Below are 62,971 nucleotides of genomic sequence, written 5' to 3'. Positions count from 1 at the left end.
AGCAGGCCCTTGAGAGTCTCTATACCTGACGAGTCACTCAAAGTTACCATCTAGCGGACATAGAAATATAACTCCCCACCCGGTGTTGGCTGCGGGTCTCGTCCCCCTCACCGGAGTGCGTGCGCGACACTCAGAGCGTTTATTTCTATTAACAACTTTCAGCTCTGACTGGAACGCTGGAATCAAGGATCAAATATGTTGCATCTATTTACAGACTTCAGAGCTCGACAAAACAGTTGTGTCGAATAACAGTCCTACATACTGTATGGTGAGGTTACGCTTCTTAGTTACCATGTCCCGACATTTTATCGACATTAGTGTCGCGTAACACTCTTTAGCAGCCTCGCTCTGCATAACATTGCCAGCAACAATTACGCTGCATCACACCGACCAGATCACACTCCTCTCAATGAAGGAGTATCAAGTCAGTTAAAGTTGCATAAGCAATGTTTGGCTCATCGCACAACCCCACGACTCCCGTGGCGCGAGGTTTAGTCATTCTTTTTATTCTTTGATGCATTGGTGCTTTGTCTAGTCTGATCCGATTGTCAGCAGTTCAATCACATCGGACTAGGGGACTTGACGACGAACAATTTATTTGACTAAGTCCAGTCTAATGTCATTGGTCGCGTACCAATCACATCGGACTGAGGGGACTTGATGATATTGTTGGATTAGGTGTCTAAGCCCATAACTATAATTGGTATGTACTTGAATTGATAGCAGCACAGTCCTTTTGGGTTGCCCTCAACCTAGCAACTGGACAAGGAAATTATGAAAGGAGAGATATTAATTTATAAGATTAATAAATTAATATAAATGATTTATTAATATGTTAATGGATTAATATATTAATTAGAAATCATTATGTTTAATTAATTGTTAGCCAGAAATTAATCGGAATTAATTTTGGGGTTAAAAGAATTAATTATAAAGTGTAGGGACTAGTTTGCAATTAACTAATAGTTGAGTGGAAGGTTCCAGAACCCCCTTGGAAGGGGGTGGACGAAAACCCTAGGGGAAACCCTAGAGAATTCGTCCAAGGGCTCCAAGATAAGGCCTTGGGTCTTGCTTATGCCCTAAGCAAAGGATAACTAGGGTTTTCCCTAAACCCTAGTTCCCTCAACTATTTAAGGAGCCTCCTGGCTCACATTTTGGGTACTGATTCTTTGGAAGAATACCTTGGCCGAAATTGTATACTCCCTCTCCTCTCTCTCTTCTACTTTCCTTCTTGCTAGTTTGGGTGTGACTCCATTAGAGGCATTACACTTGTGGTGCTAAAGCTTCCAAGAAGATCAAGATCAAGATCAAGGGAATATCAATTGTTTGCTATAACAATTGAAAGGTATGTAAACCCTAAACCCTAGTTTGTTAATTTCGAAATTAGCCTCTCTCCTCTAGGGTTCTTGTTTTGCAATTCAAAGTTGTATGTTCAATAGTTAAAACATAGATCCAAAGTAGGTTGCATGTGAACTTAGGAATTGTTTTTCTAGTTTATTTGTTTTACCTAAAACCCATCAGTGGTATCAGAGCCATTGTTGTTTTAAATTGAATTGCTACAATTGTTGAATTGCAAATTAGGGTTTATAGCTATTAAACCCTAAAGGCCAAATCTTTGATTTCTAGGGTTTTGGATCAAAGGGTTTTTTCGAAAACCCTAGCCTCCAAAGAACCCTAATCGAAATTAGGGTTAGGGTTTTGAAAACCCTAGCCTCCTCCCTTATGAATTTCGAAATATGCTAAGAGGATAACTAGGGTTTCTTGTTTTGGATAATTGTTACTTAATTAGATTAATTGGATAATTATCCTTACCCTATTTTTCGAAATTAGAGGGATAAGGATTAGGATTAAATTAATTGATTAATTTAATTAAATAATCCTTACAAGATTTAATAATTTGATTGATAGTTAATTAATAGATAAATATTAAATCTAGTTAATTGGTTTATTTAAATTTGAAATTAATAGCTTAAATTTCGAAATTTATATAAACCCTTGAAGTTTTAAAAGGTTTTAAAACACACCTTATATATATTATAATTAAAGGTTTAATATTATATGTATAAGAATATGGTCAGTCAAATCGCTAGTATGCCTCATTCACGAAGCTAGTCTATAAGGGGGGTATAAGGAAACTGCCTATAAAATGGTAGTTGAATGGGTGTCCACTCTCACCCACCGCTTCCTTGATTAGTGGAGGGTCGTTAGCAGAACGGATTTGATAGGACAACTACTTCTCATTAAAAGTATAATGATATTAAAGAAAGTACTAGAACATTATTTTCAAAATCCCAACTCTAGTTACTTTAGGAAAAATGTGAAAAGTATGCTAATCCATGAAATTGCACATTATGCTTTATTGGTCGTTAGTGGAGCGTGTGTGGTTAACCAGCACACTAAAAGGCACTAATAAAGAGTAGTAATGGGTATCTCATAATTGTCATTTTGATGGAGCGTGTGTGGTTTACCAGCACATCAATAGTTAATGATAAAGACAATGAGGTTACCAAGCACATTTGCATGGTTATTCACATCTTGTTTGTGATCCTCGGCATCCCAGTCACAAATAGAAGAGCATAATCTGAGATTAAAACATGCCATTGAATAGTTTCAATGTATCTCAAAAGAATTAGGAATTTCACTTCGTTTGTTTCGTCTAATGGTGGAATTGGTGAATCGTCATTCACCTACCTTTATGAAATTTGCACTTGGATCTCGGCATCCCATTTCTAAGTTGTGAATCTTCATAGTTGGATCCTAACCTTGATATTATATCTTTGGGTTATTCTATTAAGGTATCTTGAAATCTAACTAAAACTTTCTTTCTTTTCAGATGTCTACTCCTGGAAACACTTCTGCTTCATCCTCCTCCAACCAGAACTTCTCTTTGCTCAATATCTGCTCCAAAGTCGTTATGGATGGCTCAAACTATAACGATTGGATGCGCAACATCAAGATGGCTCTTCGTTTCGAGAACAAAGAATATGTTCTTGAAAAGGAGCTCAAAGAGCTTGATGAGAATGAAGCTACTCCTGAAGATCTTGCTGCCTACAAGAAACATTACGATGATGCTACCAAAGTGGCATGCATCATGGTGGCAACTATGTCCCCAGAACTGCAGAGGTACTATGAGGACTACTGGCCTTTCGAGATGAACAAGGACCTTATGGAAAAGTACCATAAGCGAGCTCGTCAAGAAAAGTTCGAAGTAGTCAAGTCACTCATGGCTTGCAAGATGAAAGATGGGGAGTCGGTTGTGTCACATGTGCAAAGAATGCAACGCTACATAAAGCGTTTGGTCAAGCTCAATATTCACTTTGATGAGGAATTGGCCATTGACATGGTCTTGAACTCACTTCCTGAATGTTATGGTCAGTTTATTCTAACTTACCATTTGAACAATACTGAGCAGACCTTGGCCCAATTGCACAACTTGTTGCAGACAGCTGAGGCAGGGATGAAGGGTAAAAGTATACCCTCCACACCTGCTAGTGCCCCTGTTTTGGCTATTGGACAGGGAAAGGGGAAAAAGAGGAAAGGTCCTCCCAAGCAAAACTGGAAGAGCAAGGCTCAAGCTGGGTCATCTAGTAATGGCCCAAAGGCTAAGCCCAATGGTTCCACTCCCCATGTTTCTGATCCAAAAGAGGCAGTTTGCTTTTACTGCAACCAAAAGGGGCATTGGAAGAGATCTTGCCCACAATATCTGCAAGATATCAAGGATGGCAAAGTGAAGCCATCTTCGGCAGATATTTACACTATTTCTGCTAATAACTCATTATCTTCTCGTTCATGGGTCCTTGACACAGGATGTGGTTTTCATATCTGTTCTGATTTACAGGGCCTAAAGGAAAGTGAGGAGATAGAGCGAGGAAGGATAAACCTGATCATGGGAAACAGAAAGTCTTCACCAGTAACCAAGATCGGAGTTTATCAGCTTCTGCTTAGTAATGATGTTAGATTAGATTTAATAAATTGTTGCTATTCGTCTGAGATGACGAGAAACATTATTTCATTTCATGCATTGTTCAGACAAGGTTTTACATATTCTTTTAATGATTTGAATGGTTCAATTTCTGTTTATAAGAATGGTGTTTTTATGTTTGAAGCTTTACCTTGTAATGGTGTGTATGAAACAGTGACTTGTGTTGATAGCCTAGGAAATAGTGTACTTAATATTGACTTGTCTAATAGTGTAGACAAGGCATGCTTGTGGCATTGTCGTCTTGGACACATCAACAAGAAACGCATAGCCCAACTCCAAAAGGATGGAGTGTTGGAATCATTTGACCTAAAGTCAGATGATATGTGTGAATCTTGTCTTTTGGGAAAGATGACAAAATCACCATTCACAGGGTCTTGTGAAAGAGGTGAAGGTCTGTTGGATCTCATACACACGGATGTGTGTGGACCCTTCAGATCAACTACAAGAGATGCTAATCGATTCTATGTGACTTTCACTGACGATTATAGCAGATATGGATATATCTACTTGATCAAGCATAAGTCATAAACTTTTGAAAAGTTCAAAGAGTTTAAGCATGAAGTCGAAAATCAATTGGGCAGAAAGATAAAGATACTTAGATCCGATAGAGGCAGGGAGTATCTTAGTATCGAGTTTAACGACTATCTGAAAGAATGTGGGATAGTCTCACAATTGACTCCTCCTAGGACACCACAGTTAAATGGTGTAGCTGAGAGGCGTAATCGAACCTTGTTAGACATGGTTCGTTCTATGATGAGTCGGGCTTCGCTTCCTATTCACTTCTGGGGGTATGCCTTAGAGACAGCCGCCCACATCCTCAATCTTGTCCCTACAAAGAAGGTTGCCAAAACACCTCACGAAATGTGGACAGGGAAAGTTCCCTCGTTAGCACATATTAAAGTCTGGGGTTGTGAAGCTTTCGTGAGACGAGAGACTCACGACAAGCTAGCAGCTAGAAGTGAGAAATGTGTTTTCATTGGTTACCCAAAGCAGTCTTTTGGATATTTGTTCTACAGGCCTAGTGAGAACGTGGTCTTTGTAGCACGAAGAGGAGTCTTTCTTGAAAGAGAGCTCATATTCAAAGAGGACAGTGGGAGCACTATTGACCTTGAAGAAATTCAAGAGTCAGCCAATGAAGGAACCTTAGATGACACTAGCACTCAACCAGAGGAAACAGTTCCTGTTGAACCAATCGATAACTCATTACCTCTTAGAAGATCCACTAGGGTGAGTGTGCCACCTGAGTTGTATGGTTTTCATATTACTTCAGATGGTGACACATTCATAAGTGACAGAACACTGGTAAACTTAGATGAACCAATCACTTATAAGGAAGCAATGGCAGGCCCAGAGGCTTCCAAGTGGAAAGAGGCAATGGACAGCGAGATTAAGTCCATGTATGACAACCAAGTTTGGAATTTGGTTGATAGTGCACCAGGTCGTAAGACAGTTGGGTGCAAATGGATCTTCAAGAAGAAGACAGACATGGATGGAAATGTACACACATTCAAGGCTCGACTGGTTGCAAAAGGTTTCACTCAAACCCCAGGGGTTGACTATGATGAAACCTTCTCGCCAGTGGCTAAGATTAAATCTATTAGGATATTGCTCGCCATAGCTGCCTTTCATGATTATGAAATCTGGCAGATGGATGTCAAAACTGCTTTCCTTAATGGGAAGTTGGCTGAAGATGTTTATATGAGTCAGCCAGAGGGTTTTGTTGATGCAAAGTTCCCTAATAGAGTGTGCAAGCTTGAGAAATCCATTTATGGATTGAAACAAGCATCTCGCAGTTGGAATCTTTGCTTCCATGAGAAAGTCAAAGAATTTGGTTTCTCTAGAAGTGAAGATGAGTTCTGTGTGTATATCAAAGCTAGTGGGAGTATAGTAACTTTTCTGGTGTTGTATGTCGATGACATATTACTCATTGGTAACGACGTTCCAACCTTGAAAGAAGTTAAGTCTTGGCTTGGAAAGTGTTTTGCCATGAAAGACCTTGGAGAAGCTGCCTATATTCTTGGGATTAGAATATTGAGAGATAGAAAGAAGAGACTAATTGGACTTAGTCAGAGCACATACTTGGATAAGGTACTAAAGAGGTTTAGTATGGAAAATTCCAAGAAGGGAGAGCTACCTATCCAGAGCAATACCAAATTGAGTAAGACTCAATGCCCGAGTACAGATGTTGAAATAGATGACATGAGTCGTGTACCTTATGCTTCCGCTGTCGGATCGATCATGTACGCTATGACATGTACTCGCCCTAATGTGGCATTTGCTTTGAGCATGGTCAGTCGCTATCAGGGAAACCCAGGTAGAGCTCATTGGATAGCAGTTAAGAATATACTCAAGTATTTGCGAAGGACAAAGGACTGGGTCCTTGTGCTTGGTGGCAGTGATACTTTGAGAGTAGATGGTTACAGTGATGCCAGCTTTCAGACGGATAGAGATAACTTCCGTTCTCAGTCAGGCTGGGTGTTTTTACTAAATGGAGGAGCAGTTACTTGGAAGAGTTCCAAGCAAAATACGGTGGCTGATTCTACTTGTGAATCAGAGTACATAGCAGCAAGTGAAGCGTCGAAAGAAGCAGCTTGGTTGAGGAACTTCATCGGGGATCTCGGAGTTGTTCCAACCATCCAGGAGCCTATGGAACTGTTCTGCGATAATGAAGGAGCGGTTGCCTTGACAAAGGAACCAAGAGATCATGGTAAGACCAGACATATCGACAGAAAGTACCATTTCATCAGACATAGAGTAGAAGAAGGCCATCTTATAGTAAAGAGGGTGTCATCTGAAGATAACCCAGCAGATCCCCTCACAAAGGGTCTGAGTAGGGCTAAGCATATTCAGCATGCTCGGAGCATAGGACTGAAAGATGATATTAGTTTTAGTAGTTAGATTAGTTTTTGAAACTTGTAACAAAGTAAATGTAATTGACTTTTGGTGATTAAATAATAAAGTATTATTTATAAGTTTGGCTACTACCTTTTGTTGATTGTTTATTATTGTGTTTCATTTTTGCATGTTTTACTTCCTGAATAATGAGATTATTCAAACTCCACAGTCGCTCGTACTCTTGGAAGTAAGTAGTGAATTAAGACTGTCATGAATTGGATTGCAGATTGTCTAAGGATAGACATGGCAATAGAATTGCTGCAATGTTCATGAGTACTCAGAAATTGAGATTTGAGTATTGGATAAACCCACGCTCAGAGTATTACTTCATGGAATTCATCACGAGTAATACTGAGACGATAATATCTTATAATCTTGAAACGAAGATATATGAGTTGTGATTTACAAGTCGGTTGTGCATTGGTGATACGAAAACGCATCAGTAACTTGGTGTTATAAAACGTATTGTCATGCATAATTTGATGAGTAAAAGATACAAGCATATGAGTCAACGTTTATTCGTTCCTTTTGCCCTAACAGGAAAAGCGATATATGTGGGCCCCTCGATGATTTGGTGTTGACTTATGTGCTGGGCCCAGCCAGGACTAAATTGATGTGTTCGATTAGAAGTCCTACATCATCACAAATCAGGAATCGGGAAACATAGATTCTGGACAAACAGATTGATTACATTCCATGTCTTTTGTCTGGGGATATCAAGCAGAACGAAGGGTTATATGATCACTTATCTTAGGACACGTAACTGACTGGGTCAGAGTTCGGCAGCAGCTTTTTGGAAGCTACAATTTGCTGGTCAAATTTAGAAGGCATACTAGCAATTATAGTTACAGACTTATCCAAGTGGGAGACTGTTGGATTAGGTGTCTAAGCCCATAACTATAATTGGTATGTACTTGAATTGATAGCAGCACAGTCCTTTTGGGTTGCCCTCAACCTAGCAACTGGACAAGGAAATTATGAAAGGAGAGATATTAATTTATAAGATTAATAAATTAATATAAATGATTTATTAATATGTTAATGGATTAATATATTAATTAGAAATCATTATGTTTAATTAATTGTTAGCCAGAAATTAATCGGAATTAATTTTGGGGTTAAAAGAATTAATTATAAAGTGTAGGGACTAGTTTGCAATTAACTAATAGTTGAGTGGAAGGTTCCAGAACCCCCTTGGAAGGGGGTGGACGAAAACCCTAGGGGAAACCCTAGAGAATTCGTCCAAGGGCTCCAAGATAAGGCCTTGGGTCTTGCTTAGGCCCTAAGCAAAGGATAACTAGGGTTTTCCCTAAACCCTAGTTCCCTCAACTATTTAAGGAGCCTCCTGGCTCACATTTTGGGTACTGATTCTTTGGAAGAATACCTTGGCCGAAATTGCATACTCCCTCTCCTCTCTCTCTTCTACTTTCCTTCTTGCTAGTTTGGGTGTGACTCCATTAGAGGCATTACACTTGTGGTGCTAAAGCTTCCAAGAAGATCAAGATCAAGATCAAGGGAATATCAATTGTTTGCTATAACAATTGAAAGGTATGTAAACCCTAAACCCTAGTTTGTTAATTTCGAAATTAGCCTCTCTCCTCTAGGGTTCTTGTTTTGCAATTCAAAGTTGTATGTTCAATAGTTAAAACATAGATCCAAAGTAGGTTGCATGTGAACTTAGGAATTGTTTTTCTAGTTTATTTGTTTTACCTAAAACCCATCAGATATATGGTCCATTAGCACGGCCTAGACTGCTCTAGCGTGCCGGCCTGGCCTGGCGCGTTCCTGTCAGCCTTGCGTGACGCTCTCCTGCCAGCCCGACCTAGCTCTCCATTGCCAGGGACTCCCCTGCCGGTCCGGCCTGGCGCTCCCTTACAAACCTTTCCTGGTGCGCGCCCGCCAGCTCCTTGCTAGTTGGGCCTGAATTGGGTTGGCCCAAGGCCTGACCGAATTCCCCTTAACCTAATTGTCCCCTATAAATATAATAGTTCCTCCTCCATGGAGAGGGACTTTTCCCTTTGGCTCAGCCGCCACCCGTCGTCGTCAGCCACCATACACCAGCACCAACACCAAGATGGTTCTCTCCAGCTAAGGAGAACCATCTCAGATCTACCTGTTGATCTAACTTAATTGTCGGAGCCTGCTCTCGGGGCACAGTCCCTGGGGCGGTTCTAACGCATCTCTCTGATTGTGACTAACAGATCTCTTCGCCATAGCTGCCACCAAGAGAAGAGAAGACCATAAGATGCGTCGGAGTTCTAGGTCGCATCATAATCCAATGCCACATTTCACCCATTTTAAGTTTCAACTTCCAAAATATCGATAAAAAATTTAACAGGTAACATACAAAGTAAATCATTACTATGAAGATCATAGAAATCGTATGAGCTCAACTGCAAACTTTCCTTTCTTGGTTTTGTTCACTTCTCCTATCTGTGCAAATGCAAAACACCAAGGTGTTATTTGACAAAACCAAAAAAATGTGTGTTGTTTCTTTTTTATTTAATAAACATATGCATGTGTTTCTTTTTTTGACCTAAAAAAAAGGACTTAACAGAGAAAGTTTGGAAAATGATGTGCAATCCTGCACTTGATATGACATCAATCCTCATAGAAGCCTCTACTGTTTTGAACGTTTTAGTCCTACAAAAAAAGAGCGAGTTTTATGTAGGACAGGGTGCTGCTAATAAGACACCCCATAGACACCCTTTCATCATTTTTATAAAAAGTCAACCTATAATCAACTTCTTGTAATCAACTTTTTTCGGAAAACAATGCAATTTCAACCAATTAAAATATTTCAAAAATTAATTAGGGTTGTCTAAATGGTAAAATGGGGTGTCTTTTTAGCCAACCCCTTCTTTAAAACCTGCGAAAGAAACAAATCAAATAAGGAATTTTATATCAGATATATTTAAATCAAAATAAGCAGAAGACAATGCATTAAAAGGGGAGAGTTAGCGGTCAACCAATTCACTAACGATAATTGTGAAACCTACAAACAATGGTGCTGAGAGTGAGGTAACTGTAAATGATGGTGATCGAGGCTTCAATGAGCATGATATAATCCAATCGTTCGTCTCTGTCCCTTTCCCAGTTTACCACTTTCCCATTGCCCTAAAATCGCATATCACAAAACAAACGCACACCACTGAATGTCCTCTCGATTGAACGCTCGACGCCGACTCTCCACCACTCCGCCTTCGCCTATAACTTCTAGCAATTTTGCCTTATCCTCCGTCTGTGTTCGGTTGTTGATCGAAGGTCATAAGGTTACAAAGCTTTTTCCTTTTCCCTACCCTTCTTCCTTTTCCCTTTTGTCAATAAATCACTGAAAAAAAATGTATTAAAATATGTGAGCTTGTATTCAAAGAAACAATATCATAATAAATAGTTGTAGAATTACATAAAATAGCCTCCTATTCTAAGTATCTAATTCCACGAGTAAAATCCCATCTCTTTAAAGTCAATCTATCCTATAACTTGAACAATGAGCCATTTCAAATGATCTACTTGGGTAAGGAGGTCTTTTGGTACCTAAGACTCCTAATGTTGATGGAATCCCATTAGGAGTTACACATCCTTGACTTTTTAAAAAGTTAAAAAAGTCCAAAAGTTGTTTGGTAAGTGGAAAAGTACTTTTAAAACCAACTTTTACCAAAATACAAAAACTAGCATTTGCAAAAGTTACACATCCTTGACTTTTTGTGTCTTTTTGAATTTTTGAGGCTGAAAAAGCAAAAAAAAAATTCAAACACTTTTTAATCAACATTTTTTGGAAAAAGTTCTTTTACAAAAAAGTCATGAAAAGGACTTTTTGGAATCCCAAACACCCCCTCAGTAGCGTTTGATTGTATGAGTGACGGTGAATAGAAATCGGAGAAAACATTGTTTTTTCTCTCTCTGAATTGATTTCTGAATACCACAACCAAAGACCGACCAGAGAAACGAAAGGGTTTTTTTTGGACTTAGGTTTCCAGAGAACATCGCCATAACGTATCCTGTTGTTCGCCTCGTAATTGATATGTAGCCATTTATAGATTGATAGAGGGAACACAGGTGAGGATTGAAGGTGAATGATCTGGGCAACTCCAATTTAGCGATTTTGGTGTCTCTGTCGACGTTCTTGTGAAGAAGGTGAGCAGTGGGGAAGGAAAGAAGTAGAGATAAACCCTTGCAATCAACAAACATTTATCAATTTAGAACCATTGGGGAAGAAATTATACGACTTGTTGATTTCGGGCTCTTGGAAGTCGATGGAGAACGGGAGTCGGTGGGTTTTTGGGAAAGTAGGAATCGGTGGATGATAGAATGAAAAGCGGAAGAATGGTGGGAGCAGCTAATGTAATTAACACACATAGACGATTAGTGGTGGATCGGTGGAGTTAATACAGAGGAATAGATTATTAAAAAAAATTATAAAAGTGGTCCAATATGAACAGAGTACTGTTCCTAAAATGCTTCTCTTTTAATCTATTATATAATATAATAAGGATATGTGTAGTTGGTTGACTGCTACCTAATTTATTAAGTTTAAGTTATAAGATATAAGTTATTAAAGTGGGTTTTAATAAAAACTAATATATATTAAAACTATATACAATTACATATAAAAAATTAATTTATATAGATTTATAAGGTTTGAAAATGTTGAAACCACAAACCAAACCGTTCATTGGGGTTTCAAAAATTTGAAACCGTAAGTCAAACCATAAAGAAAAATACAAACCATGAAATGAAACAAATGTCTGATTAATCTCATCACCCTATGTGTTTGTTTTAGACCACACTATGAAGGTTTCATTACGCGTAGGTATCCTATGTTGATCCTATGTGGAATGGATTTTCACTAGTGAACACCACCCTAAAGCATAATGGGTGTGTTGTGGAGTGGTGGCTACCATAAAAGATCACCAAAGCCTTTGTGTCTATCTCTCTTTTCCTTTTTTCTCCTTCTCTCTCTTCTTCATTGGTTCTTCACTAGTTGTTCACTAGTTCTTCACATTGTCGATATATATTATATGTAGTTATCCAATGTCGGACATTAAAAACATGTTATAATCTCTTTAGTTGGGGGTACAATAACATGAAACATGTTTACAAATAATATTTTTTTATATATAAAACACTTTTTTTGGGGATACTACAGTACCCCCAACGCCCCATATAGCTCCGCAATTGGATTATATGAAATTGTTTTCACTTGTATATGTGTTGTAAGGATATCGGATAGTAGGGGTGTTCACGGGGCGGGTACCTCACATGCACTAACCGAACCTGAACCGAATTGCTTATAAACCCAAACCGAACCGAACCGTATAAACACGGGTAACCACGATTTGGTTCACGGATAACCGCTAAATGTAAGCATTTAGTAAAACTATAAACTTAAATATAAACCAATTATATATTTAAAAATAATTGTTCGTCTAGCGACCAAGGTAATTGCGACTTGCGAGCGATCTGCCAATCTTGAATTTTGCTAAGGATCAATTTGAAACGATCATGAGGTCTCTGTTTTCATATATATATATATATATATATATATATATATATATATATATATATATATATATATATATATATATATACTAGTTTATAACCCGTGAGAACCACGGTTATAAAATTAAAAGTTTAATATTGAAAATCAAATATATATATATATATATATATATATATATATATATACTAGTTTATAACCCGTGAGAACCACGGTTATAAAATTAAAAGTTTAATATTGAAAATCAAATATATATATATATATATATATATATATATATATATATATATATATATATATACTAGTTTATAACCCGTGAGAACCACGGTTATAAAATTAAAAGTTTAATATTGAAAATCAAATTTATTAATCAATTATTTTAAATAAATTATTACTTAAGAGATTTTTTTTAGTTATAGAAATTCTAATCGTTGATTCAAATAAATACATGAAGTTATATCATTTTATAATATATATTTATTTTATTTTATTTTTTAGTCTAATGATATTAATTTAATATAATTAAAGTGAAAAAATTTAAAATTTAAAATTTAAAATGGAGAATCAATTATTAATTTAATGTAATTAGAATAAAAAATTTAAAATTTGAAATTTGAAATTGATAATTAATAAGTTGACAATTGACATGATATTTGACACAATATTAATAAGGAGTTGTAATATTATGACACTTTTAAATAGAAGAATAAACCTATATATATATATATATATATATATATATATATATATATATATATATATATATATATATATATATATATATATATATATATATATATATATAGGGTGAGGTTCAATAGAGAACCATAATTAAAGTAAGGAACCAAGGAACCAATCTTTTTTTCAACTTTTAGAACTTATTTTTTATCAAAAAAAAACTAAAAATACAGAAATTCATAACTTTTTATCATTTTTCCAATGGTATCAAATTTGATTTTTTTTTACGTCAAATTCGCAATGTGAATCTTTGAAAATTCACAATGTGAATCCGGATTCACACGATGAATCCGAAAAACATTTTTCACATTCACAATGTTAATATATGAATTTAGATATTTTTAGATTTTTTTTTTCGATAAAGAATAAACTCTAGAAATTGAAAAAAAGATTTGCTTCCTTGAAAAACCAATAATTATGGTTCACTATTGAACTTTTCCTATTATATATATATATATATATATATATATATATATATATATATATATATATATATATATGACGGTTCAGTTTGGATATCCGCGGATATCTAAATATCCAAACCGAAACCGACCTGTAGATACCCGGTTTTTTCGGTTTCGGTTTTTTTCTGTTTCAGTTTATTTCGGTTTCGGTTTTTCCGGTTTCGGATTGGGCGGATCGGTTCGATTTTTCGGTTTTGCGGTTTTTTTGCACACCCTACCGAATCTCCATACTTAATAAAATCCTCTCCTAAATGCCACGTGGCACCTTCTTAGACCTTTTTCATTCCACATGGCACCTTCCTAGACCACCTTTTCTTCATTTTCCCGCCCAAGAAAATTTACAAGATATATTTGGCAACTAATTATTATTGATATTGATATTGATATTGATTGATTGATAACATATTATTGACTAAAATTCAAAATTTTCTGATAATTTGAATAAATTTAAAAAGTTACCTTAATGATCCCTTTTAATCGGGCGCTATTTGACTTCATCAGTTATCCCCAATCACAAACCAATACCCTATCTATCCCCGCTTTGGCATAATTTTTTCCTTATTCGGTTTCCTTTTATCACACAAAGATTTTCAAATCAGTCTTCATCATAATCTCATAAAATCAAGAACAAATCTTATGTAATTTTGAATCTTATCGACTTCATATATTCTTTGATTTTTTTTACGGCTTACATGTTTACAGTTTCACAACTGAAATCGATTTTCTTCACTTCCTTCTACAGAAACCGAATTCATCTTTTCGTGGGACAATTTTTTCATCCGAATTTTCAATTAAAAGGTAACATGTTCTTTACTCCTATCATCGCTTAGGGTTTCATTTTCAAAAATCATCAATTGAGCAACGACTAATACCACCGATGTTCCCATTTCTCTCATTCATCTTTGTTCTCCATCTTAGATCAATGCACACACCATTGAGTTCTTGGGTTTTTTTTTATTTGACGAATAGTTGGTTTGGAATAGTGAAGTGATTCGTCTGATTCTAAAACTTTTATGTATACGTATTGTCTTGCATTAATGTTATCTTTATTCATCTTGAAAAATGCAGTCAACATTGATCTCTTATCTCTCTCCCTCTCAACAACTGATATCATTGCATCATCATCAGTGAACCTAACCAACTGTTGGTTCGGTAGATGCAATTGCAAAGTGATCACATTAGGGTGGATTTGATTAAGAGAAAAGCTAAAAATTCGCCATACTGCTTCCGGAGCGGAGACGTATCGTGCATCCTGAAAACGTTTTATCTCATTGATAACAACAGGTTGTGGCTGCTCGATGGTTGTGAATGTTGTCCTGTCTTCCATGGATGTTGGTGACGACATTGTAGGAGTGGCGACAGTGTAACGTTGATGGTGGTCACGGAGGAGTAGGGTAGTGTGTGGTGATGAACGACGACATCAAGGATGGTTCTATTGAAGGAAGTTGAATCGAACAATAACTGTTGTTGGAGGTAATGGCGATGACATCGAAAAAAGATGCAGACCTAAAAGGTGGACACTACCGCGTTTTTTGGTTCTAGGGTTTCAAGAGAGAAAGCACGGTTGTGTAGAGCTTCAAATGAGGCAAAACTGATAATTTTAGGCTTTTGTATCTAGGGTTAGAAGAAAAACATGGAATTCATTTATGCTATCCAACTTGTACCTCTTAATCTTAAGAAGACGAAGGTCGGGGGAGGCGGCATCAATTATGCTGAAGATTTCCATTAAGGTTTGTTTGTTGGTGGAAGAAAGAGAAACGGTGGTGGTGTGCACGACGTAACTGAAAGATCCGGTGGTCATGAGTAGTGAGTGGTCTTAAGGTTTTTTAGGAGAAGAAGAACGGATATAGGGGAAGGGGGCACGAACTGAAAAGATTTTTTCCGGGATCTTAGCTTTTTCACAACTCATCGTTTGGACTAAGGAATTGGGTCAAACCTGATGCATTGGTTAATTGTACTTTGTTTTTCATGTTTTGTACTACTTAAAAAATATTATTATTTTATTGATGGCTACTTGTACCAATAGCTTAATGATTCGAACATCTTAAAAAAATATTATTATTTTGTTCAATCTATTTATAGAAATAGTTAGATTTCTTTTATAAGGTAGTATATATATATATATATATATATATATATATATATATATATATATATATATATGAATGTACTTTATTTTTTATTTTAAATATAAACGATAAATTGACCATTTCAAGTATGTTTTTCCAGGCCCATCCCAAAGCAAGTGTAGCCCATGCGACCGTACGGGGCCACAACAACTGATGTCATTTGACAACCCATAACCTTAATGTAATTTACATGACCAATTATGTTGGCAATCGTGATTAAATCGTAATATGATCTAGGTACAAGTCCCTAGAAATAATAGCTTAAAGTTTTAGCTGTTAATAAGAGGTATACGAGTCATTTTAGTATTGTGTACGAATAAAACATCAACTATATGTAGTATCGTATACAAGTTATAAATATTATGAATTTATGAGGGACAATGCGATGAACCAAGCCATTCGATCACTAAAATTTCTTACTTCAAATCTTGAATACAAGTTAAATTTTATTAATGCATCATCCAAGTGTCACTTAATTATACCGTCGTGACATAATGTAAGAGTTGGACGTGATCAAACCTGATGTGTCTTTCGTATATTTCAATTCTCAAACTTATAAAATCAAATAATCATTGCATTTTCTAGATCAACGTTAATGCTGTTTACAACATTTTACTTTTTTTTTTTTTTTTTTTTTTACAATTATAACCTACAATTTTCATGTTAATATTGATATAGCCTTTGTATGTCAATTATAAGATGTTTTTATTTTAATATGAATTATAGTGTTTTACTTTCATGTTAATGTGATTCATAACATTCAACTTTTCATTTTAATGTCGATTATAATGTTTTATTACTATTTCATTTTCAATTATATCATTCTACTTTCATGTTAATGTCATTTATAGCATTCTACTTTCATAAAATGTTCTTTTTTAGTATTTCTCGTAAATACACGAAATACCATCTACTTTCACAGTTTATAATTTATGGAATCCTTCATAATAACATTCTATTTTGTAAATGAATTTTTCTCAATTTCAAACATAGATCAGAAAATAAAAATAAATAAATAAATAAATTTTTTCTTCTAACGTATTCTACTTTTTTGAAACTATCGTTTATAGCATTCTACTTTGTAAAATAGTGTTTACGACATGGAATGGAAAATTTAAAAACATCTTATTTTATAGCATTCTACTTTCTAGAAACTGTCATTTATACCATCCTACTTGATAAAATATTTTTTTTAAATATTTTGAACAGGGAAGGAGTATTTAGTTGAAAAATAGTTAGTAAAAAGAATATTTTATATTTGAGAATCTTAGAACAATGAAATGTTTTAATGGAATATTGTATACAAAAAATGTTTGCAAATTTATGCTTAATACCTATATTTTTGTTATCTATATTATTTTAATTTGTCAACCGTGTTGACCACGAGTTATACCTAGTAGCCTTATATATACTTCTTTTGCAAAGAAACAATAACCAATGGAGGAAAACGTAACTTTTAGCACAACAGACTCCACAACCTCTAAAACCCTAAAAACTCGTCCCCTCCACATATCGTGCCTCCTCCGCCCTTCTCAGTTTCTTGCGGGCTTAAAGTTTTGCATACATAAAGAAACTGATTTTTTCTTCTTCCGTCAAGATGCCGACGATCAGCGATGGTATCACTAAAGCTGAAAAGAAGAGCAAGAACAGAGACCATAAGCGAAAGGTCGAAGACCCAGAGCCTGAACTCGTTGTAGAATCCAAAAAGGACAAGAAAAAGAAGAAAGAAAAGGTCGAAACCCCCCAAGAAATTGTAAATGGAAACGAAATCCTGAATGGGTCAGACCAGTTGAGTGAGAAGAAGAAGAAGAAAAAGAAACAAAAGAAAGAGGAAGAAGAAGAAGGAATTAAGAACAATGGCGGTGAAGTGGAGGAGATTAGAGAAACCGAAGATAATGTTGTGGTCTCTGGTAAAGATATTAACGATTCAAAGTACAAAGCTTTGAGTTCCTTTTCAGAATCTAAACTTTCTGAAGAATTGCTAGAGTGTTGCAAGAATTTCAATAAGCCTTGGCCAATTCAATCGAATTCGTGGCCTTTTCTTTTACATGGTCGTGATTTTTTTGGGATTGCTAAAACTGGGTCAGGTAAATTTGATCATATGCTTTAAATCACTATGGATTTTAATTATAAAGTAGAGGTTTCGTGGTTTGGTGTGTTAAAGTTTTGATTTCGATTTGATCAGGGAAGACACTGGTGCCATGAATCATATTTTGAACAAGAGGAAAAACAAACCAACCAAGAAAGTGACTCCACTTTGCCTTGTACTTTCACCCACAAGGGAGTGTGTATTCCATTCCAGTTACAGATGTAGTCTTTTTTTTAGAATGGTTGATAGTTATGATCTTCATTTTGTTTTCCATAGTTTATTGAACTTATTCTAGTTTCAGTTCTTATTATTTGATCCATAATTCGATTTTTGATATGAGAGATTGGCTAACTTGGGTTGTATTTGGCAGATTTTTGACGTTCTATCTGAAGCTGGGAAACCCAGATCAGTTTGTGTGTATGGAGGAACTTCTAAAGGACCCCAAATTTCTGCTCTAAAATCTGGCATGGTAAGATCACATATCCACTCTTCACTCTTCTAAAGATCCTTTGGGTAAACTCTCCACTTAGCTTTTATTGCCCCCTTTGCCATGAATGGGTCATAGTAAGGGGATATTTTGGTCTAATCAATCTTTTGTGACGATTGATCATGGACAAAATAGGAAACCATAACTTGAAACTTCCTTGGAAATCTTGGCATTTCATGGTACATCCCAAAATGAAAGCTCTTGTGGTTTTCATGTTTGTTCTTCTTAAGATAATGATTGCATATTATATATTGTTATTCACCAATCACTATTGTACTATGGTTGATTATTGCTTTAATGCTTTTTTCAACTTGAATTAACGTATTGCTTGCTGTTTCTTCACATATCTATCAGGATATTGTTGTTGGAACTCCTGGTCGTTTGAAAGACTTAATAGAAATGGGAGTATGCCAGCTACAAGAGGTCTCTTTTGTGGTAAGAACATCTTATTGTTATTGTCCTAGGAAGGGATCAAATTTTTATGACCTATTTTTCTTTTTTCTTTAAAAAAAAAAAAAAAAAAATCAATCATAACGAGTGTAAATTCTTTAGTAAAAGGCATATCTTGAATTTGACCTTTGTTACAGGTACTTGATGAAGCTGATCGAATGCTTGATATGGGATTTGAACCAGAAGTTGGTTCTATTCTTAGCAAAACAAGTTCTGGTATGTGACTGTTTAACAAAATTTTGGAGTTACACCAAATTTGACATAAAAGTCTAATAACCTTTTAATATCTGTAGTTCGCCAAGTTGTAATGTTCAGTGCAACAATCAACTTGCTCAGGAATTTGTGGATCCAAATCCTGTGAAGGTATATAAATCTTTCTTCACTGCATTGTTTATTAAAATCAATGGTTTTGGCAATAAAATGAAAGTTTTTTTTTTTGTGGATAATTGTATTTAGATATGCTGCAATTCACCTTGGATTAATATATAGTATTTTCTAGGTTGTTGTAGGTTCAGAGGATTTAGCTGCTAACCATGATGTCATGCAGATAGTGGAGGTATTGCAATCTGCTATTTTCTTAGACTTTGATGTTCTTGTAATGTATTATTTTCATTGATATATCTTTCTTTTTTTTACATGTAGGTTTTGGAAGATGGAGCACGTGATGAACGTTTAGTTACATCCACAAGTCAAGAAGGTTTAATATTTCTTGCTAGAGAAATCACCTTTTTCTTTCTTTCAGTTTGTCTTCTTCTTCTTCTTCTCTCTCCTTTTTCACATGAAAACTTTCAACTTAATCTGGTATTTTGTTTTGTCTAAAATCTCAGGAACAGAGTACTGGTCTTTGTTTTGTACAAGAAGGAAGCATCCCGAGTTGAGAGTATGTTGCAAAGAAGGTGCTTTTCTTTACCATAATTATAATTTGTTCTTTATACTCAACTTATTTATTATGTTTTATATTTTTGTAGGGGTTGGAAGGTTGTTTCCATAAGTGGTGACAAACAACAAAGGGCACGTACCGAAGCACTTGCTTTATTCAAGGATGGCACTGTTGGTAAGTATCCATTAAGTGCTTTCTGTATTAAGTCCTTCTTTCTACATTAAGTAAACACATATTTAGAGTTTATCTGATTGATGTGATGTATGCAGATAGCAACCGGTCTGGATATTCCAGATGTTGAAGTTGTAATAAATTACAGCTTCCCATTGACCACAGAGGATTATGTCCACAGAATTGAGAGAACAGGACGTGCTGGCAAGAAGGGTGTTGCACATACCTTCTTTATGAAGGAGAATAAGGTAATTCTACCACCAGTCCACTGTGTGTTTGTATGTAAACGCCTTTTTATTTAACAAAATGCATTGTAATGTGATTCAGGCACTTTCTGGGGAGCTTAGAGAAGCGGGACAGAATGTACCTGCTAACCTTTTGAACTTTGGGACTCATGTCAAGAAAAAGGTTTGACTTTTGTGGTCAACTGTTCCATTTATTAAATTCAAATTGAAACGTTTATGAGATTGAAGTTTATATTTTTATTTGTGGATGAAGGAATCGAAGCTGTATGGAGCCCATTTCAAAGAGATATCTGCAGATGCACCTAAAGCCACAAAGATTACATTTGACTCTGATGAAGATTGATTCAGATTTTTGACCAAAAACCAAGTGTTATTATATTTTCCGATTCCAATGTTTTTGCTTTTCTTTTTGATTTATTATACTATTAGAGTGATAGTTGGATAAATATGATGAAACTGCACTATTACTATTTAGCTTGTAGTGTATTTATATGATCTGATTATTTATGCAACGTTTTTGTATCCTTATTAATCATTCTTACGAGTGCTAGAATGTGTTGATCCTATTCATATTCTTACTTTTACAATGGTTCTAGAAATGTAAAGATTATAAAATAACAACCTACTTGTTTTATTTGTTATTGTTAGGTAGTTATGTTCTTTCTTTATGTGCTTACTGCTAAGTAGATATATAAAACATTTCCTTTAAGTTATTTGATAAAATGTTGACATTTAGTTTTAACCTAAATTTTATTAACATGCATATGATCTTACTTACCAGTAATAGGTTAAGATCATAATGTACTAAAATATCTTTTTTATTTATTACATCTATACTTTAATGCTCACTATGAGCAAATGTATAAGCAAAATATCAACTATAAAATCACCAAATTTGCAGAAAGTACATTGCTATTTCCTGCAAAGTATAAACAAACTTCAAGGCGAAAATGAAAACAAGCTATTTCCTGGGATTACAAGTTTCAACAACTTTGATTATTAGTCCACGGCTAAAGAATTGAAAATGAAGTTCAAAGGCCAAATGCAAAAAATAGCATTGTGCTTCACTTTAATTGAGTATTATAGCACCCTACTTTCATTTCTTTCTATTACAACATTGAATTTTTACTTTTTTTTCTTCCTAAAGTAGTGTACTTTGGTAAATCGATAGTTGATATGTGAAAGACCAAAAAGGGGAGCTCTGGCTTCTGCAAATGTGTTGGTACCTGGGCCATAAAAGGTAAAAAAAGCAACCAAAGCGGAGAACTAGCTAGACCATATTGACTTTTATATAGGCTCGACCTTCCGTGCATTCGCTATTCGATTCCATCCTCGATCCCACCGGATCCCAAAGCGAGAATGAAGCTAGAGCCATTACTTGACCAAGAACGTGAGAGGATTGAAGATCATATGTTTAAAAACAACAGCTTGTGATTAAACTCAAGGGAGTGTTAGTACTTAGTAGAATAAAAAAAACTGCATCACTTTATCATAAAGACACTAGAGTGGCTTAAAATAAAACAAATAGTACCCTACATTATAGCTCTTTGCTTTCTTTTCATTCCTCAGATTTACTTTCATCAGGAGAAGGGGGGAACACTTGCTTAATCAACTCCACCAATTCACCCACATTTTCACCAAGGCGTGACTCAAGATCCTCTATCAGGGGGTCGATTTCCACTTCACAAGTCGGCCTAATGTTGATCACACTTGTCATCTCAGGGTTTGAAAGCTTGTAAGGTTTACATTTTGTCACAAACTCAACAATGCTTTCTCGTGTTTGACTGGAAGCCACACTTTTCTCTAGATGGTCATAAACCTTGAATTCTGAAGGTTTTAGGGGAGCAAGCACCTTTGTGGGATCTTTTGCAGCCCCTCTAGAACGTAGGAAATCCACTACTTCAAAATTTGTAAGAAGCCCTGCATTCTCTTTCAGTATCTTCATCACTAAAAACAGCTAACCTGAGTTCAATGAACAATATCAGGAAGAATCAACACAAATCATGATTACTCTACATGTAACAACTAGCAATAACAGACTATTACTCAAATCAGCATTCTCCTAACCCTAACAAACCCTAACAAATCATTAACAATAACCAATAAACCATAGTTACCTAATTCGCTCAGAAGGCCACGAACTGCGTACCAAATCGTTTCGTACCCAATCGGGTACAAAAGAGTTCCGAACGTGACCTGGATCGCAAACCGGTACGGTGTTGAGATAGTTCCCAATCGAAATCTGGAACAAGTTTGATTCAGTAATCCAAAAGTTCCAAAACACGATTTTGGGTTCAATTTCTGAAATTGGTACGCCGATTTTTTGGAATGGCAGGAAATTGCCGACTGTTTCCACATCGACTCTTAGACTCTTAATTCTTCTAATTCACTGAACCATCTTACACACTAATGTTCAATTTCTTATTCTGAGTACTATAATTGTGTATATAATACTCAATTCAAAATCATCTTCTAGAATGATTGTTTGTGTAGTCTATACCATTATTCCAGTTCCCGATTTTGTACAAAGTCTATACGTACCAGACTAGCACTAACATATATATATATATACCTACAAATACATACTGAATTCCATCATCCAAATCTGTTCTACACTTCTACTCTTCCCCTTCTTCATTCTTCTTATTCTTCTTTAGTTTTTGTTCTATTTTTATTTCACCGAATTAACTCAAAGTTCATGTTTTGGTTTTGGAATTTGGTACATCGTACCATACTAAATTGTACACCGTACCGGATCGTTCCAAAATGAACCTACCCCCCTCCGTACCAGGTACGGTTAATATGGCGAACTGCGTTCCCGATCCTCGTTCCCGTACCGGAGCGAACCACGAATTAGGTAACTATGCAATAAACAGACAGGAATATGATCACTAGAAGAACAAGTAATTTAACTTATGATTATTTTTTGTAATCAATAAAGATTAAGAAATCATCCGGTTTATTTTTCGTTTTTTGCGATTGTCAGGTCGGACTTCTACCGATACACAAGTAGAGTCATTAAACGTTAACGAAAATTCAAGATTAATAAGAATCACTAAATTTACAAAACGGTGAAACCGAAATTAAAAATGAATGGGTTTTAATGGAACATAGATCGTATGAAGAAAAGGAAAACCTGTTGAGGAGAAGAAGACGAGATGCAGTAGCTGAATAGAAGGATTACGGTTAGGTGGTGGAGGAATGGGAGAGAAAAACGCCGGGAGGCAACAGGGTAAAATAAAATAAAATAAAAAGTAGCAGAAAGATTCGAACCCTAGCAGCAGATGAGAATAGGATTACCAAAGGGATAACTGCACAACTAGCGTAACGCATCTTTTATAATTTTCTTTCTCCGTTTCATTATATGTTTCTTAAAAATACTAACCCATCTAGGCTACGATTATACTTAGTGTATTTGGTTTATGTTTAAAAGTTTGTAGTTTAGTATATGTTAGGTTAGTTGTTTGGTAATTATTAGTTTAGTATTTTGGTTTATGTTAATATTTTGGTAATTGGTATTGATGAATACCTAGATCATCGAGGATATTTGTATCAACATCTGAAACAAACTAATTATCCATATTCCTGGTTCAGAATCCGAAAATGCACTCTGATGCTAAAGTTAGTATATGTGAAGGTGAATAATAGAAAACTAGAGAATAAGAGTTTAGGCGTTTAAAGTATATACAGAATATGCAACATGTTTGAAGTCATCTCCTTTGTATTTATATATTGGATTCGGATCAAGATTCCTTAGAATAATCCATTTGAATTCGAGATAGACTCGTTTAAAATGTATATCAAATAATGTATATATTTAATAATATACAATGGAGTATGTAGTATAATATATAGGACATCTATTTATATATACATGTGTACACACACACACACACACATATATATATATATATATATATATATATATATATATATATATATATATATATATATATATACATCTGCTGCAAGGGTTCGAATCTTTCTGCTACTTTTTATTTTATTTTATTTTACCCTGTTGCCTCCCGGCGTTTTTCTCTCCCATTCCTCCACCACCTAACCTTAATCCTTCTATTCAGCTACTGCATCTCGTCTTCTTCTCCTCAACAGGTTTTCCTTTTCTTCATACGATCTATGTTCCATTAAACTCATTCATTTTTAATTTATGTTTCACCGTTTTGTGAATTTAGTGATTCTTATTAATCTTGAATTTTCGTTAACGTTTAATAACTCTACTTGTGTATCGGTAAAAGTCCGACCTGACAATCGCAAAAAACGAAAAATAAACCGGATGATTTCTTAATCTTTATTGATTACAAAAAATAATCATAAGTTAAATTACTTGTTCTTCTAGTGATCGTATTCCTGTCTATTTATTTCTTTATTGGTTATTGTTAATGATTTGTTAGGGTTTGTTAATTAGAAGAAGGCTGATTTGAGTAATAGTCTGTTATTGCTAGTTGTTACATGTAGAGTAATCATGATTTGTCTTGATTTTTCCTAATATTGTTCATTGAACTCAGGTTAGCTGTTTTTAGTTTTTAGTGATGAAGATACTGAAAGAGAATGCAGGGCTAAACTCTTATTCAAACATCTAATTGAACATTTTACTTATATGAACAGAAAACACATTTCCTTTTTACAGATATCATATATGAACAACAAACAAGGAGCAAATTAGTAGCAGCAAAAAAATAAATAGCTAAAGGGAAGAAATCGACCAACATCAATTGATAATAACACCAGCATCAATCGATAACCTTTAAATTGGTATCAAAATTAGCGATTTCAAAAGAAAGCAGAAAAAAAAGAAGAAATAAAGCAAAAAAGAAAAAAAAAAAAAAAAAAAAAAAAGAGAATAGAACCTGGAGTGGGGTGCGACGGTGTGGCTGCAGCTATCGAAGGTCTCCGGTCGGTGTCTTCACAGTAGTGGCGACGGCATACGGCGGCGAGCTGGGGAGGGAGTCGATTTGAGCAGAAGCGATAGGCGACGCTGTAAAGGAGTCGTAATAGTAAAGGTAAGGTTTTATTAGGTTAAAGGGCATATCGGTCAATTCATAAATCAGGTGAAATAAAAGTTTTAGTAAGTTAGGAATGGGTTAAAACCGTTATAACATTTTTTGAAAAAAATCTTTATCCAAACATTAATTCAATAAAAAATTACATAAATGTTCCTTATAAATGTAATAAACTTAATTTTTGTCAATTTTTTACGAACATCATCCTTCTGGTTTTTTAATCTTGTATTAATGGTTTTTTTTTGACAAACCATACAGACCATTTATATAATTTTATCTATATTTTATGTTTATAAGTTTGTGATTTTTCCACATTTTTATTTTTTAAAATTTTACTCTTAGCTCTGAAAAATGTTATTTTTATCTCTTTATTTTTTAAATTTTCGTGTTTACCCCCATAGTATATATAATTTAATTTTTCTTAATAACTTTCACTCGTTAACCTAAAAAAACTATTTTTTTTATGTGTACTTATATCATTAAAATTTAATCAGGATAATGTGTGGACTCTTTTTTCGATAAGAACTTATAAGGACATCTTAAAAAAATTAAAAAAATACAAATCATAAAATCGAGCGTAGTCCTATATTGGTGAGAAAAAAAATTGTTGGATCATTTAAATTGAAGCATGGATTATTTTTATGATCCATGGTTCAATTTTTATGTTTTATGATTCAATTTTAATGATGTTTGATCCTTATGCCTCATTTCGTCAGCTTCATATCGTTAAGTGAAAGGCATTTTCGTCATTTCACTATCCAGGGACCATTTATGATGTTTTTTTTTTTTTAAATAATAATAATATATAATTATTTAATAGAAAAGGGTCCTACCCCCCCCCCCCCTCCTCTTAAAACACATACACAAACTTAAACATGACGAGTGAAGCGTAAAGACCAAAAATCAAAAATTTTGAAACCACATGGACCATCAATGTTCAACATTATTTAAAGGTTGTTAAAGTTTAATTCCAACATGCTTCTTTTAATTTTCTGCTAAATGTAATTTACTCTCGATGCAAAAAAAAAAAAAAAAAAAAAAATTACTAAATATGATTTACTTCTAATGCAGAGAAGAAAGGTGGACACCAAACTTACACCTCAACCTCAAGGTAATTTACTCTCAATGCAAAAAATAAAATAAATAAATAAATAAAAATTCTAAACTCTTCGCTAAATATGATATACTTTCAATGCAGAGAAAAAAGGTAGACACCAAAATTACACCTAGACCTAATCCTTTTAAGATATGTTAATGTTGCCCTTATTGAATATTTATCAAATCTTACAACCTCCTATGAACCAAATGCCCCTAACGTATTTCATGTCATATAACTCTAATATTTATCTATGTAATCAGTTTTCTATACAATGTGCTTTAATTCGCCTAGTATCATAATAAGGTAAAGATAAGTTACTATTACACCATGTATTAACCATTCTGATGCATAACACTAGAAATATTTTCCATTTCCTTATTGTTAACTTCGATTAAAAAAACGATAATACATTTTGATTTTCAAAATCTCACAATTCTGCAACAAATCTATGATGGGCTAGAACCATTAAGTTCCCAATTGAGTTTCAACTAAAGAACACACACTCACCAATAACCCAAAAACTAACTCTACATTACACCTGTTGTATCATCGTGCTTTTAAGTCTTCACTGATGAGATACATTTACCGGGCAAAAACAAATCTATATTTCATATCAATGTGTACATCGGTAGTTTCAAGGCCCAAGATACAACCCTGCAATGCCAGGGTAATTACTAATTCCTATACATGAATCTGCATTATTACCAATAATATGTAAGCCAAAAAAAAATAGAGTTCCTAATAATAAACGCCATCTCAGCCCTACGAAAACATGGTCAACAACGTGGAAGTCCACCACCCACCACCACCTGCCGCCTCGATCAAGATTGACCCACCTCCTGCACCACTGGCTCGAAGGCAGTGAACCATAATGAACCACAATCTTGCAACTGGATGAGGCCTCTGATAAAGATACTGACCTAAATATTCCACAAGAGCCTACTCATCTTAGGATGCTCAGAGTCACAGGGTCTATGTCTCCTAATGGCTGCAAGCACTCTTCTGGATTTGCATAAAAGTAGTCTTCTTCTTTTGGCCTTTCGGGAACAATTTTTCCTTTTTTTAGGGCTCCCCATGTGTGCATCCTTCACAGCATTTGAGAATTCCTCCCAGCTCAACAAACCACTGGTGTATCTGTCTATCAATTCAACCAGAAGCTTTCTATCCAATAATATCGTCTTCTTGAAACCCAAGTATCTGAAAAAAGATTCAAGCATATTCTTTATTGGTTTGTTTCAATCGTTATTTAAGAAAGATTGAAGCTTTCTTTATGGGTCTGCTTGAATAGTTATTGTAAGAAAGGTTGAAGAAAGATTTAAGCTTTCTTTATGGGTCTGTTTGAATCGTTATTGTAAGAAAGATTGAAACTTTCTTTAAGGATCTGTCTGAAAAAAGATTCAAGCTTTCTTTATTTTATTGTAAAAAAGAATGAAGAAAGAATGGTGAAAAGGGTACCTGCGATGGCCTTCTACAACTTTGGCCATGTTCCCATCATAAGTAGGGATAAAAATGTCACTTTCTAATAATACAAGATAGTCCAATGCTGCCATTTGTGACGAATGGTTGTGGAAAAATTGTAGGTCATCTGCTCCTAATAAGGTCTCTTTTCTAACCTGTTGAGAAAACATGGGTAAATTTGTAAAAAGTAAGGACTTAATGAAGAAGAAAGCCGCCTATATTTCCTGACTTTTTCTTCATTCGGTCGTTCTTTATTCATTAAACGCTTTTTGATTTACTTTTTACCAAATAATCACGTAATTTGATTAACTAATTTTACCATTTTCGATTTTTAACTAACCAGCTTTGGAAAAGCGGCTGCAAGGCTGGCCATTCTCCTTTGACCACCATATATTTCACCAGCCGCCACATAAATCTGAATGTCACTAGCAATGTCAAGTGCCCTTAGTGTCTCCTCAGGAGTCAAAGGGCATAACCCATCTTTTCTTTTCAAGTCAGAGTTAATAATCTTTTCTTTCCACCATGGGTATGCATATCTGCCAAAAATAATTAATAATGAGGACAAGGAGGGTATTCATGTCTTTTGCATAGCATTAAGCTAAAGAAATATTATTAGCCCTACTACTTTTATTGAAAGGAAGAACTTGTTATTAAGTCTTGTCATGTGTAACAAATGGTGCCTACGAAAGAAAGAAGGTCAAACCTCATTCTGGTCAACTCTTCCACCTCATCGGAATTGCATCCTTGAGTGCATCCATAAAATGCTAACATGTCCATTTCGTATCTAACTAGAAAAGCCCCGTTTTTTCTTAAAAGTTGCACTACACGTCTACCCAAGTATTCTATCTGAGGAGTAAATCTCAAAGCATTGAAATTTACTCGGCACCTTAGCTTCTGAAGTTCTAGAGGCTGACTGATACAGATACTAATATGGTAATTAAAAGGGCAAATGAACTAAAGTTGCTACATGCATAATCTAGAAGGAGTAAAAGGGTAAATCAGGAATATGGCTAAAATCTGTTAGAGAGAGAGAGAGAGAGAGAGAGAGAGAGAGAGAGAAGATGATTTCATTTGTGAGTAGTCTAGAAATTATTTTACAGTGTAATACTTTGTATTGGCTCTTAAGCTTTCGGCTTAGAGAGAGGGAGATTCCCTGGGCAATCTTTTAGATTGTGTTAATCGTGTAATCAATTAGTCAATTTCATCATCTTCTTCTTTTCAATCTTTCTCTGTTTGATCATATTTCATCATCATCTGAAGTTCTAGAGGCTGACCATTATTTGCAAGCCGAGCATCTGTTCTATTCAAATGCACAACCTTGAATTTCTTAATCAAAGGAAGAATCTGCAACAAGGTAAGGACAAAATTGTAACTATACCATACAAAAACTTCAAAAAGAAGCCCTAGACCTAGAGAAGTACAACTTAGATTGGGCCTCTCTTAGTAGGCCACTGTACAGTCTGTATCTGATTTACATCTCACATGATACTTTGAGGATGGGCAATGTGGGTCAGGCTCAGGGGTTGCTGAAAAAATAATACCTGGTTATGATAATAAGAAATATCGGACCAGCTAACGGGAGGCATGGTATGCACGTATCCCAATTCCATTCTCTTTTTAAGCCTTGGAGGAAGTTGCTTAAGTATCCTGACCTCATCTCTCAATGAAGTAATGAAATGATCCACATCAAAAATGTCCTCAAACTCACTGGCATTCAAGATTTTTGGTTAAAATCAAGAAAGTTCTCAATTTGACATAATTCACCATACCTTGGATCAGCCCAGAATGACGTTATATCGAGCTCGGGAACTATAAGTGTAACATTCAAAAATCTTGAAATTGCAACCATGTCACAAATCTACATAATGAAGAAATTATTGAAATAATAAGAAACTGATTAGGAAATGGATCCTTTTTAAGTTAAAATTCATAAAGAATACACTCACTGCAGATCGCATTTGATTGAGTCCTCCGTTACATGAAACCATTAGGTAACCATTGTTTTGATAAACCCCTACATTCAATACCAAATAGATTCAAACATTAAAATTGAAAAGGACACCAAGTAATTGCCAAATTCTAAGGAAAGCCAACTAATTGTCTCTTATTGATGTTAGTTCTATAAACCCTTTTAAAGAAATAATAGAAATGCCACAAATGAAGAGATGGTCGTCATATTTTGTCACGTACTTATCACAATTTAGAAAAATCCAAGAAATACCCATAAAAAAGGGTTGGGATTCATAGTACAATCATGATTAAGAAGTGTCAGAATTCACGTTTACAGTCATCATGAATATCAAAACTGAAAAAACATGAAGAAAGAAACTCACTCTTGGGAGGAAGAACCCTAGCAGGACCACTGGGCAAAAACTTGACATCTAAAGAATGGGAATCTTGAGTGACAGAAGAAGGCCAACCTTTTAAAACCCTAGGTCCCCATGTATCCCCTAAAGCTGTCAACTGAACCAAACAAGTCCACAACAACACCATTGTTGTTGCCCTAATTATCCACAACTTCATTTTTGGAGACCTTGCATTTGCCTTCAATTTTTCTACTCTACTTTCCCCTAATGTCTTCAATCCCATTGCCCTGATCTTAACTCCAATTCCAATTCCAATCCCAAACCTCTTTCTCTTATCTCTATCTTCTACCCTGTACATATCACTCCCATTCATCAACTACCACCACCAAACCCTTAATTATGTTGTTGGTACAACAAAAGGGACGTAAAGGAAGGATCTGAATTGGCGAGGAATTCAAGAACGGATAATGCTCTCGAGATCCAAGAATTTGTAAATACAGGAAACGGTAATTAAACGCGATCCAACTAGAATTCAATTGCACACTTACCTACCAAAAACGAAACAACAATTTACAAGTTTTAATTAAATATCAGGGGAATATGTACCAAGATTTCTTTCTTACACAAAACCCTGTGATTTTGAATAACACATTTAGACGGAAGATCATAAATCCAAAAGCACCACTCGATCTCAAATGGGGATTAAGGAAATTCTATTCGTCAAATGATATTTAACAGCCACCGACAACGACAAATTAAGAAATTAAGAAATTAAGAAATTTAGAATCCGATAAAAAATGAGGGAAATATTGAGAAAAATGGATGCTTGTGGGTGGCAGTTTTGAAAGGGTAGAGAGGTAAGGAGGTGGCGAAAGTAGCCAACGACGGTGGAGAGATAGACGACGAGAAAAAGATAAGAGGAATCACACGGGGCGGTCTTCTGTATTTGTGTGATGAGAGAGGGAGAGAGAGAGAGTACTGAAATTGCAAGGGTTTTCTTTTTTCCTTTATATACCAAAAGAAAGGCTCATTCGGGCATTTATGTTGTCGAATATTTAGAAACGGGTTGTCCGTAACTCCGTGTTGCTCTCTGTCATGGCGATTTTTTTCTTTGAAACGACAAGAATTTTATTAGAAACAACCCCGAATAGGGATCTAAACGGGTCTGGGTCCGGATCCGGATCCGGATCGGGAACAAGAATTGGGATATTAGTGGGCTTGGGAGTTGGATCGATATGAAGAAACAGATATCGGTTTTGTTCCGAGTGAAGTAGATTTAGAATCGGAAATATCAAAGTGAGTAGGGTGTAACCGGGTCTCAGGTTTTAGAACCAAAATCTCTGAAAACCCAAAAATTTGCTTGGTTTTAACTTTGTATGAGGTTGTTTGGTACGGAGGTTGAATTGGTTCATGCAAGAATCAAATATTATCTCTCAAATCCTAAGCATAATGTTCCTACAGCTTTTATTAAACCAATATCATGTTCCGAAGTATCATGTTAAACCTTTAACGATGGATAGAGATATCTTATGTATATTCTTCTTTAAAATGTCGTAGACGTGGCTGTAGAAGGTTCACTTAAATTGGTACTTAGAATCAAACAAAACATGTTAAACCTTTAAGGATGGATCATTGGTTTTAACTTTTGGATCTTTAATTTTAAATAATGTGCGTGCCTTTTGATTCTCAAAGAGCATGGGAAAGTTAAGAAGAAAACCCAATATCAAGCTTTTTAAATAATATGGCGTGGACCTATAAAACAATAATGCGTACATACATGATACATATATCTCTATAATTAAAGAAAAAACGATAACAAAGGGAAAAATTGTAACATCAGATTTTTTTTAGAATGTTTTTAAGTATTAATTGGGATTTATAAGTTCAAGAGTTTCGCGGATGGTCGTCACGACTTAGGGTAGTCCGCGTTGCTAACCGTTAATGAAGGTCACGACATGACATTATGATGGTACGACATGACCTTGTTGATTGGAGAAACCCTAATTGTCAACTTTTGGGTCCTATTTAAAGGTTTTAATCCCTAGGGTTTCACAAGTTGGGGCTAGCCCACTCAGTGGCGTAGACAGAATTTTGTTGTAGGGTAGACCAAATCAATTACGAAATATGAACGAGTAGAAAAATACTTCAAATGATAACAAAATATAACAATGTATGCATTCACTAAGTATAAAAAAAATTCAATTACAAACATACTCTTATATTTTTCTACAATTACAAGCTTACTATAATACAAATAATTAACTCATAGCAAGAAATAATAACCTATTTATTAGAAACCTATGATAAAAATATAAAATCTATGGTTAAAATAAAAACAATAATGAAGTAATTGAATAATTAGGATTTAGAAAAACATAAAATTTAATTTACTAACATGATAGTGGCAATTGATGAACAAAAATTAGCAAATTGAATAAGAAACAGCGAAGAAAATTGATTTGCGAACTGTTGAATAAGTGGAATCATATATTCTTGAGACTTGAGGTATAGGACAAAGCGGCAGTTACACGGCAGTAACACACATATTCAATTTCTTATTTGATTTGGGGTGGGCCATAGATAAAAGAAGCCCAACGTTTTCTGTAACACCTAGAATCAGAAAGACCAAGAAAAGAAAGGAAAGACTCTAAGTCAAGAGTCAACTCGTCGAGTCCAGGGAGGAACTCGACGAGTCGGAGCGGGATCCGGGGCATAGAGTAAGTGACCGACTCGGCGAGTCGGCTAGTGGACTCGGCGAGTCTGGTCTGGACGAGAAAAACCCTAATCCCGAGGGTTGTGCCCTATTTAAAGAACATTACATCCCTTCCCCAGCCTCTTTGCTATCCTTTTGAGATCCAGAAACCCTAAATAGTGAGTGAGAGTCCTTGGAGGCAATTTGGAGCTTAGATAAGTGGTTTTGTGAAGAGATCTTGAAGATCAAGACGCTTGGATCAAGGGGGGTTTGTAGAGATTTGGATTAATCTTCAGTGGGAGGTCATCTTGGAGGTAATAAGCTGTTACCTTCACCCTTTTTGCATCTAGATCTATTCTTGAATGAGATTTGGGGCTATTTTGGCAAGATTGAGGTCTATTTCGGGTTTGGGGCTTAGATCTGAGGTTGCTACTTCAGATCTAGGGTTGTGATGGTCCAGAATGTCTTAAAGCAACAGTCAATGAGTCATTGGTGAAGCCCCTTTGTCTTAAACCCTAGCCCTAGAGTGTTTTGGGCCTATATCTCCTTGGTTTCACGTAAAGTTTGCAACTTTATGTGGGGGATAGACTGTAGAAGAGTGGATCTATGGATTGGAGCCCCTGCATGGCTCGATAAGCCACTGTATGGATTGAGAACTGGAGAGACTCGGCGAGTCACATGGGTGTACTCGACGAGTTGTATGAATATGTTCATGGACTCGGCGAGTTGGAAGAACAACTCGGCGAGTCTGTTGAAGATTACCTAGGACTCGGCGAGTCTATTCTTGGACTCGACGAGTCAGGTCGCAGAACCTCCAACCTCTTCTGGATAAGACGCAGATCAGTGAGTTGAGTGGTGACTCAGTGAGTTGGACAGGATGGGACTCAGAGATCGTTGAACTCGACGAGTCCTGGGGTGACTCGGCGAGTTGGGTCGTATTTTGAGAGCTTCTGAGTTTAAGGACTCGACGAGTCTTCGGGTTGACTCGGCGAGTTGAGTCAACTGGAAGGTTGACTTTGACCAGGACTTTGACTTTAACCAGAGTTGACTTAGTTTGACTTCTAGAGTTCAGTTTGGAACTAAGTGTTTTATTGATATTAGTAGCTCGGGGAGCTAGTGGAGCAGCGGTTCAGAAAGTGGTCGGACAGCAGCCAGAGGGTTATCAGCAAAGTTCAGCAGTGCGAGGTGAGTCTCCTCACTTTTGTATGGGTCTACGGCCACAATGCCGACCCATTTAGTTTATGTATGGTAGGAAGACCCGGGGGTTAGCCCTAGGCATTATGCATGAAAGACCAGGAGGCGGCTCCTGGCACACAGTATGTTATTATGTATGATAGGAAGACCCGGGGGTTAGCCCTAGGCAATATGTATGAAAGACCAGAAGGTGGCTCCTGGCGCACTATATGATATTGTGTATGAAAGACCAGGGGGTGGCTCCTGGCACACTATATGCGGAGTGGCCTAGTACAGTAGTATGTATAGTTGTCTTTGTGATACTTGCATGAAAGACCAGGGGGTGGCCCTTGGCACTTGTCTGTAAGACCCAGGGAGTGGCCCCAGGCTTGACCAGGAAGACCACGTGCGGCCCGTGGCATAACCGCAAGACTATGTTTGGCACATAGCACCTTAGCAAGACTATGTTTGGCATATAGCACCTTACTTGATTATGGATATGTTGGTTATGTATGGCTCTTGGCTATGTATGGCATGTATGGATCAGTTGGTTTGTATGGTATGTGGTATCTGGGGAACTCACTAAGCTTCGTGCTTACGGTTTTCAGTTTTGGTTTCAGGTACTTTGTTTTCAAGGAAAGGGACGGCTCGATCGCAGCGCATCACACTATGTTTTCCGCACATGAGATCTTTGGGATCACACTCTGATATGGTTTTATGATAATATGTTTTGATTACTGACACTTTGGCTTGACACGAGATATTATTATGAATGTTTTTATACTGATGCTTTATGTAATAACTTATTTACAAATGAAATTTTTGGCCTTGAATTTTGGGGATGTTACATTTTCTTTATATATAATAAAATTTATATATATATATATATATATATATATATATATTACACATATAAGATTATAAGCAAATGTGTGGGTGGGCCTTGTCTTAATGTGGCTCCCATTGAGCCCACTTGGCTAACAGTGAGGTCTCTAATCTAACAACTAACAAGGTGGTCCTGGGTTCAATCCCAGACACAGAAGATATTTAAATTATTTGCCGTTTCAAAAAAAAAATCCCATAGGGTTTCCTCATTTAGGCGGCATACATTCTCAGAAACATCCCTCCTTGCAAACCCTAGCCTCTCTTTGTGTTCTTGACTTGTTTTCTTCATTTGGTGAAGCTTGAAGGTGCTTGTTGTTGCAAGAAGGTGTTGTTCAAGTCATATCCAGTAAGCATCAACTTTTTTCCTTTCTTAGGACCTTTATACGTATTCAAGATCCATGCTTTTTGTTTCTTGAATGATAGATCTAGATTATTTAGCTTGGTTTTGGCCCCCTTCTTGTTGTTTGGGTGGAGTTTAGAAAACGCCATACCCAAAGGTTGAATCTTGGGGTCTTTTGGACCCTTCGTGAAATTTAAAGATGATTTTTATCTTTTATTTGATTACATGTAAGGTCATGTGTTCATTTTTGGTCTCTTTTGACCTAGGATAAGAGATCTTTGTATCTAAGGCATCCAAATGGATTAAGTTTGGAACTTTATCCATTAAGACCATATTTTGATGACATGTGGGATAATAGACTTCAGGTTTTAAAGGATTAAGACCCTAGGGAAAATGTGGTTGTTAAACTGGGATTCACGGCGCGACATCTAGGATCTCGCGGTTATTTTGTCGCCTAGTGGTCACGGTGTGACCAGAGGTTGGTTATAGTGCAAAGGTCGTTGACTTTTTTTTGACCAATTTGACTTTTAGTCAAATTGAGGGTTTTGAGTCATAGACTGAGTTGTAGACTATGATTTGTTTAGGCAGTTCGTATAGTTGATTCTTTAGAACTTCAAGTAGTTAGACTCAGCTCTTTGATTCAAGTGACTCTTCTCAATGTATTACTTATGACATGGTACGCTAGACTAGTAAGGTTTTGCTTGTTACTTGTATGTTTACATTCTTCGTTGGGTTGGATCAGTAGGATTGGTCCCAATAGGTTGAAATATACCCCTAGGGCTGATCACATTTCCATGCTTCATTGGGTTGGACTCGTTAGGTTAGATCCTATAGTTGGGCCCATTATTTTGTGTTGTATGTGGTATTTTTGGAACTCACTAAGCTTCAAGTTTACGATTCTAAGATGAATGAAGCAGGTTGTTTTGCCCATTTTAACCAACACACGATCACTGCCACCATCACTGTCATCACCATCACCTTTACCACCACCCACCACCCACCGTTAACATCAACATCACTGCCACCACCACTACCGCCACCATCGCAGCCACCACCTCTTTTGTTACTCACCACCATCGCCACCAATTACTATTTATATAATTTATATAATATTTCTTTATATATAAGTTATTAAAAAAAGGTAAAAATAAGCAAAAAAAATATGAAGGGCAAATTATATCATTTTATATTATTCCAATTTCTTTTCAACCAAACATAATATGAAATTGAATTCAAATTTCATTCATGCCAACCAAACAGAATATGAAATTGGATTGTAATTCCTGACAAATTACAACTCCTTCAAAAATATTTTACAAACGAAACTACACCTTAAAGAAAAACTCTAAGTTATCCTATAAATAATAATACAATATTATAGAATTTTTAACTCTAAACCGCACCAAAGAGAATTGTATACACCTCTACCTAGTACCTAGTATATCAAACTTTTGCTTAAAGACCGTAGTGAGCACCACGAAGATTTCAAACTGCGTTATACTGTTCGGTGCGTTTTGATACGGTGTGGTCGGTTTTAATGCGGTTTTAAGTGTTAAGTAATTATATTTAGTTATGTTGTCATAAAAAAAATTATGATAAAGAAAAGAAATACCAGGTAAATAATTTGTACAAAGTTTTGATTGGTAGTATAAATAGTTGTGTAATTATATCAATTTCAAATCAATAAAAGCCAAATTTAGTTAAATACTCCACATATGATCATGTGCCAAATTTATGCATCCCTATCTATGTTTTAGCGACTTATACATTCGCAGATGGACAAGTAAAATCGTAGATAGACTGAGTCTATCTACGATTTTGGTGGCTATTTTTGTAATTTGGGTATTTTTGGCTATTTTCTACAAAGTAATTAAGAGATTAGGCTATATTTGTAATTTTCTTATATATATATATATATATATATATATATATATATATATATATATATATATATATATATATATATATATATATATATATATATATATATATATATATATATATATATATATACTAGCCGTTTACCCGCGCCAAGACGGGTACGAATAGTTTTTTTTTCAAAAATTAGTTTCACTCGGAAATATGTTACATTTTAAGGAACACATACAAATTCATATTGTTATGGGTGGTTTTGCAACAACGAATAGTTTTGAGATGACGATTAGAATCATTTTAGCGAGAATAGTTTCAAATTCAAATGGCTAACGGATCCAACAACCATGTTGGTGTGATTACACTTTATATTTTTCACCACAAATGATTTACTTGAAAAACCAAGATTTTTTTTGAATTTTTTTAATACTAATTATTAAGTACATGTCTTATAAATAAATAATGAACATTATTATAAATTTATTATTATTTATTAACGTTTATTCAATTTTATAAAATAGTATATTTTTTAGATCTATATAAACTTGTTATTAAATTTTTGTGCAAACAAATTTTCTATTATATTATATTAATTTAAAAACTCTTATGTTGAATTTTTGTTTCTAACGTTGCTAGTTAATTATTACAGATTTATTATATTAGTTTATGGAATATTTCCTAATAAGACATTGTATATTGTGTAATCAGAATCAAAATCAATATACAATGTCTTAATAAGAAAAAAAAGTATATACATGATAGTATATTTTTCTACGTATAAGAAATGAAAGTAAAATAATAATTATATAGTTTTCAAAATCCTAAAATGTTTTATCCATACACTTCATGTCAATATTTACTAAAAAGTAGTTGATCGTATACTTTTCACCCCAACCAATCAATTTTGCACACTTTGAAAATTATAGAATTGTAGTCTTTGACACTATTTGAAACGAATAGCAATACAATTTCATTTACACCAACACTTGGCCTTCAACATGCTTCTTCTAATAAACATTTTATCTTAACAAACAATTTACTCTCAAAACATTGTGTATCTATAAAAACATAAAGATTAAACAAGATCACATGCTTTGACTTTTTTTTGTTGAACATCCTTTACTCAAATTCAAGTTTCCCACAAAGTTTAGAAGGATTCACACAAAACTTCTTAAATTATATAAAATTTGTACCTATATACACAAACTCGTGATAATTTTAAAAAAAAAATCTACAAAAGTCAGTATTACGATTGACCTGCAATTTCTATAGAAATTTGGTGAACTTGTGACTTGTAAAAAGCATCTAACTCATAAAAACGTTAAATGGTCAAAAATATATTTACCTTCATTGTGAAATCAAATGTGGATGAGGTACCATCAGGCATCAGCAACATTGATCGGGTTAATCATGAGTCGATAATTACACAGTATAGTTGTAAAATACATTAAAATAAAGGCAGATATCTCTAGGAGGCTGATTTGACGGTGTTCTTAAGACCCAAACCAATCATGCATATAGTATTGGCTTGGTATCTACTATCTACTCCCGACTGTCTATATACAAACACACAACAAAAATGATTTATCCAACTTTTAAAATGACAAAACAATCTATTGTTTTTCTTCTTTTGGTGAATTTAGACCAACATCTACTTGCTTTTTAAGTATAGTAGATTAAAGCTAGGTAAAGGCGTCTCATGCTTGAAATCAAACATATGAAATATAGAAACCTTAATGAAGGAAGATCAAAATCCAATGATTTTCCATGAAAATCGGTCAACAACTACTAATTTGAAAATTAATTTCATGCAAAAAAACTACAAAGTAATAAAATCACATATTCAGTAATCATAATCTTTGGTCTTAAGCCATCATTTCTATTTGAAATCAAATATGAAATAAAAAAAACATGATGATCAAAGTTCGAAGTTGGATAATTCACCAACTTAATATGCCAACCAAATTGAACAAACACAAACACTTACAAACGAAATTTGTAGTTTTTCAATCCAAACAAACTCGTTACTTGAGTTCAAGTTTCTAGTTGCAAAAGTCCTGCTAAGCTCTTCACTACTTTATTCTACAAAAGAAAGCCACAAAACATAGAGCTAAATTGAAATAATACTACTACAAAGATTTATTCGGATCCACTTTCAATAACACTAAAAAGACAAAAAAAACAGATGAGACCTGCCATTGATGTTAGATGGTAATATACACACAGATCAAATTCACATGTACTTACACATACATGTCCCTGCCACTTGACAGATACACATAGTAAATATAGCATTGTACAAAAGATTTGAATAGTCAAGATTTTGCTTACCTGTTGTAGAGTCTAAATACTAATCCACAGCCACAATGAAGAGCATATCCTGCAAACCCTTTTATTTAAGTATATATTCCCCACCATGAGCTTTATTTTCATCTAAACCAAAAAATTAACCATTAAAAGTGAATCTTTTTAGCCATTTCTGATAGCTGAAAAAAAAAACCTATAAATAAATATTATGATGGGAAGCTTACACGTCATATGAAAATCAGGATAACAATAAAGTAATATTGTAGAAACCTTATTCCAAAATTCCAGAGATCAAATTAGAAACAATCAGATAGCATATCCTAGAAAAAGGTTATCAGTAGACTAAAATATAGTAATTGACATATTTAAAAATAGATCTTATATCTAGGATATCGGGATATAACTAACCTTTTTGAGATCTAAGGTTTCGTGGCTTTTAGAGTTACTGTTTTTTGGGTTTTAGACATAGGATTCAGGTTTCGTGATGGTGTGTTATCGTGACGGTGAGTGGTGTGTGTGTGTGTGTGGAGAGAGAGAGGGTGTAATGTTGGTGCCTTCATGATCGTTTCATTTGTAGCAGGAAAGAGAGCGAGAAAGAGGCGGTGCGGCGATGGAGCCTTGAGGATCGTTTCACTCTATAAATGGTTTTCCCTACGATCGAGTGTATGCGAGATAGAAGCCCAAGACTTCAGATTGAGTGTTACCTGCATCTTCTTGGAGAGAGAGTGTGAGAGAACGACAGAGAGACGTAGGAGATGAAGGAGAAGAAAGAGTCGAGATAGTCATACAAACCTGAAAGAGTGTGGAGATGATGGCGATGGAATAGAAATATGCCAAATATAGTGGAGACTGGCCAGAATCCACGTATATTTGCCAAGATCTCGGATTCAACAAACTCAACTAGGTCAAACTCATTATATGTCTGCTTTCATTTGGAAGATGAGTTTGTTTAGTTTAAGATAAGATATAAGGGATAAGATTTAGATATAACACAACCGAGTCAAACGTCTGTAATATTTAATGATATCTGTGCATTGAATAATTGTACTCGGTGCTATATCATTCGTACAACTAAAATTTAATGTTTGACTGTAAATGTTTTAATGCATAAAGTTATTGTACATGATGAAGTATGGCTTGTACCTCTTAAAATTCAGCATTTGAGGCTAAATGCTTATTAAGGTATAAAGATATATATATATATATATATATATATATATATATATATATATATATATATATATAAGAGAGAGAGAGAGAGAAAGAAGTTTGTGTATGTATTGTGCGGTGCGGTTTGAACCGTGATTTTGTAATTAAAAAACGCAAATTGCATTGTATAGTGCAGTTTTGAAAAATTACAAACTGCACCGCTGAATATTTAAACCGCATTTTACGGTACGGTGTGGTGTGGTACTAACAGTTTACTCGGTTTGTACGGTTTAGTGTACTAGGTCTTCATATAGATACCAAACTAAAAGTTCTTTAAAATCAACATATAAAATTAAGCACACACGACTTTACCAATTGAATGGTACTATGGTAGGTGATCACAATGATACCAATTTGAAAGTTACTTAACATCAACAACAAAAGAAGTTGAGCAATTACCAATTTAAACCGACTAAAATACATATCAATTATGCAAACATATAAGAAAGTTATCACCGAATAATGTTTAACAAATCATATAATATAAACAACTTTAGGTGTAAACTGATACGTTGCAAGTTAGCAAGTTGCAAGTTAGCAAACGATCCACAAAATTTCCTAACACCATTTTTAAATCATTTGTGAATATAAATTTCACATAAGTTTGTAAATATTTATCTAAATAGTATAAGTTATAACAAACTAAGGTGAGACGGTTAAATGAACCTAAGTAAAATGCATAGACATAACCATCTTCTTGATGTCCTAGCAATGTAAAGACTTAAGATATCACTCTCCAAAAGGGAGTGACCTGGTTCGATCCCCTTCTGGTTCCAATTGAGAGGTGGCCACTGCCTCTCACAATGATGTTTTAATGTAATTGTACATGGATGCTTTAATGTAATTATGGGATGGACAAAGACCACAAGTGTTGATTTGTTAGGTAAGGTTCTAAATAGTATGAGAGCACAAGTGTTGATTTGTTAGGTAAGGTTCTAAATAGTATGAGGTGTGGCTTAACGGTAATGTTAAAATTAAGCCATGGCAAGCCTTAGCGTTTTTCAAAACATGAATATTTTATATACATTAAAAAAGTAAATCATATAATTATTGAATTTTATCAAATATATAAAGTTTATAGAAGTGTTATATTAATATTAAAAAAAAAACTCGTGCCTTGAAAAGGAATTGTGTCATAACTGGATAAGACGCATTTTGACATGTTATTTAAGCATTACGCTACATCACGCCTTGAAGCACGCCATGGCGTGCTTTTTAGAATCATAGTGTTAGGTCATCCATGGTGGCTAGGATGGGTCGTTCATTATATAAAAAAAATACATAGAAAAAACACAATTTGATCTCCTCAACCATCTTTGATGCTCCAATATCATATGTAGGCGGCTCTTAAACAATATTCTTATATTTATGTTTGTGAACATACTCAAAAGGATCGGTTTATGAAATCATCATAGCATGTAATTAATTTTTTTTTTGTGTTGATCCCCTTTCACCTTATCCCGTTCCACCTAAACAATACATACATTGTTAGTGTACATGTATGAGCCCACGATCTCATGTATTGTATTAGACCTAAAGCCCATGTATAGTGTGTATTTGTATCCATGTATTTGTAACGTCCCAAAAATATGATCCAAAAATTTCATTTTTAATTTGAATAAGATAGTATTCCAAAAACATTATCCATACAAGTCAAATGAAAATAAGAATCTCAACATCATAACAATCAGAGTGATATCTCAAAAGCGGAATCCATGTGGTGTGTGCGATGCAGTCAACCCGAGCTCTTCCCCTTGGAACCAGAAATACCTGAAACATAAACCGAAAACCGTATGCATAAAGCTTAAAAAGTTCCCAAAAATACCACATATCATACATAATAACACATAATGGGCCTCACCCACTCATTGGGCCCCGCCCTACATGGGACCTCGTCCGACATCAGGCCCCGCCCAGCATCAAGCCCCGCTCGGTACATAGATCGAGCCCCGGCCAGCATACATATAACATATATCAAGTAAATACATACGCATGCAATAATCACAAAGATACATAGCATACAAAATGGTCATCGGTCCCCGCTCGGCATCAGGCCTTGCCCGGTAACATACAAACACATAACACATGCAAGAGTCACACATACAACTAGCATACTAAACATATAATCCATGGGACGACGTTAGTGCCTTGGACACGCTAAGCATAGTGAGGAAACTCACCTTGCACTGCTGAATCTAACGGATAATCCATGGCTGTTGGTCCGACAAATCCCCGAGCTATCAATAACAAATAAAATTCAATTAACATTTTGGGTTCCAATCCATAACCATAAATCCATACTTGGGGTAAAAAGACCATTTTACCCCTAACCTAGATTGGTCCAAGACTAAGGACCAATCTCACAATCTAAAAGGCCCAAAAGTCAAATAATCCACCAAGGTCCAATTGTGGCCCAATTTCCAATTGGGTCCAATCCCTTCACATGGGCCTTAAGCCAAGGCCCAATAATGTTCCTGGCCTAAAACTCCCAAATTCAAATGGCCCAACTAAACCCCAACTTTCTAAGCCCAAAACATGGCCCAAACTTAAACCCCAAAATCGCAAAGCCACCTGACTGAGTATGCGGGCGTACTCAGCTTGTACGCTAAGTGTACTGGATCAAGGGCTTGTAAGTTGCGCGTACAGGCTTGTACGCCCATCGTACCCTTCCAGTTTTAGCCAACTTTTAATTTCAACTCTTAACCCATTAAGGCTTCGCTCCAGAATGTAGATCTGACTTCCATGAGTTGGATTACCATGTAAAGTTGCTAACTTTATGTCCATGCATGGCTAAATGAAGATCTTAAGTTCAACAAGGACTTAATAAGTGACTTAATGAATGCATGAGGCCCTATACTCCATAAAGTTGGCATCTTTATTCTTAAGGAGCCCATGAAAAACCTAGATTTGAAAGGATAAGTCCTTAGGACGTCTTAACTCAACAATCCACCCAAAAATGGCCAAAAGCATGACAAATCATCCCAAAAAGATATCTAAACAACTAGAAGTTAAGATGAGAACTTGATACCTCAAAACCTTTGCAAAAAGGGTGGTGCTTCTGGATCCAAGACCTTCTCTCCAAGCTAAGCAACTTCAAGCTTCTCTAACTCCTTCAAAATGCACAAAATAAGCATCAAGTTCTCTCCAATGGGTCAAACACTCAACATTGGAGGCTAAGACTTGTTTCTAGGGTTTTGGGGCTTTAAATGCTAGTAAGGAAGCCAACCCTAATGAATAAGGATGTTTATATAGGGTGCAAAACCCCTAACTAGGGTTTCATTAAAGTCCACATACGCCCAACGTACGCAACCTGGGTCCCGACTCACCATCAACTCAGTACGCTGAGTGTACAAAGTGGTACGCCCCGCGTACTACTTCAGGGACTAAAATGCACAATTCCAAAAATAAAGGGCCAGAAGGTACATACCAGGGTACAAGTGTTACAATATTGTAAACGTTGAAGGCAATGAGAATCTTTACCTTAACATGGTATCAGAGACTTATTCTCCACCCTCATAAAATCTTTTTCTTTCCTTCTTCAAATCAATCCTTTATTTTCTATCATTTTCTTCCCTACTCAAACCCTAAATGGTTGGTGATGAACATCCTACGCCTCATACTCCTCCTGCCAAAGCATATGTTGTCAGCAACATCAAAACTTCATCCCCGCTCCACCCCTTGCATTTTCTTTGGCTATCCTACTTATCATCGAGGATTTCGCTGCTACGATATCTCCACTCGGGAGATCATTATATCTCCTCATGTTATATTCGATGAGACTATCTTCTCCTATGACTCGGTTACCCCAACCGACCCCGAATCATATGATTTTATCTCCGACACAGATGTTTCCCCTTTGTTCGGGAAATCCTTCACCTCTCACTACAAACACCTATTAACCCTTCAACTGACATTGTTCCCTTTCAATCAGACTCGGTCCCTCTTGTAGACGACCAGACTCTCCATTACTCACCTCCTCCCTCTCCACCTCACACACTCTTGACCGATCCTCCTCATCCCATGACCACTCACTCTAAAAGTGAATTTTTTTAAACCTACTGAATGCCTTAATCTTCATTCATCCTTCATTCCCCATGTCCTGAGGTCACACATACAGGCTTTGAAAGATCCAAACTAGCAGAAAGCCATGAATGAGGAATATAATGCACTTATTTCAAATTGTATGTGGGTCCTGGTGCCTCGTCCTTCAGGGGAAAATATAGTCCGCTCCATGTGGTTATTTAAGAAGAAGTTCAATGCAGACGGATATCTTGCGCATTACAAAGCGCGCCTAGTAGCTAATGGTCATAGTCGATAGTATGACATCGACTGTGATGAGACTTCTAGCCCGATTGTTAAACCGACCACTATATACATTGTTCTCAACTTGGCTGTCTCGAGACACTAGCCTATTCATCAGTTAGATGTGAAGAATAATTCTCTTCACGGTTATCTTCAGGAGACAGTTAGATTCATTAACCACCTGGCTTCCGAGACCTATGACATCCAAATCACATTTTTCACCTTTAAAGGTCGATATATGGCTTTAAACAGACCCCTCCATCCTAGTACCAACGATTTGCTCAGCACGTTATTCATATGCGCTTTCAGCACAACGTGACAGATTCTTCCAGCTTCACCTATCATCACGACACTAATATTGCATATCTACTTCTATATGTTGGTGACATTGTGCTTACTGCCTCCTCCTCGACTCTTCTACGGTCTATTATCTCTCAGCTTAGTCGAGAGTTTGTCATGTCTGATTTAGGGGCTCTCAACTACTTGTTGGGTATCTCTGCCACCAGAAACCCACAAGGTCTCTTCCTCTCCCATAAGAAATATGCATCAAAGATACTTTAACGGGAACACATGCTCCGGTGTAACCCAGCTCATACTCAAGCTGAGACCACCCATAAGTTGGATGCCATTGGCTCGCCTGTTTCAGACCAATCCCTATATAGTAATCTTGTTGGCACATGCAATTTCAACCCATTAAGGACGAAACATTGCGGAGTATTCGGCTTCGGAGCCCAGACACATGCAATTTCAACTTAGGACAGCGAAATATTTACATAGGTTCGTAGATATTCAAGACACACGAAAACACAGGCAACTTCGAGAATATTTTGTTGATTTTATGTACGATGGAAATGAAAGTGATACCATATATATATATATATATATATATATATATATATATATATATATATATATATATATATAGTCAAGATCAAATAAGAAGGAAATTTTTGGTAGGAAGGTAAGAAGTTTTTTTTCTACATATTTTTTTCGCGAACAAACAAAATGAGTCATTAGATTATTCATTTGTAAGATGATTCACAAGAAAAAATTCTCAAAAAAACATCTCGATGATTCATTTATACAATGATTTTGTTGTTATTCACTAAAATTGTCATAAAAATGAATTTTTTTCTTAATTTACTTAAAAATGAATCATAAAGATGTTTTTTTGAGAATTTTTTCTTGTGAATCATCTTACAAATGAATCATCTAGTGATTCATTTATTTTGTTCGTCAAAAAAATATGTAGAAAAAAAAACTTCTTACCTTCCTACCAAAAAAAATTTCTTACCGGATCTATATATATATATATATATATATATATATATATATATATATATATACACACACACACACTTTAAAACTCACAATATATACAATTTCACCCCATATAAGCAATTTTACCCCACCCCGTCGATCCTCAGAACGACACGATCCATACTCCCGGATCTAAAATTAACAGCTTTACCTAATCCATACTCCCGGATCGGGTTTGTCTAATCCATGCTCCCAGATTAATGACAAATAACTATGCTCACTCCATACTCTTGGACTAGGAACGAATGACTATGTCTAATCCATGCTCCTCGGATCAATAACAATTTTAAAGTTCGACCCTCCGTGTATATCTCACATGTACTCATAAGGAGATACTACCCAATATTCATCTCAATTAATTTAGGTTTATTCTGTACTCTAAATTATCGTATATTATCAGATATATTCTTAACACGTATTTCAGGCAATAACGAATATTTCACACACAAACATATATTTAATACTTTAATTAATTATACCTCATTCATATGAACTCTGTTTTTGACTTTCTTTATATCCACGCGTAGCTATCGACGAGATATACAACTTTCGTTTAGACTTCGTCGGCTAATTTTGAATTTATTTTTTTGTCCAGATTTTTATAAAATTAAATGATTTTGCTAAAATCACAACTCTCTCATATGGACTCCGTTTTTAGCCTTCTTTTTCTCAAAATTCTCATTTTAAAGAGTACTATGATTTTCTTTTTGGTGGCTTTAGCTAAAAGTCAACCATTCTCTTCGTAGCTTTTTACGTCATACATTCGTTGTGCGCGACTGACTTTTATATCTTATAAAAATCATATATAATTCATACGGATTCGGATTTCGACGAAATTTATATTTTCGGGATCAGGACGACGTGTACTTTCTAAATATTATATATATATATATATATATATATATATATATATATATATATATATATATATATATATATATATATGTTTTGGCGCACTTATTTTTTCGATTTACGGATGATTCGGTTGATCTTTTCCTATTTTATTATATTATAATAATCACGAAACACATAATATTCATATATTCTTCTTTATTACGTCAAATAGGTTACAGTTGTTGACCTTGACTATTACTTTGGTTAAAATTATTTGTCCTACATAATCTTCTATAAAAAAAAATCATTTTTAACACTTATTGTATCTTAATTAACTAGCCCGAATTTGCGGGTGTTACATCTTTGTTACTGATTTATTTTTCTAAATTCATAGTTTCAATAATGGAAAATAGCCAAATTGGCATAAACTTGGATATTGGAAGTGAGGCCTTTGAGCAAAAGAAAATGTCAGTAGTTGGGGATAAGTAGTTGTTGTTGATACTATTTTTGGTGTTGCTGGTTGTTGTTTTATTGTTGATGATTGTTGTTTTGTGTTGTTGCTAATGTGGTTGTTTTGTGTTATTGTTGTTTTTTGTTGTTATTATTGTTGATTTTTCTATTACTATTTTTGTTTTTGCTATTTTTGTTGGTTTTGTATTTGTATTTGCTGAGATGAATTGCAAAACCAGTCTCCTCTTTTTGTTGTTTTGGTGATATTAACGTTTGTTGTTACTAGTTTGTTGTTGGCTCTTACTCTTGTGTTACATAAATCAAGTTTTTATAAATGTGTTGGGTTTATATCTTCTACTTATATTGTTTGTAAAATTTAATTTACATGGCATGTATAAAATAACAAGCTTTAATACTCAAGAAACCGGGTACCCGGAATCGGAAACGGTCTTTGTAGGTCCGGGAGTGGTTCCAATTTTCTAGGAATCGGTTTAAGCGGTTTCGGTTCTAGTACCAATAATTGTAGAATTGTTGGTTCCGGGAGCGGTTATAGTTCCAACTAAAATAGGCGGGTACCTGCTTATGCTCATCTCTATTGCCTTTGGTGAAACATTTCACTTAATTTCAAATTCATTTCATATGTTCACATGTTCACAAAAGATCATTTGGAACATTAACAACATATATATATTGTAACACCCATAAAATTCAAGCTAATTTAAAACTTTTTCACAACATTCAAAACCAACATTTATTACAAATTTGTTTTCAAAATAGTCTATATCAGAGTTTTCCCAAAAACAACAACAAAACATAAGGGGCTGTACGATCATGCCTTCGCCTTGCCACGATCCCCCGATGTACCTGAAACAATAAACTGAAACTGTAAGCCCGAAAGCTTAGTGAGTTCCCCCAAAATACCCATACCACAAAATACACATAATCATAAACAACATACTATGGGTCCAGTCAACCATCGGGTTGTAATACCCCAGGCCCACAACCAATAGGTTGGAATGCCAACATACTATGAGTCCAATCATCCTCAGGATGGAATACTCACGGCCCACAACCAACCAGTTGGAATGCCCAGGTCTATTGGCCTCCGCACAAAGCAGATAAGCCTCAACCATTAAACAGACATGTGCACATATAACAGATAATCACATAACAGTCTATAGACAACAACTGGTCTAACGGATCATACCATATAACACATAATACCATCCTATCTACCAGGATACCGATCTAACAGATCATACCACATACCATATAACATTATCCTACCCTCTAGGATACCGAACTAACAGATCATACTAGCATATCATAACCAAATAACAATCCAAGGGCTGGCCTTGGTGCCTTAGACCCTTGAGTATAGTGAGTATAACTCACCTCACAAGTAGTGTCGAAGTACTGAAAATCTCTGACTGCTGACTCACCGGAAATCCCAAACTATTACATAATACATACTAAGTTAATACCTAAAAATAACCTTCTTGACTAAGTGTCCATACTATTCTTTAAGTTCATTTTCTTTATTGGGCCAAGGGCCAATACCAAGTTCTTAATTTGAAAGTCCAAATGTAAAGCCTGTTATTGGCCCAATTTACTAAATTGGGCCCAACCTCCTAATTGGGCCTAACCCCATGATCCATTATCACTATCCGGCCCAAAATTTCTTATTTACAAAGTCCAGCAAAGGCCCAATTCCATTTAGTCCATAAACAACCCAAAACCCGAAGCCCATTTGACAAAAGCCCAACAGAGGGCGTACGTGGGGCGTACTCCTCTGAGTACGCGGGGTGTACTCATCCAAATCATTGACCACCATCGGGGTGGTTGACCCAGTACGCTGGGCGTATTGGATTTACGTTGGGCGTACTGGACAATTTTTCAAAACCTCATTAAGTGCTTAATGGCTTAAGCACTTAAGCCCAAGCTTCAGATCCAGAGACCTATCATGCCTAGGATCGATAAAGTCGTGAACTTTATCACTGTGGACGTACATAAAGTTCTAAATGCTTGGACTTAATCCATTAATACCTTATTTTCCATGCATGGGAAACATTCAGCTAATGGGACCTCATTTTTATCATTCAAGATTCCTTCAAGAGTCTAGAAGGACAGTCCTTTTCGTCCAAAACACAACATGCACCACCTTGTGGTTTTTGGGACAAGAAATGGGTCTTTTAAATCAAAATGGAGAGATCTAATCATATGAGCATAAAGTTTGGAACTTTATACCTTCTAAATCTTCTTGTGCACGAGTTAACTTCAGATCTACAAGCTTGGTCTCTTCCTTCAACTCTTTGATGTAATGATTTCCTCTTAAAGCACTCAAGAATACACAAATGAGCTCAAACACACCAAAGGGAAGCTAGGGTTTGGGAAAGACGAGTTTGATCTGTGGAGGCTGAGGTAAGAGGGGTATTGGTGCTCATTATGTTGCTTATATAGGCTCCAAACCCTAAATATTAGGGTTTCATTCTTGACGTTAATACGCCCTGCGTACACAAGTGTACGCCCAGCGTACTAAAGCGGACCTTAGTACGCTTAGTGTACCCTTATGTACGCGCAACGTACTTCCTTTTGGCCCAAATTTGCAAACTTGGCCCTTAAACTTATCTTGGCTCTTTATTCTCAATCCCAAGGGCTATAATCGACAAAATAATGATAGAAGGGGGTTCGAAAATACCTGCAAAATCTCGGGATGTTACATATAATGATGCAAGAGACCTTATTTGAAAAAGCTACATGTGTATGGGAATAACAACTTCTTTAGAGTTGACGCATTATTGATTTGATGGATATGCTTATTGAGGAATCATTCCTATTGAAGAATATTCCATAAAAAATTAGCTATTCTCGATGGAGAACAAAGACAAGCTTAAAATGTGAAAGTGCACAAAGAGGTGGGAGAGGATTTCCATGTAACTTAAGAGAAAAAAGTTTAAAGAAGTCGATTCAATACTTAATAATATGGTTTTTCCTTAGGCCTCTCATATAGTATGGTTTCATGATTGAGGTCGAGTCTTGGTTTGAGTGGCATATTTATTAATTTTATACATACAGTATTATAACTCTAACACACACACATATATATATATATATATATATATATATATATATATATATATATATATATATATAAAAGAGTGTATTTCAAAAGCTTTTAATAATATAAGATTTAAATTTAGTTAACTTAATTAACTTTTAATTAATTAATATCTAAACCAATTTTAGATTTAATGTTTATCTTTTAATTAAAATTTAACTAATTTATTAAATCTTTTAAGGATTAAACAATTATTTTAATTAATCTTATAATTAGATAATATTATTTCCTTTTATACTTCCTTAATTTTCGAATTAGGGTTTTATAATTATATAGTCTAAAGGTTCAGATTTTAATCAGATAAAATAACAATTAAGATCTAATAATTATCCTACAATTTGAAAAATGCAAGTAAATCCTAAAACCCTACTATAGTCGAAATCACGTCGCGGCAAGAAGTTAGTTGCCCTGCGATTGACATGTTTTTCTCGGTCTCTTTAGATATCGATTTCCAGTTTCATATATGCACAAATAACAGATACTCCAAGACTATGATACCACTGATGATTTTTCTAGGTTATAATTAAAATATTTTCATAGCGGAATTTACATAACACTTATGGGTACATATGTTGGAAAGTAACCCGTCAATGTGGCCTCTGAACTGTCATGTAATATTTATTACATGTTGGTACAATTATATTGTGTACCATAACATTTTCCTAATGATATATCAACCTCTGGACTTAAATATATGTAGTATGATGTATATGATATTTGTCTATAACTTGAGGGACTTAATATGTGTGGTTCTATAACTTACCCATAAGGTGCAATTATGATAAATTAACACATATGGGAGAAACGTATAATGAGGTTACATTGAACGATCTCTATTCCTCCTACGTTTTCTCTATATAAACACCATGAAGATATGTGTACAAATCAATCCATCAGATTATCATTGAGGCACCATTACTGGAAGTGAAGAGAATCAAAAGTGTGGCATCATCTTCAACACCACTAAATGTGTCAATCCCTTCAAGTAAGTATTCTTCAATTAATTTAGATTTCTTCAAGTTTATGCTTAAATCAATCTTGGATTATGCCTATAAATCCATCAACATGCAACCTAGAACATTATAACTTTTTCTCAAGTTATAACAACATACTTATGAAACAAACTTCTAACCTATGTAAATCGAAAATTACAAGTTAGAACACATACTTTTTGCAAGAATCGAATAATGCAAACAATCCTCTTGATATCTTCCTTGGAAAACAAGCATCAATAATATGGATGCCTCTAATGGTTCACACCTAAACCTTAGAAAATCCTAGGATCGAAAATATGGAGAGAGGAGGGAGAAGAAAATTGATTTCTCTTTCTTGAGTGTGTAGGGATCGATTTTTTCTAGGGTTATAGACCCTATTTATAGTTGTTAGAAACCCTGATGTGAATATTAAGATAATAATATTTTAACATAATTCAAATATGTTTCCTTATCAGCTATTGGAGGCTTCCAGAATATATCTGGAACTTTGTCAAAACCGTCCATACATAGGAAAGTTCTAGAATTGTTTCCCTCACTTAACTATTAAACAATTGCAATTCAACAATTGCACCCTTAATTAATTCTAATTAATACAAAACTAATTTCTAATTAATTCTAATAAATCCTTAATTAATTGTTAACTGTTTCTAATTAATATATTAATCATATAATATATCAACAAACCATTTTTTTCTTTCTCTTAATATCAATCTTATCTATTTTTTGGTTTTGAGGGCAACCAAAAAGGGATTTTACTTTTATTCACTATGATTATATTAATTTAGTTAAAACCTTTGACACCTTAATCCAACAGTTGAAGGGGGGCACGGCGGAGGATTCTTTTAGATAAGTTGGTGGGTGGTATTGGTGGTATTTGGTGGTTCGTCAGTGGTGCAGATGATAGAGCAAATACGGAGGTTCCCGACGACTGTAGTTTGGCGACCTTCGATGTTTTCCAGTGGTCCAACTACGTCTAATGATATACGGTGTTCTTGATTTTGTTTAGAGAAGAGATATGATGATATGAGATATATCATATTTTAGGAGTGGGCGTGGTGGGGGATTGAGTTTATTTTTAATTCATTTTATTTTTTAAATAAACTCTAAATAAATATATAATAACAATTTAATTAAAAAAAGAAATAAATGAGAGCAAAATAATATTTTTTTTATGTATGGCAGGACCAGATGCATGTATCATGTATGTGTCTCTTTGTATGTTTTTGTTTACCTACACGCATGCAAACACATGTAGAATTGAAGGTGTACTTTTTCTAATGTGCTTTATTTGATAGCACATATCTACTTCTTGCATTTTTTTTCTTGAATTCTTATTTGATTGATAAATATCAGTCATGCAATATTGCTTCATTCTACGGATATTCTCACTCAAATCACATGGCCCACGGACTCCTTCGTTGATTCAACTTTTGCATAATTGACTTTTATTGTATATCTCTTCTTTTTCGTTTCTAATCCGGTGATTTCTCATTCATTTTTCATGCGTTATCACTTATCACTTCATGAGCCATATTCAATTATTAATGCTTGCTCAGTTTCGAGTTAAGTATAGATTTAAGGATATGAACAAACCGATTAATCGTACGTTTAGAAAGTCTAGGTATGTGTATCACATCATTGTAGACAGGGTGATAAATGCATATCAATATATTTCAATGTAGTATACGCAACTCATATTTTAAGTTACTTCTATCTTCAATTTTGAATTTATTTTTACTCTTGTTAAATACACAAAGTTATATGCTTATAAGTCCAGTCAAGTCAAATCAATATAATAATTTTATAGGATCCAAAGACGAATCGTATAGACTCTAGATTGTCAAATGGGTGTTTCTCTATTAACCGTACGGCATCTCACACATACAATTATTATGCACATCAATCTTACAACTTCATTTCAATACAACTTATTCCGAAGTGTTTGATAATTGCCAATTAATTTAGATTTAAGCTTCTCCAACTAATACAACTTTTATACTATAATCTACCCTTCTTTTTCTGAACAATTAAATATTATAAATACTAGCAAAAACAAAACCAACTTTCAAATTAAATGCCAACATCGGACACTTAACCTGTTAACCCATTTGACTTTCGGTTTTCAAAATCTAAATCAACACCAATTAATATATATATATATATATATATATATATATATATATATATATATAATTAGATTATTATATTCTAACTAATTATTGTATTGATATAGGAATGATTGTGAGCTAATCATTTTACTTATTTTAAGAAAATGATTAATACATATTATTAAATTAAATATAATTAAAAAATAGCATCTAATTTCATTTTAAGGGTATTTGAGTCAATTAACATAAATTTAAAAAAGGAAAATTGCACATTTTAGGGAATAATTAATTTTCTAAGCTTAAAAAATCTGATTTTTTGGATAATAAAACAACGTGTTTATCATTATCTTGAAAAAAAACATTAAATTCTGACAGAATACTATAAACATATATTATCTAGATTAATACTTTTAAATGAATACAAATTTTATATGAAAAGAATTTTAAGATTTTAAAATTAGTACTTACATTCATTCTTAACTAATACAACTATGAACATACATAAATGACATTCATTCTGAAAGAATACAAGTAATAATGGTTAACAAATACATTTATTTTTAAAGAATAAAACTGATACTGATTAAAAATCAAATAAAAACATTGAAATCTAAGTAAAACACTAATACATTCTGATAAAATATTGTTGCTAATCCATTCTGACAGAAAAACATGCTAATCAATTATGAACGAATATTGTTGTCTTACTTTCCATTCTTCATCAGGCTTCAAATCGACTTCTCAATTGTTGCTGCCTCTACACATAGAATGTGTTTGTACTCATCATCTCCAACATTGTTTTCAATCCCATAAGAAGTTTAGAATTCTTCACTTCATCTTCTTTTTCAACTTCAAAAACAGTCTTTAGGTCACCATGATTTCTAAGATAATCTCCAACAAGACCATTACACCTAATTTGTAAAATACCAAATCCAAGAATTGAGCTACATAACATCACTCTTATAAGGAAATTAAACCTCTATTGAGAGATCGGAGATGAATTTTAAATGATATTGAAACTCATTCGATTCATGTTACAAATGAAATCAACATCTATAAGCTAAAACAGGTAAGGTTTTACGAAACAACATGAGATTAATAGTAACAACTAACGACAACAAGCTTTCAACCCTAAGTTAGTTGGGTAGGCTTGATGAATTAATGAAATTACACATGAAACTAGGTAAACCCTTTACATATAGGAAAATAAAAACATGTATGTATATAGCCAGATGCAATCAGTTCTCCTAACATTCATACGTGCATCTACTTGTAGGATATCAAATATAACAACTTAATCAAACTGCAGTTCCAATTCCAGTGTAGCAGGGGAATGCGTGATATACAGGTAAACACAAAGAAATCAAGAATCAACAAGAATAACATCTAAACCAGCTTAATTAGATTGCCCACCTGCAAAAATAAAGGCATTAAGATAGATTAAGTTAAATAAACCAATTGTTTTTGCAAAATTTCGGGGGGAAATAGCTAACAAATCACCATTACAACCATCAATCTGGAGGAAACGATAAGGACGATAAGAAAAATAGCTTCGCATACGACTTCAAACATGATGGTAAGCTGAAATATGTATTATCCTTAAATGAAAACACAGGTACACGAACCTTCTTCAAGGATCTGTCGTGTGTAGCAGAGAATTCTGATGCCAGAGAACACCCCATCTTCAACCCCTCATTTCTTTTTCTGCTGTTCACATCGCCATAGACCCCCGAATGTCTCGACCTCGTTGATTGATTTGCCACATCGGACCCTTCCCTCTTTCGCACCTCAAGGCCGTCACATCCCGGAGATGTAACCTCAGAACTACAAACGATCGGAACCCTTCAAACCATTCAGCCGCCTTCGTGCCTCCTTCCCACTGATTGAAACTCCCGTACCTTCCTCTTACCCGTTCATTGAAAAAAACCTCCGGAAACCTCAAATGGTTAGAAGTTTTCGCTAGCGGTGACGCCTAGAACTCGCTCCTCGCCATCGGACATGAAGAGGGAAGCTTCGTTGCTTCTAGCTCACCGACCCCGGAGACGACGACCTCCGCTTGCCATCTGATCGGCGAATATCGCCTACGAAGCCTTCGTATTTTCCCCCTCGTTGCCTTCGTTCATCAGTCCACCCAAGGGCAGATGGCGATTAGGGTTGGATTGATAAGATAATGTTGATGAGATATGGTGCACATAAGTTGATCGATGTTTGTGGTTTTTGGAGAAAAAACGGCTGTAGATATAGACGGGGAGAAATTAGGTTAAAATTCAATCTATCAATACCATGATTATAGGAAGTATTTATGAAAGTTATTAATCAAATTACAAAATTACCCTTATTTATTTTTTTAATTATTTAATTATTTATTTAATTTTGATTGGTCCACATTTATTCTTACCTCCACACAATAATTAGTTAGGATACTTGAAGGTGAGTCTTCTCACTATATTCATGGGTTTGGCTCAGTGTTTGGAGCCAATTCGTAGCAGGCACAACATTCGTAGGATTTGTCTAACTTTGAGGTGTGTTTTCTCACTATATTTATGCGTCGAAGGGACCAATGTCGGCCCATTACGTGTTATGTGGTATGCTAGTTGTCTCTGTGATACTTGCAAGGAAGACCTCGGGGGGAGCCCGTGGCAATTGGATATCAGACCATGGGGGGGGGGACTAGGGGAGCCCATGGCATACCAGAGAAAGACCATGGGGAGAGCCCATGACAACTATATATGTGCGTGCAAGAAAATTTGTGTTTGTAAGTTGTGTGGTATTTTGGGGAACTCACTAAGCTTTATGTTTCAGGTACTCCGATTTTTAAATGAAAGAGCGCGAGACGATTGCAGTGCACACACCACATGTTTCTGCATTCTGTAAATTACTCTGATTTGATGATGTTCTGCTAGATCTTGGTTACTTGGGTTTTATGGGAATGATATGTATTAACAATTTATTAATCTAAAAACAAAAATATTTATGTCATGATTTGCGGGACGTTACAAGTACATTTATCACTTTTTGTATGATTGCTGGTTACTTATTAGGCTATTGAGATGTGAAATTCAATTTAACATAAGGGACTTAATGCTTGACTTAATGAGGGTTCAAAGTTAAGGATTTTCAGATAAAATGCCACTTTTACACTTATTAGGGTTAAGTTGCCAACTTAACCCATTAAGCTCTTTAAGTCACCTCTTGGAAGGAAAACCGAGTCATACACAAAGGAAAATTAAACAAAGAAATCAAAATATGTTTGGGGAAACTATGCATGAATATAAAATCCAGTTTATAATCTCAACAACCAAACATTCAAGTTGTTGAATATGTTCGGGAAATAAAGGCCAGTCAAAAGCAAATTAAACAGAGACATCAAAATGATGTTATTTCAGCAAAAAAAAAGTCAACAAGCACCTACAAACTACAATAATAAATACAACACCTTGTTCTTGATTTATTTGTGGATGTTTTTTCATTGAGGTATTTAATCGAACACTTGGTGTTCATAAAAAAAATATATAAATTGTCACAAACTTGAATGTATCAAATGGATAACAATGAATACTTCTACCAAAAGTACATACAATATCTATGCCCAATTAGAGTTCTACTTATTTATACACTTCATGTCTTCGACAGTTTGCTAAATCGTGTAAACAATATATTGCATCAGAATATGTTGAAATCGATTATTAATTTAGAACAATGGACTTTTTATTTCAGTAAACAATAGTTTTATTGAGCGTTAATGTAACATCCCAAATTTCGAGTCCAAAAATTTCATTTTAATTAACTGATTATAAAAACATTCATAAGAAAACTACGTAACAATATATCATTTTATAAATCAATGTATCATGTCTGAAAACCCAAATCATATGATAGCATCATGTCAGAGTACAATCCCTGAATATCTCTAGTGCGGAAAATCAATGCGTGTGTGTATGATGTGCTGCTACCGCGCCAGCTCCTTCCCCTTCGCTGAAGAGGTACCTGAAACCAAAACTGTAAACTGTAAGCATGAAGCTTAGTGAGTTCCCCCAATCGTACCACATACCATACAATCATATAGCATACGTACTGCCGGGCAATTTTGGGGTGCCCGACCTACTCGGTACGGCCATTCTGGGGTGCCGACCTACCCGTGTCAAGCCATTCTGGGGTGCTGACCTACCCGTCGGTCCTAACAACCGACCCTCGGGGACTATTCCACCCCCTACTGCTACTATCACATATATCATAACATAAACATACTATCAGACATATCTGGGGTGTCCGAACTACCCTTCGGTCTTATCAACCGAACTTGGGGACTATTCCCCTCCTACTACCACTATCACATATAACATATCATGCCAGCATATAAACATATCATCACATACTGTCAGACATATCTGGGGTGCCTGACCTACCCTTCGGTCCTAACAACCGAACTCTACTACTATCACATATAACATGTCATGCCAGCATACAACATATCAGGTAGTAGCAGACTTAGATGATATCACAAAGACGATCACCTAACATACAACTCCTACTGGTGGGCCGGCATTGTGGCCGTAGACCCACCGCTACTGGAAGGGAACTCACATCGTACGAGTAGCTGCTGATAATCTGTGCGGGAAACCTCTGTCTGCTGCTGCTCCGGAAATCCTCCGGCTATAATCCCCACAAAACACTCAGTCAGGATCTGATATCTATTTTTAGGGTAAAATAACTATTTTACCCCTAACCAAGTCCAAGTCAAAGTCAACTTCCAGTTGACCCGACTCGCCGAGTTGGGCCGCCAACTCGTCGAGTCCCTAACCCTTTACCTGTCCTTATCCATGACTCAACTCGTCGAGTTTAGCAACGACTCGACGAGTTCCCCTTCTATATGAACATCGAATGAACCTTCATCCGACTCGCCGAGTTGTATGAACAACTCGTCGAGTTCACCTTCATCTGTTAAACACGTTCTGTCCTTGACTCGCCGAGTTGTATGAACAACTCGTCGAGTTCATCTTCAACTATTAGGAGATTGCCTTGGACTCGCCGAGTCTGTTCTAGCACCAGAAACCCACTCTTATGCATGCATTCTTTTCGATTCTGGTGCGGATAGGAGTTTTGTTAGTCATGCATTCAAACATCTAATCAAATGTCAATCCCAACCTTTAACCGAAACATTCACCGTTGAGATGGCTAATGGAGAGAAAGAGAGCACGAACGACATATTCATAGGCTGTACTCTTACCCTAGACAATCACTCCTTTCCCATCGATCTTATGCCGGTATCCATCAAGAGCTTTGATGTCATCATCGGCATAGACTGGTTGAGCTCCAATCGTGCTGATATTCTTTGTTTCGAGAAAGCTATCCGTCTCAATCTTCCCTCTGGTGAAACCCTCATGATTTACGGAGATAAGCTTAGCTCGAACCTTCGTATCATCTCGTGCATCAAAGCTCAGCAGTACCTGCGGAAGGAATGCCATGCGTTTCTAGCTCACGTCGTTAATGAGACGCAAAAAGTTAAAGACCTCGAGAGCATCCCCGAAGTCTGCAACTTTCCTGATGTCTTCCCTGAAGATCTCCCAGGGATTCCTCCCGAACGTCAAGTCGAGTTTCGTATCGACTTAATCCCCGGAGCTACTCCTGTAGCTAAGTCTCCCTACCGTTTAGCGCCAGCGGAGATGCAAGAATTATGCAGCCAGCTCAATGAGCTGATCAGCAAGAGGTTTATAAGGCCGAGTTCCTCACCTTGGGGAGCTCCGATCTTATTCGTGAAAAAGAAAGATGGATCCTTTCGAATGTGCATTGACTACCGAGAACTGAACAAGCTGACCATCAAGAACCGATATCCCTTACCTAGAATCGACGACCTCTTCGACCAACTTCAGGGAGCCAGTTATTTCTCAAAGATCGATCTAAGATCAGGGTAGCATCAGTTGCGAGTCCACGAGAATGATGTGCCCAAGACAGCATTCCGAACTCGCTATGGACACTACGAATTTGTAGTAATGCCCTTTGGTCTGACCAACGCACCGGCAGTATTCATGGACCTGATGAATCGAGTGTGCCGCCCTTTCCTGGACAAGTTCGTGATCGTGTTCATCGACGATATACTTGTCTATTCACGGAGTGAGAACGATCATAAACAACACTTGAGGCAGGTGCTGGAAACATTAAGGGCGGAGAAGCTATATGCAAAATTTTCAAAGTGTGAGTTCTGGATCAGGAAGGTGAATTTCCTTGGTCACGTGATTAGCAAAGAAGGCATACACGTGGACCCTTCCAAGATCAAAGCGATAGAGAATTGGTCTGCACCAAAGACACCCACAGAAATCCGACAATTCTTGGGTCTCGCGGGCTATTATCGCAGGTTCATCCAAAACTTCTCCAGAATCGCTAAGCCTCTAACTACCCTAACACAGAAAGGTGTAACCTTTAGCTGGGGAGTCCAGCAAGACACTACATTTCAAACATTGAAGCAGGCCCTGTGCAGCGTACCTATCTTGTCTCTACCTGAAGGGACGGAAGACTTCGTGGTCTATTGTGATGCGTCCAATCAGGGCCTAGGCTGTGTGCTCATGCAGCGAGGAAAGGCCATCGCCTACGCTTCGAGACAGTTGAAAACGCACGAGGTCAATTACACAAATCACGATTTAGAGTTGGGAGTAGTGGTCTTTGCGTTAAAGATCTGGAGACATTATCTCTATGGAACCAAGTGCCCTATCTTCACTGACCATAAAAGCTTGCAGCATATCTTCGACCAGAAGGAGCTAAACATGAGGCAACGGCGATGGATTGAGCTACTCAGTGATTACGAGTGCGAAATCCGCTACCATCCCGGCAAGGCCAATGTGGTGGCAGATGCCCTCAGCCGAAAAGAGTACTCAGGTCGTAGAGTGAAGGCACTGACCATGACTATCCATTCCCATTTATCCGCGCAAATCAAGGAGGCTCAGCTGGAAGCCTTGAAACCAGATAAAGTGGCGGATGAAGCATTGCGGGGAATAGACAAGAACTTAGAGGTTAAGGGAGACGGAGTGTACTATTTCATGAACCGGATCTGGACCCCAAAGTTTGGCGGGTACAGAGAGGTTGTCATGAATGAGGCTCACAAGACGAAATACTCCATTCACCCAGGTTCAGATAAGATGTATCTGGATCTCAAACAACTCTATTGGTGGCCAAACATGAAAGCATAAATTGCAACCTTTGTTGGCAAGTGCTTGACTTGCGCCCAGGTGAATGTAGAGTATCAGAAGCCCTCAGGTTTACTTCAGCAGCCAGGAATACCTGAGTGGAAGTGGGAAATGATAACAATGGATTTTATCACTAAGTTACCTAGATCCCCGAGTGGGCACGACGCTATCTGGGTGATTGTCGATCGGTTGACTAAATCCGACCACTTCCTGCCAATCAAAGAAAACTTCAAGATGGAGAGACTTACACGGATCTACATTCAAGAGATAGTTCGCCTTCATGGGGTACCTGTATCCATTATCTCTGACCGAGATAGCAGGTTTACCTCGAGATTCTGGCAATCACTACAGAAGGCTCTTGGAACTAAATTGGATATGAGCACAGCTTATCACCCTCAAACAGATGGACAAAGTGAGAGAACAATTCAGACATTGGAAGATATGTTGAGAGCCTGCGTCATCGACTTCGGCGCGTCATGGGACACTCATCTTCCCTTGGTTGAATTTTCCTACAACAACAGCTACCATACCAGCATCAAGGTTGCGCCGTTTGGAGCCCTCTATGGCCGCAAGTGCAGATCCCCTCTGTGCTGGGCTGAAGTGGGTGACACGCAGCTAGTCAAGGGTCAAGTCCCTGACAACACTCTCACTGGTCCTGAAATTATCCGAGAGACGACTGAAAAGATTGTGCAAATCCGAGAACGACTGAAAGCCTCACGAGATAGACAAAAGAGCTACGCCGATAAGAGACGAAAACCCTTGGAATTCCAGGTCGGTGACCACGTCCTTCTGAAGGTCTCGCCCTGGAAAGGCATGATACGTTTCAGAAAACGTGGAAAGCTAAACCCAAGGTACGTTGGACCATTCGAGATTCTTGCTAGGATCGGTCCCGTAGCATACAAACTCCAGTTACCACGAGAGCTCAGCAACATCCATCCTGTCTTCCACGTGTCGAACCTAAAGAAGTGTCTGTCCGACGAGACGCTTGTGATTCCTCTCGACGAGATCGATCTGGACGAAAGTCTACATTTTGTGGAAGAACCTGTTGAAATCATGGACCGTGAAGTCAAACGTACCAAGCAAAGTCGCATCCCGATAGTCAAGGTCCGCTGGAATGCCAAGCGGGGTCCTGAATTCACTTGGGAGCACGAGGATTCAATGAAGCAGAAGTATCCTCATCTCTTTCCAAGTTCATGATTGTACTCTATTCTTGAATTTCGGGACGAAATTCCCTCTAATGGGGGGATGATGTGACAACCCGAAACTTCTATCTTGTACTTTAGTCAAATTCTATCAATGTTAAACTCGTTTCAGCTATCTTTAGCATTGTTTTGAACCTGTTTGGATGATCTAAAGCCTTGTACAACCAAAGTTTGAATTAGGGATGGGTTGGTTTAAGATTTAGGGTTGCAATTAGGCCAAACACTCCATCAAAAGGAGTGTGTGGCCACACACATGAGTGTGTGGCCGCACACCCGAGTGTATGGCCGCACACATGAGTGTGTGGCCGCACACCCGAGTGTATGGCTGCACACACGAGTGTGTGGCCGCACACCCATCCTCCAGCCGCACACTCATCCCTATTTATATAGGGTGACCCCTTTCACTCATTCCTTTCATTTGGCTGCACTCTACTTTCTCTCTCTACTTTCTCTCTCTAAGAACTTCATCCAAGAACACTCTCAAGGCCTCAAAAACGTGAGTTTTCCATCACCTAGCTTATCATACATGAAGGACCCGTTGATCTAAGCCTTTAATCATCAAAGTTTCATCATGTTCTTCATAAGGGTGGCCGCACACTCTTGAAAGACTCTCCAAAGTGAGAGTTTGGCCTCCATTTGCTAGTTGGACTTGGTATTGACTTGGAAACACTTGAAAATCAACATTTTTAGCATGAATGAAGAGTGCACGGCCGCACACCTCTATGTACGGCCGCACACTCCCTTGTACGACCGCACACACATGCTGACCGCACACCCTGGCCGCACACACACACTGTTGGCTGTACACCTCCCTTGTTTGATCATATAGGGTCCCGACAAGCATTTCCAAGTCTCTAGTGTGGTTTTCCATCACTTATAGTGGTGAAATAGCTTCATTTGACTCTTTTATGTGTCATTGCGTGATAATTAGGATCGAATCGTGATTAAGGCTTCACTTGAACACCCAGCTTTCCGTATCGATCCTTCAATCAAACCACTCACTCGAGGTGAGTTCATATTGGGTTTTGAGCATTCTAACACTCTTATGGTGTACATGCAACCCTATAAACCTTGG

The 62,971-nt window shown here is 36.0% G+C and overlaps 1 protein-coding gene, 1 long non-coding RNA gene and 2 pseudogenes across 5 annotated transcripts; 1 reads left to right on the top strand and 3 right to left on the bottom strand.

The window, feature by feature from the left end:
- Positions 1-17,155: 17,155 nt before the first annotated feature.
- On the top strand, positions 17,156-20,562 carry LOC145120099 (DEAD-box ATP-dependent RNA helicase 5-like; annotated as a pseudogene). Its single transcript, XR_013714127.1, has 13 exons — positions 17,156-17,795; positions 17,894-18,038; positions 18,168-18,266; positions 18,639-18,719; positions 18,872-18,950; positions 19,028-19,097; positions 19,234-19,290; positions 19,377-19,431; positions 19,562-19,630; positions 19,703-19,784; positions 19,857-20,033; positions 20,113-20,193; positions 20,284-20,562. The product of XR_013714127.1 is annotated as a DEAD-box ATP-dependent RNA helicase 5-like (transcript).
- An 881-nt stretch (positions 20,563-21,443) lies between these two features.
- LOC145119947 (uncharacterized) lies at positions 21,444-25,042 on the bottom strand. 2 transcript variants are annotated; one of them, XM_079055719.1, is made up of 3 exons: positions 24,896-25,042; positions 22,148-22,891; positions 21,444-21,992 (listed from the first exon to the last, which is right to left on the bottom strand). In XM_079055719.1, the coding sequence occupies exon 3, from the start codon at positions 21,973-21,975 to the stop codon at positions 21,589-21,591; it is 387 nt and encodes a 128-aa protein (XP_078911845.1). In that variant the 5' UTR covers positions 21,976-21,992; positions 22,148-22,891; positions 24,896-25,042; the 3' UTR covers positions 21,444-21,588. The 2 variants fall into 2 exon arrangements, with proteins under 2 accessions (XP_078911845.1, XP_078911844.1); XM_079055718.1 differs by lacking the exon at positions 22,148-22,891.
- Positions 25,043-26,728: 1,686 nt separating this feature from the next.
- Positions 26,729-30,921, bottom strand: LOC145119286 (rhamnogalacturonan I rhamnosyltransferase 1-like; annotated as a pseudogene). Its single transcript, XR_013713768.1, has 9 exons — positions 29,939-30,921; positions 29,552-29,619; positions 29,375-29,463; positions 29,147-29,312; positions 28,876-28,949; positions 28,309-28,518; positions 27,946-28,141; positions 27,603-27,760; positions 26,729-27,344 (listed from the first exon to the last, which is right to left on the bottom strand). The product of XR_013713768.1 is annotated as a rhamnogalacturonan I rhamnosyltransferase 1-like (transcript).
- Positions 30,922-38,856: 7,935 nt separating this feature from the next.
- LOC145119226 (uncharacterized) lies at positions 38,857-39,227 on the bottom strand. Its single transcript, XR_013713754.1, has 2 exons — positions 39,066-39,227; positions 38,857-38,955 (listed from the first exon to the last, which is right to left on the bottom strand). It is a non-coding gene; the product is annotated as an uncharacterized LOC145119226 (long non-coding RNA).
- Positions 39,228-62,971: the final 23,744 nt, after the last annotated feature.

The sequence above is a fragment of the Lactuca virosa genome, chromosome 6 (genome assembly GCF_052849685.1).
Source record: "Lactuca virosa cultivar CGN04683 chromosome 6, Lactuca_virosa_CGN04683_v6, whole genome shotgun sequence".
In the NCBI taxonomy this organism is placed as follows: Eukaryota; Viridiplantae; Streptophyta; class Magnoliopsida; order Asterales; family Asteraceae; genus Lactuca; species Lactuca virosa.
Note: the sequence above shows the minus strand (reverse complement) of the source record. Positions and strands in the feature narration are given on the sequence as shown.

What these genes read in the sequence shown, in the direction of transcription:
- LOC145119947 (XM_079055719.1), bottom strand. Translation starts at nt 21,975, where the DNA reads ATGAAGATACTGAAAGAGAATGCAGGGCTTCTTACAAATTTTGAAGTA.